This window comes from Tenrec ecaudatus, chromosome 8 (genome assembly GCF_050624435.1).
Source record: "Tenrec ecaudatus isolate mTenEca1 chromosome 8, mTenEca1.hap1, whole genome shotgun sequence".
In the NCBI taxonomy this organism is placed as follows: domain Eukaryota; kingdom Metazoa; phylum Chordata; class Mammalia; order Afrosoricida; family Tenrecidae; genus Tenrec; species Tenrec ecaudatus.
This window is the reverse complement of record NC_134537.1, coordinates 84,116,291-84,188,379: the sequence shown is the minus strand read 5'-3', so window position 1 is coordinate 84,188,379 and position 72,089 is coordinate 84,116,291. Positions and strand designations below refer to the sequence as shown.

The following is a 72,089-nucleotide window of genomic DNA, read 5'->3' as shown; positions in this document are numbered from 1 at the left end:
CTCAATTTGCAAGCTACACTACCTGTGGGACACCTAACCTGTGGACTGTGTCGCTGTAATTTGAGGTTCCTTCTAGACCTGCTTCGCCACACAATTGGAATTTACATCTCTTGAGCTGGGGACTGTCAGAATCTGTCATCTCACTGACTGTTGGTGACCTGCCTTGCTGTTTCCTGCCTGTTCCCAGATACCCTGAATTGTTCCACAGCTCTCAAGACTTTAAGTTCTGCCATTGTCTCACAACTGTCTCACGGGAGTGAGTTTCACTGAACCATTTGTACTGCCTTATAATTTAACTGTTTATTTCTTGTGTTACATATCTATCTATCTCTATAAATATATATATAATGATTAGCAATCTGGTTTTGTCTCTCTAGAGAACCCTGTTTAACACAAATGGAGACAAATCTGAGGAGAAAACACTGACCCCATGGGAGAGGGGAGGTGGGGGAAACAAAGAGGGGAGCCAAACACAAAAAAACAACAAGTAATCTAAAATTGATGGCAAGGAGGGTATAGGATGTTGATGACGCTGAGAGAAATTACTGGGAACCAAATGAAGGTCAAGCATAATAGTGGAATAGGAAGAAAGTAAAAGGAAATAGTGAAAAGAACTAGAAGCCAAAAGATATTTACAGAGGTATAAATACAGGCAGGTACATACATAAATGTATTTTTATATAATGATAGAGACATAGTTCAATGTGCATATATTAGCCATTGGGCCTCTACTCAAACACCCCCTCAATGCAAGAACGCTTTCTTCTAACAACTTATCATTCTGTGATGCTCATCTTCCCAACACGATCACTGAATAAAAAAATGGGTGCATAAGCAAATGTCGTGAAGAAAGCTGATGGTGCCCGGCTATCAAAACATACAGTATCTGGGGTCTTAAAGCTTGATGATAGCATGCAGCCATGTAGCTGAGAAGCAACAAAGCCCATATCAAAGAAGCACACCAGCCTGTGTGATCACGAGGTGTCAAAGGGATCAGTTATCAGGCATCATCAGAACAAAAAATCTTATAATAGTTAATTGGGGGGGAGAGTGCAGGTGGAGACCCAAAGCCCATTTTTAGGCCACTGGACATCCCCTTGCAGAAGGGTATTGGGGAGATGAGCCAGTCAGGGTGCAATGTAGCAATAATGAGAAATACAATTATCCTCTAGTTCCTAAATGCTTCTCCCCCCCCCACCCACACACACATATACACACTATCATGATCCCAATTCTACCTTGCAAGTCTGGCTAGACCAGAGGATGTACACTGATATAGAACAGGAACTGGAAACACAGGGAATACAGGGCGGATGATACCGTCAGGACCAGTGGTGTGAGTGGCAATACTGAGAGGACAGATGGAGGGTGGGTTGGAAAGGGGGAACCAATTACAAGGATCTACATGTGACCTCCTCCATGGGGGATGGACAACAGAAAAGTGGGTGAAGGGAGACGTCGGACAGGGCAAAATAATAATTTATAAATTATAAAGGATTCATGAGGGAGGCGGGAACAGGGAGGGAGGGGCAAAAATGAGGAGCTGATACCAGCAACTTAAGTGGAGAGCAAATGTTTTGAGAATGATGAGGGCAATGAATGGACAAACGTGCTTTACACAATTGATGTATGTATGGATTGTGATAAGAGTTGTATGAACCTCCAATAAAACAATTTTTAAAAAACATATCAATGTGAATGGTGGGGGGGTCAGAGTGGCGACCCAAAGCCCATCTGTAGACAAATGGACATCCCCTTACAGAAGGGTCACAGGAAGAGATAAGCCAGTCAGGGTATAGTATAGCATTGATAAAACATATAACTTTCCTCCAGTTCTTTAATGCTTCCTTCCCACCACCCCCAATATCATGACCTCAATTCTACCTTACAAATCTGATTAGACCAGAGGATATATACTGGTACAGATCCTAGCTGGAAACACAGGGAATCTAGGACAGATAAATTCCTCAGGACCAATAATGAGAGTAGCAATACGAGGAGGGTAAGGGGGAAGATCAGGGGAGAAAGGAGGAACCAATCACAAGGATCTACTTATAACCCTTCTCTGGGGGATGGCCAACAGAAAAGTAGGTGAATAGAGACATTGGTCCGTGTGTGACATGAAATAATAATAATAATTAAGAAATCATCAAGGGTTTGTGAGGGAGTGCAGGTGGGAGAGGGAGGGGCAAATGAGGAGCTGATACCAAGGGCTCAAGTAGAAAGCAAATGTTCTGAAAACGATGATGGCAACAAAAGTACAAATGTGCTTGATACAATGGATGGATGTATGCATTGTGATAAAAGCTGTATGAACCCCCAATAAAATGATTTTAAAAACACATTATATCCAGAAAGATATGAAAATAAAAATAATTTATAACTTTTTCAAGGGCTCATGAGGGAGGTGGGGTAAGGGAGGGAGGGAAAAAGTGAGGAGCTGATACCAAGAGCTCAAGTAGAATGAAAATGCTTTGAAAAGGATGATGGCAACATATGTAAAAATGTATTTGACACAATGGATGTATGGATCCTTATAAGAGTTGTAAGAGCCACAATAAAATGATTTCATAGAAGAAGAAGAGAAAGCAGAATACTAGAATGAAATGTGAAGAGACCTAGAGTTAGAAACCAAAAAGGTGGAACATTCTCAGCATATGCTAAACTGAAAGAATCAAGTAAAACTTCAAGCCTAGAGGTACAACATTGAACAATTCTGTGAGCAAAATATTAAATGATGCAGGAAGCATCCAGAGAAGGTGGCACGAAAACACAGAGTCACTGCACCAAAAAGAACTAGTCTATATTCCACCATTTCAGGAGGTAGCATATAAGCAGAAACCAATGGTGCTGCAGGAAGATGTTCAGGCTGCACTGAAAGCATTGGCCATGGACAGGAGTTGAGAGAACAGCAACTGAAATGTTTCAACAAGCTGATGAAGCACTGGAAGCACTCACTCATCTTATCAGGAAACTTGGAAGACAGCTACTTAACTGGAAGAGTTCCATATTTGTATGCATCCCGAAGAAAGGTGATCTATCAGAAGGCTCAAATTACAGAACAATATCACTGATATCACATGCAAGTACAATATTGCTGACGATCATCCAACAGTGGTTGCAGCTTAACATTGACAGAGAGCTGCCAGAGATACAGGGCAGATTCAAAAAAGGACATGAAACAAGGGTTATCATTGCTGATGTTAGATGGGTCTCGGTTCAAAGCAGAGACTATCAGAAAGATGTTTACTTGTGTTATATTGACTTAGGCATTCGATTTTGTGGGTCATAACAAACTATGGATAGCCTTAAGAAGAATGGAAATTCCGTGAAAGTTGATTGTGTTGATGCTGGACGTGTACATGGATTAAGAAGCAGTTGCATAAACAGAACAAGGTTATAGCGCATGGTTTAAAATAAGGAAAGGCTCGTGTCAGGGTTGTATCCTCTCACCATACTTATTCAATCTGTATTGTGAGCAAACCATCAGAGAATGTGGATTATATGAAGAACGTGGCATCAGGATTGGAGATTAGTTACTATTATTTGCCATATCTTATACTGTCCAGTGTATCCATTCCCCTACAATTAATTGTTACTCGTTCCCCTCTAGTGGGGTTATCAGTCATCTTTTCTATAAGTTCCCTTTTCTCCTCTTCTCTTCCCATACCTCCAGGGAATCATTGCTCCCATTATTATTTTTGAGGGGTTTACCTATCTGGGATGATCTAATTGAATTATAGATTGTTATAATATCTCTATGAGCTTCCAATAAAATTATTTTTTAAACCCTGCAATATACAGATGACATAAAACCTTGCTTTCCAAAAGTGAGGTTGACTTGAGGTATTTGCTGATGAAGATCAAGAATTGCAGCCTTCCACATGGATTTCAAGTCAATGTAAAGAATACTTTGAGGACTAAAGTGAGCCTGACCCAAGCTATGGTATTTTCATTTCCTTCACATGCATGTGACCCTTGGACATTGAATAAGGAAGACTGAAGAGGAATTGATGCCTTCAAATATTGGTGCTGGTGAAGAATATTGAGCATATCATGGACTTCCAAAAGTCTGTCTTGGAAGAAGTGTGGCCAGAACTCTTCTTAGGGGCAAAGATGGCAAGATGGAGTGGTACCTGCTTTGCACATAATGTCAGGAGAAGTTAGTCCCTGAAAAAAGACATCAGGCTGGTAACCTTGGGGGGCAGTTAAGGAAAGGAAAGCCCTCACCAAGATGGATTGACACCGCGGCTGCAATAATGGGCTCAAGCATGGGAACAGTTGTGAAGGTGGCGCGGGGCTGGACACTGTTGCAGTTTGTTGTACATGGTTGCTAAGGGTTGGAACCTACTCAGGGGCTGGACACTGTTGCAGTTTGTTGTACATGGTTGCTAAGGGTTGGAACCTACTCAGGGGCTGGACACTGTTGCAGTTTGTTGTACATGGTTGCTAAGGGTTGGAACCTACTCCATGGCACCTACAACAACAACAACGTTCTGTTTCTATGGGAAGAGTTTGTGCTGGGTTTGAAGTTCCCCATCTCAGTCACCATAGTAGCCCTTCCTCATCTTATGAAGTGCAACTACCCAGTTACTGCCACAACTTCAACATATTAAAGCTCCTACGATTTATTTTATCTATTTCCCACTAAATCCAATAATCAAGGATTTTATTAATCCCATATTTTTCTCTCTGTTATCAGTCTCAACACATAGTTACTATAAAAAAGATAATCACATTATCCTCTTAAACACCAACCTCTGATGTTCGTGCATCCTTACTTTTCCCATGAACTTTCCCATTGAACTTTTTAACATCTCTTTTTAAAATACTTCATATCAGTACTCTTAGTTATCCTATATGATATTTCTAATCTTTATGTTCTTTGCCTCTTCATTCATTTGTATATAACTTTCAGTTAGTTATATGAAGCTCTCTCCTCCCATAAAGATTTACAGCCATGGAAACCCTAAGAGGTCATTCCACTCTGTCCTATATGGTTCGTTATCTGTTGACAGTTGGGGTTTTTGTTTTTGTAATTATAGGTATTATTTATACTACCATCTCTGTTACCACGAAATAATTCCAGCATATGAACCAATTCCCAAGTTCCCTGACATCATCCCCATGACTAGCAATCACTTGAGTGGGAAGATGAAACATATCCTATTCCCACCAATCCTAGAAAGCAAGCCATGCTTATTCACTTGGGACTTTTTCGCACATGATTTATAGCTATTTTCAGTTACCTGTCAGTTTCCAAGATTAACGGTCTCAGAAACCCTAGCTGGGTCACTGGGAGTAGGAAAGAACTCAATTAGAGTAGGTGATAGTTACCCTCCATTACGAGGCCCCTGTCTTGATAGACACCTCATCTGCTAAACTTGTATCTCAAATAATAGTTCTTCCTAGATGGGGCAAAAGAGAGCCCCAAACCCAGCCCTAAACAACTGTATTCATTTCCTTAAGACATTGGAGGAAAAAGAACATGATAGTATGAACGGAGGGTCCCTGATGGTATGCTATGGGTTAGGTATTGGGTGCTTATTCTCGAAGCTAGTGGTTCAAACTCACCCGCTGCTCCTGCAGAGATGAATGTGGTTGTCTGCTTTTAAAGTGTGCAGCCTCGGAAACCCTGCTGTGAATTGGAATCCACTGGATGCTGGTGGTAGTGGGTTTAATCCAAGCTGGGTTTGGGCTAAGTCACTGTTTATATTTCTATACATTGATAAATTCATTTGGGCCACATTTAATTGGAAAGAACTTATTTTCACCTAACTCATGGACAAGAATTTTGAAAGAACTGTGGATTGCCAAGAGAGCAAACAAATCTGTCTCAGAAGAAATAAAACCAGATGCTCCATAGAAAAAAAGTGGCAAAAAATTGTAATGTATTTTGGACAAGTTATCAGGAGAGACTACTCTCCAAAAGAGGCCATCATGCTTGGTCAAGTTGAGGATCATTAATAAAGAAGAAGACTTTCAACGAAATGGAGCAGCAGTGGTGAGGATGGTGCAACTCCAGGCAGTGTTTCCTTCTGTTCTATCACTGTGAGTCAGAGCCATAGGGAGGGCACCTAACAAAAACTGCATACACAAGCTTCTTGTCTGCCTCAAGACTCCTTTCCTTTGAGCCCTACATTGAAAGTAATCACGGCTGCATTGCCATCTTGTAGGGGGGTGGGGGGAGTCGGGGAGGGGGCAGGATAGTGAGGCAGTAACAAGCCATGCTACATTTGCCAACGTAGAAACAAATGAACGTGGGCAACGAACTCATGAAAATCAACAGAGCAATTCCAAATGAGGCTTCCTGACTTTTCCTCTCTGAGAGCATCAGTTTATAATTCAAAGGCCCAACGATACTCCTTCCGGTGTCTCTACTGTAGGCACTGCAGACAGTTAGTTCCCAGGATGAGAGGGAGGGTGCACTGCAGGAGGAAACCTGCCCCCCCCCCAATGTTTCTTAGGGCCAAAGTTTTATTGGACATGTCTCTGATACTTCTTTTTTTCCTCCTTTCATTTCCTCTATTCCCCTCTCTCTACTGTCCTGAAAAATATAACAAGAGCCCAAAGCAGCATAGTCTTTAGGGATAGCCCAAAGGTTTGTTTTCAACAATAAAGCAGGTAGGAGCTAAAGAAAAAAAAGAGGAGGAAGAAGGTAAACAGAGAAAGAGCAAGAAAAGGAAAGAGAGACAAGGCATGAAGGAATGAAGGACAGAAGAAAGCCAGCATTCCTGGGAGACTAATGATTCCTAAAATGAACTGGGAGCTTTACATATATTATGTAATTCATGCTCAATGAACCCTGGTAGATCTGTTGGTTAGGTATTAGCCTTCTAACTGCGAGGCAGTCAGTTCAAACCCACCAGCTGTTCCATGGACGAAAGATGAGACTATCTAATACCATAAAGATCTAAAAAACCCTGTACAGAGTCACAATCAGTCAGAATCAACCAGATATCAGAGGGTTTGGCTTGGAGTATAACCCTATAAAATATTCTTTTTATTCCCATGCTATAGAGGAGGCAACTTTGACTCAAAACAAACAAACAAAAACTAATAATGATTTTGATGATACCAAGCAAATATTCATGCAAGGCCAAACAATGGCAGAAGGTGATATATAAATAAGTGATTCTTGATAAGGGAAATAGTAATATGGGAAAGGAAATGGGAGGGGAAATCTCAGAAATTTAAATCCTTGCAGCACTTTAAGAGATAAGAGCAGAGAAGCAACAATGTTAGTAACTCACAGGGCACACAGGTCCCTTGAGACTGGAGATGCGAGCTCAGAGTCAGTCAGTGGAATCCAAAGTAATCCTGTGGTAGATATACAATTTCATGTCAATTTGGTAAAAGAATGAAGGGGTAGCGTCTAGCCTGTCAATCAGGTCACAGCCTGAGGATCCCTCCCGGGGGGCGTGGTCTTCTCATGAGGATTCTAGGCATTTCCTCTCTTCCTCCCTGGAGGAGGGACACACTCTCAATCCTCTTCATTTTCCTGTTGACAAGCCACATGGAGCCACGCTGATGGCAGCCAGAGCCCTGGAGATGCTTCCACTGCCATCTGGTCCACAAGACTTCACCCACCAGCCTGTGATCTTCCTGCACTCGGTATCATTGCATGTTCTGTGTGAGTTTGAAAAGGAATGTATGGACTAGCATCAGACATATGGGCTAAGATCAGACTTATGGTCTTGGTCTGGACTGGGCTGGGATATTTCTCAATTTACAATTGCTCTTTTATATAAAGCTCTCTCTTATACCCATAAGAGTGTCTGGATTAGGGTGGATGATACCTTCAGGACTAAGGGTGTGAGGGGCGATGCTGGGAGAGTGGAGGGTGAGTGGGTTGGAAAGGGGGAACTGATTACAAGGATCCACATGTGACCTCCTCCCTGGGAGAGGGACGGCAGAGAAGGGGGGTAAGGGAGACTCCGGATAGGGCAAGATATGACAAAATAATTATGTATAAATTACCAAGGGCACATGAGGGAGGGGGGAGTGGGGAGGGAGGGGAAAAAAAGAGGACCTGATGCAAAGGGCTTAAGTGGAGAGCAAATGCTTTGAGAATGATTGGGGCGGGGAATGTATGGATGTGCTTTATACAATTGATGTATGTATATGTATGGATTGTGATAAGAGTTGTATGAGTCCCTAATAAAATGTAAAAAAAAGAAAAGAGGAGGAAAAAAAAGAAAATGATTAGGGCAAAAAATGTACAGATGTGCTTTATACAATTGATGTATGTATATGTATGGACTGTGATAAGAGTTGTATAAGCCCCTAATAAATTGTTTAAAAAAAAAAAAAAAGAGTGTCTAGATTTGTTTCTCTAGTCAACCCGGACGACTACAAATCCTGCGTCAGGAAATAGATGACTGGGACCAAAGTAAATGTAAAGGAAAATGGAAGAGTCACCAATGAAGGTTGAAAGAAAAATGTTTACTTTGCCAAAGACCAAATGAAAGAAGATACATATAGCCTTAGACTGAAGAGAGGGACTTACATTAAATGTAACAGATAGATGCAATGATTTAGTTAATCCATTAATATTTAGTGCTGATGTAACAATATGTTCTGGACAGCATGCATAATAAAGTGAGTGATATATGTAACCCATCTAATTAGAGAATGAAATAGTTAATGGTGTTAGGTGTCCTCTAGTTGGTTCCAACCCATAGCAACGCTATGCACAGAAGGAAACACTGCCCAGTCCGGCACCATCCCCACAATTGTTCCTCTGCTTGAGCCCATTCTTGCAGCCACTGTGTCCATCCACCTCATGGAGGGCCTTCTGCTCTTTCACTTCCTGTCTACTTTACCAACCGTGATGCCGTTCTCCACTGACCGCATGTCCAAAGTATATGAAATGAAGTCTCCCCATCCATGCCAGTCTAGTCTAAGGAGCGCTCTGGCTGTACTCTTTCCAAGACAGACTTGTTTATCCTTTTGGCAGTCCATGGCACTTTGAATATTCTTCAGCAACAACACAATTCAAAGGCATTGACATTCTTTGGTCTTCCTTATTCAACATCCAACTTTCACATGCATATGAGGGAATTGAAAATACCGTTGCTTGTATCCAGCACCCTTACTCCTGGCAGTAACATCCTTGCTTTTCAAAACTCTAAAACGGTCTTGTGCCGCAGATTTACCCAATGTAATGTGCCAGGATGAGGGGGTGAGGGGTCTAAAATGCAGAGAGAAGACCAGGAACACACGCCTGCCACATAACAAGCAAGAGAAGATCTCCTCAGAAACTACCAGAGAGGCTTTAGTTTGAGACAAGGCCTGGGCTCCCTGAACTCCAGAAAATAACTTAAAAGTGAAGTCTGCCAAAGTTTCTTAAAGTCAGAGATCAGCAAAGCCTGTGATTCTTATTGACTCCCCTGCACCACCTGCCAGCAGCAGAGCTGCTTCTGTGCCCTCGGCCTCCCTGGCGCAAGCACATCCTTCTCTGCCCGTTTCAGCTCCCCCAGCCCCTCTGAGGGACTGGTTGGATATTAGACCACATGGAAAGCTTGGAGCAGGCACAGTCACTACCAAAACAACACTTACCTCATTTTTTCTTATTTTCTCCTTCTCTGTTGCCCCTCCCCACACATCACCTTCCCTCTCACTGCAGACAGGTGCACAAAGGATTAGAAATCTCCATTCAAACTGAGACTTTATTTTATACTAGTTTTTAATTTAATTCCTTTTTGACTGTTACTTCCTCTTACCTTACCCCACCATCCTGCTGATATGTGTACCTCCCAAACAGATGTAGGCAAGCTACAGTCATTCAATCCAGGGGGGTTTGTTTGATTCTGCTTCTCAAGCTAGACGGTGTTTACCTTTTCCCTAAGGGCAGAGACCCACCCACTTTCACAGGGTCCTAGCAACAGAGCTCCACATCCACACCCAAGCCATAACCCTGTCCTTGGTTTTTTTTTTCCTCCCCTGTCTCTCTTTAATTTTTTTGGTTTGTTTATTTATTATCATACATAGTGATTCATTTTTGCTGTTGCTGGGGGTCACATGGGCTGTATTTCTTATGTTTGAGGTTGGGAGGGGATATGCAAGGGCGGGCAGATTGTCCACTCTGCTGCCATTGGCTGAGAATGGCCTTGGAAACTGACTGAGCTCTGTATCATCAGCCAAGGGAAGACAAGAGCTCTCTCTTCCGGATCTCCTGGATACTCCGGGTGGATCTCCAGCCCTGTCGTTTATTTTTCCCCTTCTGCTATTTGCTGCACATAAACATTTTTCTCTTGTCTTTCTTTCTTCCTTCCCCCTTCTTCCTCTTTCCTGCCTTCTCTCATTTATTTATTTTTCCCTAGTCTTTTTAATTCTACTTCTTCTAAATATATAGACACATAAATCCTCTTCTTCTGGTTTTATTATTTGTTTATTCTTTTCTCCTGCTCCACCCATTATCTCTTTCTGCTCTCCTTTTTCTAGTAAAATATACTTCCACAATACCTATTAAGTCATATTACCCTTTTAAAATACATTTTCTCATTATGTTTATAAATATTTTGATCTATCTACCTGGCCTCTTATTATTGCTACTATTACTTTTATTTTATTTTAACTCTCCGACCCCCACCACCATCTTCCTCACTTACCCACCTTGATCCCCTTTTCTCCACTTCCCAACTATTTGTTTTCTAACCCCTATTGAACTTCTCCCCATAACTCAAGAGTCAAATGTTCCCACATGGCCGAGCAGCCCACACACCACTAATCGCGGTACCATGATGCCATGGAAACAACAGCCAACTGCAGCACACACACACAATTGAGAAAAACAAACTCAAACAGCTGAAAATCGCCCAAACTCCATGGAGTGCCCTGAAAAAGACACCCTGAAACTATCAGAAATAGAATTCCAAAGAATGATTTATATGTTTTCAAGAGGTGAGAGGAGTGACTGTGTGAACAAGAAAAAGGCTTGAAAACTAGAAAGTCTATAAGAAAAGGAACACCAGGAGATAAACAATAAGATAACAGAATCTGATAACACCTTGGAAGATCTGAGAAACAGGATGGAAGAAAGGAAATCGAATCAGTAAGGTCAAAGACAATTACTCAGACTGCAACTGACAAGAGAGACAATCAATTAAAAAAGCTTAAAAAATTTCAAAAAATCCTGAGGATGGTGTGGGACACTATTAAGAAAAACAACCTATGTCTTATTGGGATCCAATAGAAAGAAGAAACTATCAAATCTAGAGAAATTAGTATGAGAAATCATGGATGAAAATTTCCCCAACATCACAAAGGTGGAGAAAATAATTGTTTAAGAAACTGAGAGAACCTGAAACAGGATAGACCTCAAAAGAATCTCTCCACATACCATTGTCAAACTCCAGTCTAAAGGAACAGCAGAGAATCCTGAGGGCAGCTAGGAAAATATTAGCAGTCACTTACAAAGGAAACAGTTAGGGATAAATCAGACTTCTCAGCAGAAACTATGCAGGTAAAAAACAATAGAGTAACATATAAAATCCTGAAAGAAAAAAACTGCCTACTAAGAGTCCTACACATAGAAAAGGATTCATCAAATACCAGGGAGAAATACAAGTATTTCTAGAGAAAGAAAAAAAGGAACTCTTAAAAACAAGAACGGTATTACAAAACCTATTAATGGGGTGACTATTGTTAGAGAATCAATAACAGCAGACAAATCTGAGAGCAACATATCGCATAACAATTCTCACAAAACAATTTAAATAAAATCACAATTAATGTGAATTTGTAAGGAGAGATGTTTCAGGTATCAGAAACTCTGCTAATGCTTTTTTGATATTTTATTTTCCAACAGTTTTGGGGGCATATGATTCACACACACAATTCAGTAGCTTCATCCCATCAGAAAGAGCTGCACAATTATCACTATACCAGCTTTATAACATCTTTTCATTTTTTAAAAATAGTTTTATTGTGATATAATGAACACACCATACAATTCAATAGTTCATTATTAAGAAGTATTGTGCAATCATGACTACAATCAACTTTGGAACATTTTCTTCCTTCTTGTACCCACTAGTGTTGACTTCCCATTTCCTACACCCTCCCCTTTTGTGCCCTCAGGTAATCATTTTTCTTCATTCTTATACTCTTCGTCATTAGTTCCCCATTTTCCCCAGCCTCCCCTGCTCTAAGAAATGATTAGTCAGTTACTGCCCCTACAGATTTACCTATCCTGGATTTCTTATACATAAAAACATTAAAAAAGCAAATCTTTTTGGATTATATATTATTTACAAACCTTTGATCACACAGGTTGATGTGCTTCTTCCATGTGGACTTAGTTGACACCTCACTTCGATGGCTGCTGGTTTGAAAACAAGCCTAGAAATATTTTTCAAATGATCCCAAAAAAACAAATACTTGAATTGACTGCCATTGAGTAGATTCCAACTCATACTGACCTTATACAACTCAAAGTAACGTTCTTGTTTTTCAATACTCTAAAGAGGTCTTTCTTGTGCAACAGATTTATCCAGTGCAACTCCTTTTTTGATCTCTTAACTGCTGCTTCCATGACCATGTGTGGGGGGAAAGCTGTTTACTCCTGAGGCGAGCAGGACAGGACCGCCACCACCCATGGTTCATGGTCTATGGGAGACAGCTGCTGGCTCAGCCATGGGAGTTGATGAAGCAATGGATGGCCTGTCTCTGCCTTAGATAAACAGACACTTGCCTCCTGTGCCCTCACTAAAGCTGCGCAAGGTAGCCATCTTCAAACTCATCAGTTACTTCATGTTCCCAGCCTCAACTTCCCTCCTGTCTGTGAATAGCTTGACGGATGTATTAATGCTTCTTCATAAACCTTACAATTTTGAATGGTCTCTTCGTGTATAATCCTGGCATGAGATGCAGGTTACATGGCAGGAAGAATATTTAAACCTGCCCCTAATAAAGTCCTGGATTCCGAAGCATCTATGCTTCAGGGACCCCACGCCTCAACTGCATCTTCCTTTCTGAATTCTTGACAATTTCAACCTTTTCTTCATTTATCATGATGTTACCATTAGCCCAGTTGTGAAGATTTGGGTCTTCTTTACATTGAGTCAGTACACATACTGAAGGCTGTAATCCTTGATCTTCATCAGCAAGTTTAATTTAGCTCTGAAAAATAGTCTGCTCTGAGTATTACACTCTTAAATATGAACTAGTTGGAATCAAATTGATCACAGTAACTTGAATGGTTAGTTAGGATATTTAAGCAATAATGAATTTATGTCAATGAGGGAGAAACTACTCAATGAGGTGAAAAGGTTTGTACAACTTGACAGGTGTAATGAATGCCACTTAATTGTACTTGCATAGACTGCTGAATTGGTGCATGTTTCAAGCTGTCTTTATTTTCAACAACAAAAATAAATAAAACTTATAAAGGAAGAGGAAAGAAACATTCCATTGTATGTGTCCATATTGTTCTTTGTTTGCTTATTTAGGGTATTTTGTTTTGATTTATTTTGCTTGTTTTATTTTGTGTTTTCTAGCCAGAGTAAGTTCAGACACATATAACACCACCCCCCAAAAATAAGCCAAAAGAGAAAAGGACATTCACACAATAAAATGTTAGTTAAGCTGACTCTCTAGGGAAGCAAAGCATATGTGAAAGTATGTGCTTGTTTGTTTTTTGCATTTTCCAGTTTTTTTTACCTGTCAATCACAAGTTGATTATTCACTAGGGAAGTGTCTTTCTAAAAGATCCTTGATCTTAAGACCCTGGAAAAATATGGATTAAATTCAAAACAAATGGCAAATAGAGGAAAGCATGTTTCCATTTCATGACTGTTGTAATCATCTGATACACACGTTTGATTGCTGATGCCTTTGGCTAGGTCTTGTATGTTGATTTCATTTTTCCACTAAGACTTATGGTTACAGATAAGGGATAATTGCGATCAATGTTATCCATGGACAGATGATTCAGTTGAAAATATTCTGGAGAAGCCTATAAGCAACATTGAGCATTTATGGGTTTCTCCCCTCCACCCCGTCCCCAAACACACACACACAAGCCCCTTTCCACTGCACCAGGACTTTGCTACAGAAAAGAACTCTTCACTTGGGGAGACGCGCACCAACATAGTAAATTGTCATTGAATTCATTTAAGAGTATCTTTAATAGCGTTCTAGGAACTAAAAGAGGGTAGGGTCTCTATCAATGAATATTAAAATGAGTTCAATTGGCACATGAATTTGTGAAACTGAGACGGGCTCCTTGTAGATCTCAGTAGGCTCCCGGCACTGTGAATTCCCGAGAGGACAAGGCCTGCTGTTTGGCCCAAACTAGTTAGACGAATGCACCTTCTTCACGAAGCAAATTTTTTTTTTTTTTTTGGAAAGCCACATGGAGAATTGCTGGTGAAAGATAAAATAAATACAGAAAAGGACGAAGAAAAAACATGTGGAATGACATACACAGGTTAAGAGACGTACATGCTACGGCTTTTCTCACCCCAGGTAGACCTCATACATCGCAGAGGACAGCCTCCGCTGAAGTTTGCACAATCTGATGGGATTTTTAGGGCCTTCCTATGCCAGTCAGTCATCAAAGGAAACAGTCTGATAGCTCACAGGCATTGGCTTTTGCAAACTCATACACATTCCAAGGTCCCATTATCGCATTACCATAGCAACCTTATCCCTAATTACCAATTGTTAATAGTGCTGGTTTAGCAGCTTCTTTTGTGCAAGCCCACACTGCAGCTCAGGCTCCCAAACGGAAGCAGCAATAGCGCCATCTGGTGGCTATGGCGTGCTCCTTTGCACACCCGAGTGGCTTTGAGCTACAGTGCTGAGTAATGTGGACGCCAAGCTCTCCTCACTACAAGTATCCCCCTCCTTTTCAGAAACAAAAATGAAATGACCACAGAGAATTTGTGCAGGGATAAACGTATATTTTTATCTCAATGGAGGAGGGGGAAGCCCCCAATCCAGTGGCAAATGCTCATAAACATAATGGAAAAGGCAAGATAGGACGGCAGGAATCAGAATCACATTTAGTTTGTAAGCTAAGTTCAAGAAAATACGTCTTCCTAGAAGACTCAAGTCTACAATCTACATTAGCTGGATTTGATATTATCGATGTTGCTGTTGTTGTTAGACTCTGACTCAACAGAACAAAGCACTGCCTGGTCCTACCCTATCCTCACAACTGTGTTGTTTGAGCCCGTTGTTGTGGCCACTGAGTGAATCCATCTCAATTTTCAGTGACCCTCTACTTTGCCTAGCATGATGCCCTGCTCCAGGGACTGGTCCCTCCAGACTACGTGTCCTAAGGAGGAGAGACAAGGCCTCACCACCCTCGAATACGATACATGCTTTGTTTTTCATCTTTCACATTTTCTGATCCTTGGGAGTTCTTGTTGTTTACACATTCTTGAACAAGGACTAGTCTACACCCTGAGTCCAGTGGCTTCTCCTTAGCTCCTTCAGTGTCTCTAGTCTTTGCAGCATGCTTATTCAATCAAAAGCTAGAAGAGCAGTTGATAATAATCTACCTGGCATTCAATGGGACAGCCACCAGAAGTGACAGAAAAGAAACTGCTTACTTGAGTGTTAAGGGAAATTGGCTTCCCAGTCTCTCCTATGGTTTTCTGATGATGTTGTCTTCACTGGAAAAGGGAATTGCAAGAAGCATGTGTTCTGTGGTGTTTCCCAGCCCTCCATCACCTACATTCCCTAGCACTCCAAATTAGGAAACCTCAGAGTCAAGTTCCTAGAGGTGACCTCTAACATTCACCATCACCAAGTTATTCACCAAACTCTAATCTAGGTGCTGTGGCAAAACTATTTTGCAGATGTAATCAATGTCCCTAATCAGTTGATCTGAAGTGCGAAAAGATTTTCCAGGTAGCCCTGATGTGGGAAACAGAAAGATTTCTCCCAAGTGGTCTCCCCCCAATATACCCAAATTTAACTGCTTACTATACGTGGGGAATGACGCTACACTTGGAGGTCAACGAAAAGTAGGTCAGGGGTTATTCTCGCTAAGGGTTATCAACCATCCAGAGGAAGCAGACACCATTGTTTATCCCACAATAAGTAGGGCCTCCTCCCTTCTTATAAGGAGTGTAGTAAATTGTTTCTCTGAAGAACACCTGGAGGTCAAGCCCACTCAAGGGTGGCCAAGGTTAGGCCACAATCATGAGTCTAGGGTCTGCCCATCTTGTCACATGTATGCCCTAGTCCCTCCCCTGCCTGTCATGTGTACACCCCTAGCTCATCCCCTTCCTGTTATGCCTATGCTCATTGTATATCCCCCTGCTATTGCTTGTATTGCCTATTGTATAGCCCCTTCTTGTGACATGTGTGGTTACCTGTAATCATGCCTCCTACGTAGATGTAAGTAGCAATGAGGCTCCTTCCTCCTGCTCATGCTCTCTCCGGCTCTCGCCAGCCCCGTACCACCAAGAGAAGCTGAGGTGAGCATGCTACCTTGAAATGTGTCTGACTCCATTATTTAAAAGTTCTCTTCTATCTTTCATGCTCTCTATAACTTTACTATGATCTTTCTATTTCTCAACCGTATAATTGCGCTTACTGAACGTGTGATTAGTTGTGGGGGTCTGGCCTTTGCCCACAGTCCAGATATAATTACAGGAGTCTTTTGAAAGCAGAAAGGAAAGTCACAGGTTTGAAGCACATGAATTTTTCGGGTTGCCTCATTGCTGGGATGAAGATGAAGGGGGGCCCCTGACCACATGAGAAGAACTGTGCAGAAGCAGAGTAGGGCCCAACCTCGGCAAGTGAGGAAACAGGAACCTCAGATTTACAACTGCTAGGAAGTAGAGTTTACCAACACCTGGAATGAGCTTGGAAGTAGAATCTTTCCTGGGACTTTGATTTTGGCATTGTGAGACTGAACAGACTCTATCAGAGCCTCTGTCAGGATTCTAACCTACAGAAATGTGAGCCAGTGAATGGGTATTGGTTAGCTCCTCTATGTATTACAGCAGCATGTTGCTTGTTTGTTTTGTTTTACTGTTTTGTTTTTGTGCTTATTATTGTTTTTGTATGTATAGCTGGATAAGATAGGTGGGATAAACAATCTGAAGGAGAAAGCAACAGGACCGAAGGCTCCGAGGAACATGGGAAAGGATGACGTGGAGGGGGAAAGAAAGGGGGAGCCAATAAACCCAGGGACAAGGGAACAAGTGATCTAAAATCGATGGTGAGGAGGGTGTAGGATGCCTGGTGGGGCTTGATCAAATGCAATGTAGCCAAGCGGGATTAATGAAAGCCAAGTGAAGGGTGAACATGATAGTGGGACAAAAAGGAAGTAAAAGGAAATAGAAGAAAGAACTAGGAGGCAAAGGACATTTATAGAGGTCTAAATACAGGCATGTACATATGTAAATGTATTTTTATATGAGGATGGGGAAATAGATCTATGTACATATATTTATTTGTTAAGTATTAAGGTAGCAGATGGACATTGGTCCCCTACTCAAGTACTTCCTCAGTACAAGAACACTTTGTTCTAGTAAGCCAGCATTCCGTGATGCTCACCTACCTAAAATGATTACTGAAGATAAAATGAGTGCATAAGCAAATGTGGTGAAGAAAACTTCATCGGTTAGATCAGAGCATGTACATTGGTACAGATAAGAGCTCACAACACAGGGAATCCAGGACAGATAAACTCCGCAGGACCAATAATGAGAATAGCGATACTATGAGGGTAGGGGGAAGGTGGAGGAAGAAAGGGGGAACCAATCATAATGACTGACATATTAACTACCACCACCACCCCAGGAGATGAAGGACAAAAAAGTAGGTGCAGGGAGACAACAATCTGTGTAAGACATGAAAAAATAATCAAGGGTTCATAAGGGAGGGGTGGGGGAAAGGAGGAGGTGATACCAAGAACCCTCAATAAAATGATCTTTTAATTAAAAAGAGAAGAAGAAGAAAACTAACATTGAGTGTTGTATTAGTCTGAGTAGACTAGAAAAACAAATTCAGGGAGACTCATAAGTATAAGAAAGAGCTGAATAACTAGGAGGCAGAGAGCATTTATAGAGGTCAAAATAAAGGCTTGTACATATGGAAATAGATATGGAAATAGATCTGTGTGCATTTATTTACAGGTTTAATATTAAGGTAGAAGATGGACATTGGGCCTCCACTCAAGTTCTCCTCAATGCAAAAACACTTTGTTCTGTTAAACTGGCATTCCATGATGCTCACCTTCCTGACACGATCACTGTAGAAAAAGCAGGTGCATAAGCAAATGTGGTGAAGAAAACTGATGGAGCCTGGCTATCAAAAGACATAGCGCCTATGGTCTTAACGACTTGAAGGTAAACCAGTGGCCATCGAACTCAGAAGCAACAAAGCCCACATGGAAGAAGCACACCAGCCCGTGTGATCAAGAGGTGTCGAAGGGATCAGGTATCAGGAAGCAAAGAACAAAAACTCATATCATTATGTACGCACCTTCTGGACACGGTTGCTGAAGACCAAGCAGGTGCATAAGCAAAAGTGGTGAAGAAAACTGATGGTGCCCATCTATCAAAAGATATAGCGTCTGGGGTCTTAAAGGCTTGAAGGTAAACAAGCAGCCATCTAGCTCAGAAGTAACAAATACCATATGGAAGAAGCACACCAACCTGTGTCATCAAGAGGTGTCGAGAAGTAACAAATACCATATGGAAGAAGCACACCAACCTGTGTCATCAAGAGGTGTCGAAGGGATCAGGTATCAGGCATCAAAGAACAAAAAAATCAAATCATTGTGAATGGGGGGGAGGTGCAGATTGGGGACCCAAGATCCATCTGTAGACAACTGGACATCCCCTTACCTTAGAGAAGGGTCTCAGGGAGCTGACGAGCCAGTCAGGGTGCAGTGTGTCAATGATGAAACATACAACTTTCCGCTAGTTCCTAAATGACCCCTCCTCGCCACTATCTTGATCCCAATTCTACCTTACAAATCCAGCTAGAACAGAGGATGTACACTGGTACAGATAGGAGGTGGAAACACAGGGAATTCACGACAGATGATCCCTTCATGACCAGTGCTGAGAGTGGCGATACCAGGAGAGTGGAGGGAAGGTAGGGTAGAAAGGGGGAACTGATTACAAGGATCTCTACATATAACCTCCTCCGTGGGGGATGGACAACAGAAAAGTGGGTGAAGGGAGACGTCAGACAGTGTAAGATATGACAAAATAATAATTTATAAATTATCAAGGGTTCATGAGGGAATGGAGAGGGAGAGGGAAAAATGAGGAGCTGATGCCAAGGGCTCAAGTAGAAAGCAAATGTTTTGACAATGATGATAGCAACAAATGTTCAAGTGTGCTTGACACAGTGGATATATGTATGGATAGTGATAAGAGTTGTATGAACCCCCAATAAAATGATTTTAAAAGATAAAAAGAAAAAGATTTATATACAAGATCAATTGAATATTGAGAAAACATCCCAGCCCAGTACAGATCAAGTCCATAAGTCCAATATTAGGCCATATATGCAGTACCAACCTATAAAGTCCTCTTCAGACTCAAAAAACGCATGCAATGATGCAGAATGCAGGACACTACCGACTAGTGGGTGGAAAGTCTTGTGGATCCAGTGGCTTTGTAAGCATCTCAGCACTGGCAGGGGTCTCCACGTGGCTTCTCCATCTCCAGAGGTCTGGCTTCATCATCTCTCTTCAAGTGTCTTCTCCACAGGGTTGTCTTGCAGGGAGTGATCAGAGAGAGAGAGTTTGTGCCTTCCGCCTCCAAAGAGGAAGCACAGGAGTTCCCAGAATCCTCAGGAGAAGGCCATGCCCACACAGAGGCCTCATTGGCTAAATCCCAATTGACAGACTAGACTCCAATCTTCTCAAATTGGCAAACGATTATATAACTACTACATGTGTGTTCATGGGGTTCTTCCACCATATCTTCTGATTTCTTCCTGAGTTTGTTCATCTTTCTAGGACGGGAGGTGTAAATTGATCCTTCACATTGGTCTTCAATTTGGTCTTATCAGAACAAAATAGAGCAACAACTCTTCAAGATGGTGTTTCCCTTTGGTGGTGGTGGTGTGTGTTGCTGAGCTGCTCATGCCTCACAGCAACCCTATAAGACAGAGTAGTTTCATGGCGTTCCCCAAAGCCCACAGGAGCAACCACTGTAGCTCGCCAGTCCTCCCTCTTGCATAGCCAAGGAATAGGAGAGCAGGTGAGTGTTTAACCAGTCAAGCTCAGAAATATTCATCTTAATTTGCAGTCTATCATATAACTGCATTTCCAGAGCTGAGATTTGGACATTAAGTCCAAAGCGAATCTAAGTTTCAGTAATAAGATTCAGCCTAAACTGAGAATGTAAAATACAGGGCAAGCAGTTCACCACTTCCCTCTCCTGTCCTGACGGCAGTTATCTCCAGTCACGGAACTCACTCACATTGAATCCAAATGAAGCCTTGGAATTAATCCTCAAAAAGTGCCAGGGAATATAAAAGAGGTTACCACCAGTCCTTGGAATTACTGTAAGAAACGAAGACAATTTGCTGTTCCAGGCCTGATCCATGTCAGGTCTCTACTACCCTTTTTAACAGACAAACAACCCTATATGGCTTCTCCTTCCCTTTCTTCCCCACTTCACAAAACATCTCTTTGACCTTTGGTTTTCAATCATTCACCCAGATCCTTAACCTGAAATATTGCAAATCCTGATTTCAGAGATTACAGCCTATAAGAAACTTTTCAAAACACTTGGTAAAACAAACAAACAAAGTTTTAAGGTCATCTGTTTTTGTAGGAGAGTGAATGCCACACAAAAGACAGATGTTGTCATGTGCTACAGTGGGAGAGTTACCTGTAGCCATAGTCTTGACTTGAAGTGAGTGGGATATCACTGAGGCAAGATTATGGTGGGATCTACCTAGAGTTCCCACCTTGATAAAGAACATGACTTGGGTTCTTTAGAGGTGTGGTCTGCATACTATATAAATGCTTTTGAGGCCAGTAAAACATGCACCATATATGATATCTGTGTTAAGAGAAGAACCCATTTATTTTTTATGCTGTTCCCTTATTAGGCAAACCATTCTCCTGCTGCTGAGTTAAGACAAACAAGACCCTGGGGACACAGAATTGGCAGAGACCATATCTAATCCACCTAATCATTAACATGGCCTCATCCTGACCTTTTGATGTCATGAGGTTGAAAGCACATGTCCATCAATGCCTACACATGGCAAAATGTGACTTCCATCCCTGGCTAAGGTTACACAGAAGACTTGTTCTTGTGCTGAATCATCCTAGCGGATGTCAGTCAGAAGCCTGTTAGCATTCTAGAGGAGCCTAATAAAGGACCCCTGGCCGAGGTCTTGGCAAGCCATCTCGACAGCATGAGTTCTAATACACTGCTTTGGTTGGCCAACCAAATAAGAACATGTTTTCATTCATCATTCCCTGCATGGTAAACCATATGAATTTCTGATTCAAAATAGCCAATACCAGTCCATATAATCTCATTAATGCATAGTGTGATCATGAGATTTTATTTCAACTTGAGTTTGTGTGAACATAAGGGAAGAACCCAAACTGCCAATTAGGAGGTAGCCTGATGACAGCTCCTTGAACGTGTGACCTTTTGCATAAATGTAAGGGACTCTAGGAGCTGCTCTCTCTTTACCCCGTTGCCTTCCTCGTTGCAGGACTCTGTGCCTGCCTCCAGGGGAGGCCCTATGTGGGCCATGAGACCCTGAGAAGTCTCGGTGCCCTGCCACATTTCCACCAACCATAGATGATGTGACAGGACTCTGTACCCACTGCTCTGTGATTTCCTGGCTTCCTGCTTCACCTTTTGGTATCATCAGTCTGAAGTTATGTTGAGGCTGAAGAGCACCCTGGCTAGCCTTGGACTTATGGACTTAAGTTAGACTGGGCTGAAGTACCTTCTTAATATAAAGTTGCTTCTTGACATAAAGTAGTTTCTTGTACATAGATGAGGGTCACTGGTTTGTTTCTCTAGAGAGCCCAACCTGACACACCCAAGTTATTGATATTCATGCATGCCATTTCATTTTTGATGGTTTCCAACTTTCCTAGATTCATCATTTGTATGTTCAAGGTGTTTGCAGCTGTCTGTTCTCAGTTTGAGCCATGCCCCATCAGCAAATGAAGGTCCCAAAGGCTTTACTCCACCCATGTCATTAGAGTCAACTATTTTAAGAAGGCAAGTCATTCTAAGTCATATTTTCAGTGCCTTCTAACCTGGGAGGTTCACCTTGGGCACATTCTCTGACAATGTTTAGTCTCCTATTCATGAGGTTTTCCGTATCTGGCCATGTTTCGATGATATCCATAAGGTTTCCAATGGGTGATTCCTCTGAAATGGACAGCTTATTTTTTCTTCGCAGTCATTCTAAGTCTGGACGCTCTACTGGAACCTATTGACTCTGGATGAGCCTGATGACATTTGAAAATAGCAGGGGTCTAGCTTCCAGCAGCACAGCAACACACAAACTACCAGAAAACACTCTGACAGGTGGTGGCTTCTCTGTCTGGTCACAATCTTGAAACAATTGAGGAAGGTTTCATTTGACCTTGCATATATCCCACTTCAACTCTGAGAACACCTCAAAACAGAATGACACATTGAACATTCATGACAAGACCTGACGAGCCAGGGATGACATCAAGAATATCATACATGGAGAAAGCAAAAGGTCATTATGAAGACAAGAAAGAAATGATCAGTGTGGATGTCAGAAGAGGCTCTGGAACTTGCTTTCATTGTAAAATCGTTTAAGGCAAATGGAAGAAATGAAGCACAAGAGGTGAGTGGAAAATTTCAAAGGGCAGCTTGAGAAGACAAAGTAATATATAATGAAATGTGAAAAGACTTAGAGTTAGAAAACCAAAAAGGAAGAACATATGCAGCACATCTTAAGCTAAAAGAACTAAAGGAAAAAATTCAAACATCGATTTGCTATATTGAAAGGTTCTACAGGCAAAATATGGAACGATGCAGGAAACAGCAAACAAAGACGGGAAGAATACACAGAGCCACTGTGTCAAGAAGAAGTAATCAATATTCAACCATTTCCAAATGGAACATATGATCATGAACCAATGGTACTGAGAGAGCAAGTCTAAGCTGCACTGAAGCTGTTAACTAAACCAAGGTTCCTGAAGCTGATAGAATTCAACTTAAAAGGTTTTCACTAGCTGCTGAAGCACTGGAACACTCACTGGTTGGTGCCAAGAAGGTTGGAACAGTTACTTGGCCAACTGACTGGAAAAGAGCCATATTTGTATCCACTCCAAAGAAAGGTGGCCCAACAGAAATTATAAATGTGAAATTATAAAACCCAATGTGAAAATGATAAAGCAATATTAGGATATCACACGCAATTAAAATTTTGTTGAAGATCATCCAACAACAGTTGCACCAGCATATTGACAGGGAGTTGCCAGAGGTTCGGCTCAGATTCAGAAAAGGATGTGAAATAAGGGCTATCATTGTTGATGTCGGATGGATCGTGGCTGAAAGGAGACAATACCAGAAAGATGTTTCCTTGTGTTTCATGGACCATGAGAAGGCTTTCATCTCTGTAGGCCATAATAATCTCTGAATGTCCTTGAAGAGAAGGGGGTCCCAGTACTCTTAACTGTATTCATATAGAAACTGTACATGGATCAGGAGGCGATTTGTTGTCCAAACAAAGAAGGAAATACAACAGGGTTTAAAGCCAGGAAAGGTGGGGAACTCAGAAAAAGGTGTTTATGAAGGAGAATGTGACATCAGAATTGGTAGAAGACCTATCAGCAACCAGAGATATGCAGATGACACACCCCTGATTGCTGAAAGTGAGGAGGACTTGAAGCACTTACTGATAATGAACAAGGATTGTAGCCTTCAGTATGGATTTATGACCCAATATAAAGAAAACAAAAATCCTCACAACTGGATCAATAGGCAAGATAAATGGAGGGGAAAAAATGAAGTTGCCAAGAATTTCATCCTTTTTGGATCCATAATCAATGTCCATGGAAGGAGCAGTCAATGAACCCAATGACACATTGCACTGGGTAAATCACTAAGAGAGTGAAAGGAGAATCCACAGGCTGGGGGGGGGGGGTGGAATAACATTTTGGCAATGACATATCAGACAAGAGGGGAATCTTTAAACTGAATACAAAATGTTAACGCCTCAACAAGAAAGAGACTCACTCACTGGCACAACAAGAAAGAGACTCACTCAATCTGACTCATGGTGACCCTATAGGACAGAGTAGAGCTGCCTCTGTGGGTTTCTGAAACTGCAACTCTTTCTTTTTTAAATCATTTTATTGGGGGCTCAAACAATTCTTATCAATTTCCATCCATCCATCCATTGTGTCAAGTGCATATGTACATTTGTCGCCATCATCATTCTGAAAATATTTGCCTTCCACTTGAGCCCTTAATATCAGCTGCTCATTTTCCCCCTCCCTCCCTACTCCCACCTACCTCATGAACCCTTCATCATTCATAAATTGTTATTATTTTGTCATATGTTACACTGTCCAACGTCTCCCCCTGTCCTCTTCTCTGCTGTCCATCCCCCAGGGAGGAAGCTATATGTAGATTCTTGTAATCAGTCCCCCCTTTCTATCCCATGTTCCCTCCACCCTCCAGGCATCGCTACTCTCACCACTGGTCGTGGAGGAGTCATCTGTCCTAGATTCCCTGTGTTTCCAGTTGCTATCTGTACCAATGTGCATCCTCTAGTCTAGCCAGATTTGTAAGGTAGAATTGGGATTATGATAGTGGGGGGTGGGGAAGAAGTATTTAAGGACTAGAGGAAAGTTATATGTTTCTTCATTGCTACCCTGCACCCTGACTGGCTCATCTCCTCCCCACAACCCTTCAAAATGACAACTCTTCCTGGGGCAAAAAGCCTCATCTTTATCCCAAGGATTAGCTGGTGGTTTCAAACTGCTGACCCTGTGGTTAACAGCCCTATGTGTAACTCACTATGCCACCCTGAATCCAATTTGAAAATAGGCAGTGGCCAATAAACATGAAGAAACACTGTGATCATTAGCTATTCAAGAGGTGTAGATAAAAGCAATTATAAGGTACCACCTGCCCCAGCATTAACAGAAAGTTGACGAAAAATGGGTCAGAAAGCAAGAAATGCTGGTTAATGAGGTGAGGAGACTGGAAGCCTCAGACACTGATAATGGGACTGTGAAATGGTGCAACCACGGTGGAAATTTGTATGACATTTCTGACAAAAGTTGGCAATAGAAATCTCATATGGTCCAGTAATCTCTCCACGTGGTGCGTGTTCTAAAGAACTAAGAGCTGCAGCACAAATAGGTAGGTACGCATCCAAAATAGCCAAAAGATGGAGACAATATACACGCCATCAGTGGAAGAAGGGACAAATACACTTTAGAACATACACACAAGACTACATCATGTTAAAGAATAAGTCAATTCTGCACAACACCCCATTCCACGGATAAACCTGGAGGTCATTCTGCTAATAGTCAATCACAAAAGGACAAATATGGTTGTTTCCACTATTATATAAAGTCATGCTAAAAGATGGTGACCAGGGATGAAAATCAACTAGTAGGTAGGTCCAGGGAACCATTTAGTGACCAAGAGGGGAAAAGCCGGGGGGTTAATGCCACCCGCAGTAACAAAGGGAGTAAACACTGTCATGAAGACTGAGTGAGACTAGGTGCTTTGGAAGAGGACTCCCTCAACCAAAGCAGTGGTATTATCACCACAATCAGAACCCCAGCAAAACAAGGAAGCAGCAGCACATTTGGGACCATGGTGTTAAGGACCTTCTCAGTGATTGGGCTAACCTTTAGTGTTTCTGGTATACCTCCTGGTTCATGGCAGAGTGGATGGAGTTTTAAAAGCTTGTAAGAGGTCATCCACGGGACAGCAGCTGGCCTCTGCTCACCTGGAAGCATAAAGGAAGAGAGAGCATCAGGGAGAGAAGCAAGACACAGGATATGTGGTTAATGACCTCCGTGAACCACCGTCTCCTTTGCCGTGAGACCAGAAGAACCGGATGTGCTTGTCTACCATGGCTGGACATTTTGATCAAAGATCCCATAGCAAAATCCTGATCAACAGTGAGGACATTTAGAACAGAATTTCACATTGTCGTGGACGTCAGGCTTTCCCTAGCAACGGAAGCTACATCATGAACCCCTGAACCTAAAGGCCTGAGGTTATCTTTAAACCTTACGCCAAAAGTACCTCTGAAGTTATCATAAAACCAAGCATTCATTTCATTTAACTAAGACTAAATGTCGGCCTTGAGCCCCGTACTCTTTTAAGATCTATGTATGTAGGATGCAATTGACAACCATAGCCCAAGGGATCAGATGGGAAACTGAGGGAGCCGTGAGTTTGTGTTACTAGGGTAAGAAAAACAACTCAGAAAAGGCAGGACAGGGGGTTGGTGGGAGTGGTTGCAGAGCTTGAAGAGAGCCCTCAATACAGTGGATTTGCGCACAGTGAGGAGCTGGTGTATCTTCTGCTGTGTGTACTTGTAACCACAAAAGCCAACATAAAACAGATTCTAGACAGATAATGAAAACACATCAATATTGATTAATTATGCAAAATAAATGCACCGTACTAATGTAAGATGTTGTTCATCAAAGAAACCAAGCGGGGGAAGAGGTATCTGGGAGCTCATTATTCTATCTGCTCAATTGCTCAGGACGTCCAGCACTGGTGTGACAAACAGAGTCTCTTTTAAAACAAAAGGGAAAGGTTTTGAAAACCCTGCCACATTTCCTTGGACCTGCCACGCAGCAGCAGAAAGGGCAGGCTTTGTCAGGAGCTGCCTCTGGAAAACAAAAAGATGTAAAATACGATTCTGGTTCGCAAATAACTTAGAGGCAAATAATTGAGCCAAGGGATTAAAGGCAACAGGAAAATGCAGCATCAGAATTCCAAGGGTGAAAGCCAAGCTTACTACCATCAAGTCCATTTTTCACTCAGAGAGACCCTACAGCACTGGCCCTATGGGTGTCTGTGATCGGAACTCGTCTGGGCACAGAAATCTCATTCGCCAGGACTGTTACTCTTTCAAACAAGACAAAACAAACTCACTGCCATCGGTCTCATGGCGGCCCTAGCGGAGATGCTAGAATTGTCCTTGTGGGTTTCTGAGACTCTAACTCTTGATGGCAGTAGAGCTCCTGGTCTTTCTCCCGGGGAGCGGCTGGTGGTTTCGAACTACTCACCTTGCAGTTCAACACATAACATTCCATGACCAGGGCTCCCAGAAAGAGGTCGATTTTAAGGAATTCAGAGATTCCATGGTAAAGATGATGGTTTATCTGTTCCCTGGAAAAGGACAGAACCCAGGCAAGGAGATGAAAGGAGACCACATCAAAACCACAAGGAAAGACACGGAGCTGGAAATGCATACTTAGTGAAGGATAAATTGTGAGCAGGATTATTGTGGTAGAGAAAAGACCTTCACGAAAGGAATATTAGAAGGTGGGATTGGTGCGATGCATGCTGCCATGTGTGGATGTTGGATTCTAGACTCTAGAGAAATGCAAAATGTCCTCCTTGTTCAGCCATTACTACTTATGCTCCAGGACCCTAACAACATGGCTTCTGCTCATATTTCCACCTCAGGAGACGTAATCATTCTCTTAGATGAGCATGGCAAAATGGCTGTAAGGAAACGAAATATATATTACCATGAGCGTTAAAATATTTCTCTTGAATTTCAGAAGAAAAAAATGAATATCTTGCTTGACTTGAAATATTCAGAGTTTCCGAAACAAATGGACTAAACTTAAAATAGCACATTAATGAGACATTCCCTTAGTGGGAAATCTTCCCTTGTGGATCAGGGCCCTTATCCTTCTGACCTTTCACCAAAACATATAGTTTATATGTGAAAAGTTTCAGTGATTGAGAGTGGTTTAAAATTGCTGAATTATTCTTCCTGTTTCCATGAGCCAGGGCATTTCAAGTGGCTTCAGAAGACTCTTGTCTGCAGATTCCAGGGATCCAAATAAATGCAGCAAAAAAAAAGTATGGTTGCTAAATTCCCTTCCCATGAGAAACTCAGCCTGCAGTGACCGGTGTGTCACATTTCAAGGTTTCCAGAAGCAGTAAGGATACACAACTGGCTCAAGCTCGCTCAGCCTGTGAAAGCTGAGCCAGAAAACTCTTGGTATTTTTGAAATAATATGGACAATGGAATCAAGCTGTTTATAATTCATAATCTTGGCCTGCCACTTAAAATCAATCATCATACTCAATCACTGTGACCCTCTGTTCCTTTGATAAAATACAGAGAAATGCCCAACTCATAGGGTTATTCGAGTTGCTGAGTGGGGCAAATAGCTTATGTTTCACACTCAGCTGCTAACAGAAATGTTGGCGATTTGAGCTCCCACAGAGGTGCCTTTGAAGAAAAACCTGGTGACTTACTTCTGGAAAAACTCCCCAAAACGCACTGCCTTCAAGTCGGTTCTGATTCTGAGTGACTCTTGGGACAGAGTAGAACGGTGGGTTTCTGAGACTGTAAATCCTTACCTACATAGAAAGCCTCATTTTCCCCCCACGGAGCAGCTGGTTGTTTCGAACTGCTTCCTGGTGGTAGGAGCCCAACCAGTAACCACGAGGCCACCAGGACTCCTTGAACCCCCAATGGAGCACAGTCCCACTCTGACAGTCATGGGGTAACCCTGTCAGAGGTAAAGCAATAGCAGCTGTTTCCAAGTCTTCCCTCCCTGCTCTTAGAGTGATTCTGATGATCAAATGAAATGAGTTTATATTGACTAAAGGGAGCGCTGGTGGCATTGCTGGGTAAATGGTGGATTGCTAACCTGAAGATCCTCAGTTCAAGCCACCTGGGTGCTCTGAGGGAGAAAGATGAGGGTGTCTGTGCCCACGAAGATATGCAAAGCCTCCAAAAGCCTCTAGAGGGTTGCTATGAGTTGGAATTGACTCAGTGGCTGTGGGTTTTAAATGGGCTAGAAGACAGTGGTGTGATAGACAACTTGCAGGTGCTTCATGTTGTTGTTGTTGCTTTCTTCTGGCTCCAGTATGAAATGTAATATTAACAATATGAATTCTTCCTTTCGTATTTATAAAGAATAAATTTGAAATTAAAGAAAGACCATATATAAAATTTGTAGAAACTCAGTCAGAAAGGCATTAACATCTATTACCATTAGCCTGAAGAGAAGTCACATAAAATAGAGCGAGGTTAAAAAGTGTGAAGATCTTATTATAAATATATTTAGATGCAGTTTTCTCCTTCCCTAAGGTGGAAATGTTCCAGTCTTAATTAAACTTTTCAAAATGCATCTTGATTTTTTCCTTCCGTTCCTTTGAAATCTTTTGAGATATACAGTCTTCGGGCTCTCTTCTCTGCATTATCAGCCATCTGGAGTGTCTATTAAATTGCACTCACACACACATCTCCCCTCTCGCTCTCTCTCCCTTGATTCTCCTTCCTCCATTGTTCTTCCTTTTCTTCCTTCGATTTCTTTCTCCCTCCCATTCCTCTTTTCTCTCCTCCAAAAATTCTTTGAGTGCCTTGGGAAATGCTTGCAATTATTTCCATAGGGAAGCCCTTTGCTATTTATCTGGCAATGCTGTGATACTCTGGCAATGCTGTGATACTCTGGCAATACTGAATATGGATGTGAGGTAGTCATCAAATAGAGACATGGAGGAGACTCCTTGCCTTCGCAAATTGTTTGATGGCTTTCAATTAGCTGTAGAATAAGTCTGTTAGTTCAATATCCAGGACCCTTACCAATAGCCTAATTATTCCAGAACTATCACATGGCAACTTCATTTTCCATCATGATGCTCCAATCATTCTGGGAAACACAACTGATTTTCTGAACATAACAGTCTTATGAAAAGACTCCCTAGAAGTTGTACATAGGATTGCTTTTGTCCAGAACATACCCTCCTTAAAATGCCCTCTCCAAATTCCTTACCTATGTGGTGATAGCCTGCTCACACTGAGTGTTCAGCTCAAATGTCACCCTCCTTTATGCTGGAAAAATGACTCCTCTCTGCCACTATAAACAGTAAGAGGCAATCGCTTGTCTTGGTGCTAGGAATCAGGCATCTTCAAGTCAGGTATGACTCATAAAGATGCTATGTACATCAGAACAAAATGCTGCCCACTCCTGCATCATATGCACAATTGTGCTCTTTGAGCACAATGCTGCAGTCACTCTGTCAATCCACCTCATCCAGCGTCTTCCTCTTTTTTGCTGCCCCTTCACTTTAGCATGATGTCCTTTTCTGGGGACTGGTTTCTCCTGATGACATATCCAAAGAATGTGGGATAAAGTCTCACCAGTCTCCCTTCTAAGTAGTATTCTAGCTGGACTTCTCCCATGACAGATGTATCTTTTGGCAATCACAATAATATTGTCAATCTTCTTCAACAGCACGATAATCCAAATGCATCTATTCTTTGGACTACCTTATTCAATATCCAACTTTCACATGCAATTGAAGATATCATGGCTTGAATAAGGTGCAATATAGTCCTTAAAGTAACAACCTTACTCTTTGACACTTTAAAGAGGCATTCTGCAGAAGATTCAGCCAATGAAACCCATCATTTGATGTCTTGGCTGTTGCTTTGAGGAGCATTAATTGGAGATCCAAGCAAGCAAGGTAAAATCCTTGAAAATGTCCATCTTTTCTTCATTTGTCATTCCAGTTGTGAGGCTCTTGATTTTCTTTACATTGAATTGTAATCCATATTGAAGGCTATAATCCTTGATTTTTATGTTGTCTCACTCAGTGATCTAGGAGTCCTTCCCAGCAGAACACAAACTATATAATGGTGTCAGTGTTGCTGTTGAGCATCATTGAGTCAGATCCAACCTACATCGACCCTCTGCACAATGGATGCCCTGCGCCATCCTCACAATTGTTCCTGTGCTTACGCCCGTTGTTGTAGCCGCTGTGTCCACCCATCTCTTTAAGGACCTTCCTCCCCACCACTGCCCCTCTGCTTTACCAAGCATGCTGTCCTTCTCCAGGGACTGCTCTCTCGACAACATGTCCAAAGTATGTGAGACAAAGTCTCCTTATCCTTGCCTCTAAAGGGCACTCTGGCCAGCTTCTTCCAAGACAGTGATGTTTGTCCCTTCAGCAGTCCATGTACTTTCAGCACTCTTCTTCAGCACCACCATTCAAACGCGTTGAGTTTTCTTCTGTCTTCCTTAGTCGATGCCCAACTTTCACATGCAGATGCGGCTATTGAAAATGCCATAGCTTGGATCAGGCACCCCTTAGTCCTCAAAGTAACATCCTGGCTTTTCATTGTTTTAATGAGGTCTTGTGCAGTGATTTTTACCCAATGCAATGAGTCCTTTGATGTTTTGACTGCTGCTTGCATGGGCACTGGCTGTGGATCCGAGCAACATGAAAGCCTTGACAACTCAAAAACTTCTCCATTTATCCTGATGATAGCGATGGGTCCATTTAGTGAGGATTTTGATCTTCTTGCCATTGAGTTGTAATCTCTACCGAAGGCTGAAATCCTTGATCTTCATCAGCAAGTACTACAAACCCTCCTCACTTTCAGCAAGCAAGGTTGCATCATCTGCACATCTCAGGTTGTTGATTAGCATTACTCAATCCTGATGCAACGTTCTTCATATTATTCAGCTGCTCTGATGACTTGCTCAGCACACAGATTAAATAAGTATGGGGACAGGATACAGCCCATGGTGGGCTCAAAAAATTTGGCAACTAGTTGATAATGACCAATGCTATAATGACCATTTCAAGTTTTAAAATATATATACTTGAAAATAGTTTATTATTTTATACAGTTAATATTTAACTAAGAGAAAATAAAAGTACATAAAACTGCATTGTTATAAGAAAGTGTTTTAAAATATTAATGAAAATGTTAAATAATACTTGATACAAGACAGTAAAATTGTTATTTAAAGTAGTTCCACATTCTTCCTGATTGATGCCCTCACTTGCAATAGTCATTAATTTTATCCAAGCATCATCGGCTGTGTGATTTCTCCTGAACAATATTTTCACCGTAGGAATATCCACCCTGGACAACAACATACCTATTTCTTTTCTCATCTCCACCTCAGGTCCAAGATGGCTGCTCCATCTACAACCATCGCATCTACAGCCAATCTAGCTGTGATAGGTAGGTTTGTTGTGCCAACATGGCCAATGAACACATGTGAGATTAGTCGAAGGGCGGAGAAATAAATGACTAGGCGAGCCTCACATCTTTCTCTCTTGCTCTTTGATCATCAGACCAGTGTGTGGCTGCCTTGCTTGTTCTGTGCCTCCATTTGCAAGCTACACTACCTGTGGGACACCTAACCCATGGACTGTGTCGCTGAACCTTGAGGTTCCTTCAAGACCTGCTTCACAATGCTACTGGAAGGTACATCTCTTGAGCTGGGGACTCTCGGATCCTGTCATCTGGCTGACTGTTGGTGACCTGCCTTGCTGTTTGCTGCCTGTGCCTGGATAGCCTGAATTGCTCCACAGAGGACTACCCCATGGCCCTCAAGACTGTTTCATGGACGTGAATTGCACTGAGCCATTTGTACTGCTTTATAGATGAATTAACTGTTTATTTCTTGTTATCTATCTATAGGAATATATATAAAATTATTAGTGTCCTGGTTTTGTTTCTCTAGAGAACCCTGTCTAACACACTAGCAGAAGACAGAATTAGTGGGGGGCAGGGGCTGGGAGTGAGGGAGGATAAGGCCATTCTTCCAATTAAGAACTCTTCCGGGGGTTCTGAATGCATGGCTTTTCCATGTGCATCCAGTATATCAGTCAAACAACAAAGCCTTGGAATAAAGGAGGCTGCGAAATGGAGAGTCTTTATTAAAAGTTTCATTAAGCAAATTGAGCACATACTCATAAAAAGCAATTCCCTGCAGCCACCATGATTTGTGATAATGTAGTTTTACTCAAGGCAAATTAATGTGGCACACATTTAGCATTCATGTAAGCATATATTTTCACATGTATTTTTAGCTAGGACTTAAATTTCACTCAATCATCTTTTAGACTATCATTGCATCCATTGCTTCGGAGATTGCACACGCCTGCTTGTAGCAGGATTGTTCTCTGAAGCTAGGAACGTGGAAAATAGAGACCCCATTACCTCCTGATGGTGTTAATGAAAAACAGCTCATGAAACAAATTAATTATGTAGCTTAATGACAAAAGCAGCTTACTTAACATTACTTAAAGAAATAGCCTCTTAAAGTCACCATGCCTCAAACTAAATACTTCTCTACTGAACCTTCCATCAGCCCATTTAATCTATACCACCGTCTGCCCAGAAACCGGGAGATCGCTATTCAGTCACTAACTTATGTCTATTTCTTCTGCTCCACTCTTCCACTTCACTACATCACTATCACAGCGCTCGCTCATCCAGGCCCCCACCCTGCGGTCTCCTAGTCTACCTTTCCTCCAGGAAGTTCTGCTGCTCGTCATAGGCCCTCTCTCGATCCACGGCTTGAATGCTCCCTAACAGTCACTCACTGAATCAAGGCCAATCTCCTGGGCTCTGGATCCTACCTAGCATTCCGACTCTAAGAACTTTCCTTATTGCCCGAAATGCTGGCCTTAGGGAGCCAGTAGTCACTCTGAAGATGCCAGATGTTCTGTTTGGCAGGCTCTCCTGTCTCTTCCTTATCCTACTTCCTTCCAATATTTTGCCTAACTGGTCATTCCTGTGGAACCTTCTCTACCCGCACCCCCACCCTCCTCCCACTCCCCTGAAGAACAAGGCCCTCCTGAAGGCCTGTCCAGGGAAGACAGTCCCACGGCAAGTGCTCTCGGCACCGGCGTCGCCCCACTGCCCAAACATCTGACACCGTCTTCTAGCTAACTTGAACATAACGTCAGCTCAAAAAATACAAGTCAAATTCATTGCTCTTTGGCTTCATGCATTATGATAAACCAAAACCAAACTCACGGGCATTGAGTCATAGTGAACCCGCTGGGTTGCTAAATCTTTAGGGCAGCAGAAAGCCTCCTCTTTCTCCTCCCTCGTTCTCTCTCCTCTCAACCGGTGGTCTTAAAAGACTGACCTTGTAGTTATCAGCCCAACACGTAACCCACCGCACCACCTGGGCACCTGACACATATGGGATTCTCTGAAAATTACAACAGCAGCCTTCCGTGCTTTCACTGATGAAAATTGGTCTATGCTGCGCTCAAAGTGGTTTTGTCGCTCCAGTTTCTTCTCTTCTACACTCAGAAAAGCAAGATCACACAATCTACCTTGACCTGTGGAGGTCCTGGTTTATAGAAGCAGCAGTTTTAGCTTGCTGAATGATCACTCGTAACTGGGGACAGACCCTGGTGATTCAGAGATGCTGCTCAGTGGTGCCTAGTGCACGTGACATTCCCACCTTAGTGTAGGCTCACCTCTGGGCCTCTGATCCACTCCCCTCAAAGATTTGTTTTCATTATAAGACTTATCACAATATTTGATCTATCTTATCTAGATTGCAAAACAGTAAAAAGGTTTATGCTTATAATCTCATTATCTTTCGCAATAAGTAACACATAATAGTATCTCAACAGAATGGCACAGTCGATTAATTAGCATTCTGGTCTGTTTATGCTCATCTAATTATGTCAATAATTAGCAAACCATTTGAGTAGCAATAGTTACCAAACCCCATTTACAATGGGGTTTCAAAAAGTTCATGGAAAAATGGAGTTAAAAGATAGTGGAAAATTCTCAAAACTTTTGAAGTCCTCTTGAATATAGCTAAGATTTAATGAATATATAAGTTATACCTTTTTAATTTATAAGTATATAGTGGAATTATATAATTTCATATGAACAGCTGAGTTAAATGTCCTATAGCAATGAAAATTTTTTATAAAATCCATTGAATGATTGTCCCAGACTTTTACAATTATTTCCCTACTTTGGGACATTTTCCTTAGCTCCATTTTTAATATTATACCTTTTTACTGCTGTTAGCTTAACTTTTATTGACATAACTTTTACATATAATGCTATTGTTGACAAATAATTCATTTATCATACAACACAATGGTTTAAATACATTAGAGAGAGCTTTGCATTCAATGTCAAAGTTTTAAACATTTTCTTCATTTTTGGATCCATTATTATTAGCTCCACATTTCCCTCCAAACTCCCCTGTTACAACACTAAGAAATTATTAGTCTAGTTGTTGTCTATATGTATTTAGTACTTCAATGAATACTATTGGCATAAGTCTTTATATGTCATAATATTCATTTAGGATACAGAATTCCCTGGAGGCAGAATTCCTAGGGAAATAAGTAACCAGATCCACAGCTATGAATACTTTTAAGAATCATGTGATCTAAAATCAAATGGGTTTCTATAGTGGCTCAAACCATTTGAATTCACACGAGCAGTGTGTTAAAGTGAGCATAAGTGTTAAATGAAGAGATAGGCAAACTACAAACCACCCACAGAAGAAATGGCAAGAAACTGAAGATTTCGCAAGGCATCCCGTGCAAACAATTACTGTAGACACAATCACTGTCTTCAGTAAAGCATCACATGCAAACAATTACTGACGACACAAAGAACTTTTACCTGGCGAGAAGTAAGGGAAACACGAAAGGTATTTGCAGCTGTCTGAAGTGTCACGAGAAAGAGGAAGTGGATTTCTGCGTCACTCTGGAGAACACTGGAGCATATGGCACTAAAAACAGTTGCCACAGGGTCACCTCTGACTCCTAGTGACTGCATGCGCATCAGAGTAGAAATGTGCTCCATAGGATTTTCTATGTCAAATGTTTAGCTTTTCATTGCCCGGCTATCTTTTCTCTCAAAGGCACCTTCAGGTGGGCACAGACCTCCAACGTTTCAGTGAGCAGCCAGGCACAGAATTCACTGGCATCACCCAGGGACTCCAGAGAAACCGAACAAAAGCAAACAGAACCCCACGGCCATCAAGTCCATCCCAACTCGCTGGACCCCTACAGAAAACAGAGCTTGGGGTTCCCAAGACTAGTGCTGCTGCGTGTGAACCTCTGATCTTGTGGCCAGTGGCCCAATGCTTAGCACACAGCACCATTAGGCCTCCTTCAGAATAGCACTAGCTACTGTATAGTGAACATTTGTTGTGTGCCAGGCACTGTGCTGGGTATTGAATCATCTTTTAAAAGACAAATAAGGGAGATGCCAGGAACTCAGGTTGAATCAGAATCACAAAGGTAAATTGCAGATACTTTGACCAGATGACTTCCCTAAAGACCCCACTTGAGTTGGTTCTGGGTGTAAGTATCTTTTGTGTTCTATGACAGAAATTTCTTCCCCTGCTTTTGGAATGTTGGTGAGGGTCTTTTCTTTTACTCATTATCAGTATTTTTGTTTTAATACTATTACCCTTTATCCTTACCAACTTATTTCAATTTTGGTTTTTATTGTTTCTGTTGGGTTTCCCAGTTTGTGACCCACAGGAGGAGTGGATGCATAGTGATGATGATGACTACAGGAGGTGTTAGGGGGTGCAGGGGTGGGGAGTGGGGGATAGGGAGGGAAGGGGGATTTTAGGAGTGGGAAATGAAGGCAGAAGCGGGGAGGGAGCACTAGAATGACTGTGATTGCCCAACTTATTTTAAAGGAGATTTAACCATGTGGGCCGGGAGTGTTCTGAACTTGATATGCTAATGATTGGGCAATTCTCCTTGATGTGATCGAACAATTGAACTTCAATTTTAACTCTTGGATTATCAAAGAGCTCCGTTGAATTGTATGCTATGTAAATTATGTGCCGATAAAACGATTTTTAAAGGTAAATTGCATAAATATAGGTTGCACCAATCCGAGAGTTCGTAGTTTCAATCACTACACCAAGACTTCAGAAGCAGTGACTCAGAACCACCCAATCGCAGAGAAGAGGAGAAGCAGACCCTCACGGACTGCAGGGTATTCCCGGAGCAAGTCCTTCGCTTGCCCTCCGAAAGTCAATGTACATTTTATACCACAGTGTCTTTCTAACAATGTTTTCCCCAAAACTTTTGGTGGTCGTTACATAATCTGTTGTCAATTTGAGTACTCAGAGTGAATGGGGTGGAGTTTAGCCTGTCAATCAGGTCGCAACTTGATGACCTCATTTGGAGGTGCGAAGGAGACGCGTAGCTGCTGGAGGCAGGAGACAAGCTCACTCCCTGAGGGACATTTCATGCTGACCAGACACACGGAACTATGCGAGTGCCCAAAGACACATTCCTACCCTTTCCTATAAGGTCGCTGTGAGCCAGAATGGACTCAATAGCAATGAGCTCAGCTCTAGGCTTAGATAATAAAAACAAACAGACTTGCTGGCTAGATTAGAAAATGAAGCATGGCCTGAGACATGGTTGTCATGTACATCTAGCATCCTTGTCCTCTGTTTACACTGTGCCTTTTCTTCTTGTATTAAACGCATTGCTGCCACACTTTTCCAAAATGTTCTCTCAGGAGAACTACTGCACCCATCGAAAACCACTGGCTTAAGGTCTCAGAATCTAAAATATGCTTTTCTTCTGCCGATTCCTTACAGGAATTCCAAGGGTCCATTTCTTGCATTCTCTCTCTCTCTCTCTCTCTCTCTCTCTCTCTCAACTGTTTAGGGTGAACTGGGTGAAGGTTGACTGAGCAGATCAATTTTCTCTTCAAGCTTACATCCTTATTTTGTTTCCTTGTGCTCATTGACATTCCCACAATGCAACCTCACTTGTCCCACGATGAGTTGGAACTGCCTGGATGGTACCTAACATCAGCCATGAATTATGCTTGGTGACTTTTTCCTGTCAGAGTTTTATATGTGCCATCCCCTGGCTTTCTTGAGTGCATGCTTTCTGCTGAAGAAGAGTAGAGCTTAATCATTTGGTTCTCCGTTGGAAGTAGCTTTTTGTTTTGTTTTTCCTGACCTGCTTTCAGGATGCTTTGTTTTTTGGTTTTGGAGGGTTTGATTGTGCCATGCCTTGGAGATTTTCCTTTGATTTCTATCTAGTTTGGGGGTTCTTTCAGCTTCTCAAATGTGTGTCTTCCTCATGAGTATAGGGAAATTTTCTTCTAACAAGTCTTTGATGATTTTCTCTGTGCTTTTTGCTCTCTATTCCTATTCTGGAATTTTGATCACACATAAGTTATTCCTTTCCATATTGTTACATAATTTTAGGCTTTCTTCTTTCTGTTGTTGCTGTTCTCCTTTTGTCGATGTTCCTCTGGGATATTAGTATTGAGAGCCTTATCCTCGCGTTCACTAATCTAGCTTTCCATTGATTCAATTCTATTCCCTTGCCCTTTCGATGAATTATCTATTTCTGAAATCTTAGTATTAATCTTCCAAGTTTTTGTTTAGTGTTTTTATATGGTTTCTAATTTATCATTTATTTCATCAGTTCTTGTTGTAATTTCCTCAGTTCTTCTAAAGCTCTTTCTGTGTTTTCTTTTATTTTGTCTGCAGCTTAATTGGCCTGTATCTCAATCCATTGAAGGTACCTAAATACCATTCTTTTGAATTCCTTTTCAGGGATCTCCAGTGGCCTGTATTTTTCAAAAGTGGTTTCTGGCTCTGTATTTCGGGCACTTGTTTGAACCACTATATTATGCTTCTTTTCATGAACTGAAAGTGCTTGGTGTCTCTGAAGCATTGTGCTGTTGAATTTGTATTTCATTGGTGATTGTATATTGCTGTCATCTTAGGGACTCACCACCTGTCCGCTGGTGGGTGTGCTAGAGAAGGTGACTATATGCATAGTTCTCTATTTGCTATTCATGGAGCAATGTTGAGGGCAAGTTTGGCTGATATTGGCCACTCTCTGTCAAGGATCAGGTGGTACAGGAGCAGGTAGTGTCCCTTTCCCAGTGATTGAGGCTGTAGAAACTACAGCTGTGACTGGGCCATGTGAGCACAGTTTCTGTTACCTTATTAGGCAGGACAGTAAAAAGAAGAACAACAGCAAAAAAAAATAAAATATAAAGGAGAAAAAAGCAAGCGAAGGAAAGCAAGCATACAATAACAAAGGAATTAATCACTGTAAAGGGAGGAAAATAATAACAAAGGAAGAGAACTAAAGAAAAAACAAAACTAGAGGCAGGGCACAGAAAAGAAAAAAATGCCAAAAAAAAAAAGGATAAGGGGGGAAATGAGAAACCAATGAAAGCAGAAACACGATGAGCAACAAGGCAAAGAGATGAAAGAAAACAAGGAAACAGAAAACTAGAGCAGGGACGGGACCCAGAAAGGATATTTACCGTGGAGGCAGCCTCTCAGTATGAGCCAGCACCCTGTCAGCCCAGGAGCTCACAGGGCAGGGGTGGCAGTCGTGAGGATGTCTATCCTAGTCAAAGTTCCTGCTAGCCTAGATGGTTCCTGGGGTCAGAGCATCTGAACCGGAAGTACTTTGTGCTGTGTGATAGGGTGGGTAACTTCTAGGTTCTTGATCCCTGAAGGAAGTCAGTCACTCAGGAAACAAGGGCAGTTGGGAACAGGTAAGCTGGCTATGAAAGGAGTTCTTGCCTGCCCAGGGGTGGCCAGGGACCTGGCACTGTGTGTTTTTCTGGTCTGATGATGATGATGTGGGGCTGGTATACCAGGACCCTGCCCACAAGAGTTAGGCTCTAACTACAGACAGAGCAAGGGCTGTGCTTGGGAAAGGCAGTTCCCAGGCACTGGGTGGGTGAAGGTGAGGTAGCCAATCTTCTAGTTACCAGGAAGGTGTAAGGAATAAGTGAGGAGGACACCTGTCTCCACACCAGCCACCACTGTGCCCCTATATTTCCAAGGTGCTTGCTCCATTGAAACCCACTTTCCAGTTAAGACACCTATACTGTCGGGTCAACCGACAATTTACCTGCAGCCACTGTCTCCTTTTCATTGTTTTTGTGGGACTTCCTCTCCTCCTTGGAATTAAATCCACTTCTCTATCCTTTTTCTCTGAGGTTCAGGGTTCCAGGATTATCATTCAGATCGGTTTTGTTTGGCCCCTCAGGTCTTTGTCGTAGAATGTATGGATAGTGTCTCTGTCTAGGCCATCCTTTTGCAGGAAATCCCCAAGGGGCTCTATCTTCATACACTGACCCTGCCTCTTCCTCTGTGTCTGCCTGCTCCTCCTTAGAGGCTCGGCTCAAATGCCGTCTGCCCCATTAGGGCTTCTCCAAGAAGCCCAGCTGGCAACACCTAGCCCTTCTCTGAGCAAGTGTTGCATTGGGAGGCACTGTTGGGTAGTTCCGTTCTTAATTATACAGAATTTCTCGAACTGTGGTTTGATTGACTCCTAACACCTTCTTAAAATGTAGGTTCTAATGCAACCCACTCAAGAGATATTCCCATAATCTCCTGGCCAATAATCTCCATGTAGAAGCATCAAAAGCAAAGTCAATCTAGATTTTAACAAGCTCCCAGCAGGATTTTGATGTAAATTGAAGTTTTAAGAATCACAGCTTTCCGAGTTTTATCGTCTCCATTGGTTTGGAACCCCTTTTGATGCAGGGATTTGGGGTGGGGAGCAGGAGTTTGAAAGCTAGTCCCGTGACGAGCATCTAATTGGAGACTTCAGTTTTCAATGTCCAACTCTGGGAATTAACGGGACCCAGGAATGGAGAGGTCTTAGAGGGAGATTTTAGAATCCTGCATAATACTGATCACAAGCCTCCACCTTTTGATCTACACAGTTAACAAAGTCCTCTCAGTCTTACGTATAGTGCGTATATCAGGTGCTGCACAAATGACGCTTTGAGACAACCCCCCCCTCCAAATAAGATGGCTGCTCTTAATTCCATTCTATGCCAAAATTCTAGAACAAAGACTGTCAGGGACACAGAGATTAATAAAATGGATTCTTGTTTCCAAGGAATTTCAAGTCTAGTGGAGAGAAACATTGGACAAGTAACTAGTACCCAGTAATCAAAGCATGTAAGCAGTCAGAGGTACTGATGGTATCCAGGAACTTGATACTGGAATTGGGTTTAAAGAATGTAAAGGGATCAATCCGTCCAGGCAGAGAAGAGCAAACCAAGCCATGGGACTTGCTTGGAGGTGTCAGACAATACCTCGGGACTCACTGCAGAAGGAATGTAAGTATAGTGTTTGGGTAAGAGAGGGCTGGGAGCAGCACTTCCTTCCTGGCCATCAGTAGAGGAGGGCTGAAAGATGAGGTAAACTTATGCACCTCTCTCACTTTTGCTCAGAAGATAGTTCATGATCCCATGGCTCTAGTCTCTTGCCTTTTCAAGCAAAGCAGCTTCTTGAAGTGCCCAGTGCTGCAACCTGGAGTTCTGGCTCACTTCTCCAGCCTTGTCCTGGGGCAGCACTTTTCAAAGGGTTTTGGCTGCAACCACCAGTCAGAAATAAATTTTATATAGTGACCTTGTACAGATATACCCAAATATAAACAACACCTTCACTACCACCTGCACTGAACTTTAATATTTTTGTTTTCTGTTTTATTCAAAAAAGCAACAAAAATAAAGCACCACCAATGGGCGAAACCCACTAAGTTGGATCACACACTCTAGTGTATCACCACTATTCGTTTGAGGATTCCCATGCTGTGACTGATTCCAAGCCAAGAAGCAGTGCTGTGCAGGGTCTCCGAGGAGCAACTGGAAGCAGACCACGGGAATTCAACTCTTTGTTATCCTACCTGTTGTCTGTGGGACTTTGGGAAAGTCACCGCTTCTATCCCCACCATCCCTCATCTGCAATACACAATCATGAGTACCTCCTTCATAGGGTCACTGTGAGAATTGGATGGTGAGTTAGTTTATTGTGCCAACCTGGCCAATAAACACATGTGGGGTTAATTGAAGGGCAGAGGGATAAATGGCTCCATGAGCCTCGCCTTTCTAGTTCTCGGGTCTCTTGCTTTGTGATGGTTGCACCAGGGTGCAGCTGCTTTAGCCAGTTCCCTCCTTCAGCTGGCAAGGCTCACTTCCTGCAAGACATCCCTGAGAAGCCACATGGACCTACCCCGATGCAGCCCTGGGTGTTGGAACACCCATGTGGAGACCCCTGCCAGCGCTGAGATGTTTACACGTTCACTGACTCGGCTTTCCTCCTGCAGACAGCATCATTGCGTGTGTTTTGTGAGATGGAGGAGGACTTTGTGGATTGGTGTCGGACATATCGGTTCATGTTGGACTTGTGGGCTTGGGCAGCACTGGGTTGGGATGTTTTCTTGATGTGCACTTACCCTTTATATAAGACTCTCTTATACATGAGTTTCTGTGGATTTGTTTCTCTAATGTGCCAGACATACACAGATGGGATAACACACACGTCCATAGACCTAGACATTTTCCAGAGAGCTCGTAAGTGCGACCTAAGCCAGTGCTGTTAGGTGGGGCACGTTAGACAGTTTCATGGCAAAACTAAAGGCACAAAAAATAGTGTCTGCAACGTGTGAGGTGCAAACCAAATGCCAAGACCTTGCCATCCCTCACTCAGGAGACGCACTCGGGAAATAAAGAACTAGAGACGGGGAGTGAATGTTCATTTGTCATGATGATCAGAAATGGATGGATAAAACACATACACTCAGACCCTGGCCCCACAACGTCTCATCCCACCTGTTCCAGGGGGCCCATGCCTCCGGGCCCCACCCAACACTTTCCTGCGGGGTGTGTGCGTCCACTGTGGCACCCAGGACTGTGCACTGCACCCCAGCCTCGCACTGCCTCCGTTTTCACCTTCCCTCCACATGGTGCCTGGATGGTCAACGTCCAGGCTGAGATGTGAAGAAAAGCGCCCTGAGGCCCCATGGGCAGTATTGAAATGTCCGAGTTCTCCATCTGTTTCCCAACCTCGCTCACCTCTCCCCTCTCCCACCCCATTGCTGTTGCCCCGAAACACACAGGATGGCTTCACTGGTCAATTCTTCACATTCACAAACACCAAAAGCAGAGGAAACGACCCTGGGCCACCCTCCCCCTCCCCCCAAACCCCAGTGCTGGGAGAGCAGCCGGCGGCGCAGGGCTGCCTCGGGGACTGCGGAGCTGCTGCAGCTGTCCGTCTGTCCTGGAAACTTCTTTGGCCTCTCAGCTTTACCTGGAGGCCTCTTCTTTCAGCTCCTTGTTTTTCCGCACCTCCTCTGCGTGCTTGTCCTGAGAAGAGACACAGGGAGGTGGTTGGGTCACATAAGCCTGCCTCAGGATAGACAGCAGGAGAAGCAGAAATAAAGGATGGCCTGCACCGTTGGCGGGCCCTGTCTGCAAGGCCACCTGAGAGCAGGGAGAGAGTGTTGGCCAGACTCCCCGGGGGCTGATGCGATAGGCTGGCTGGAGCAGCTCCAGATCTCCATGGGTTGACTTGTGTCCAACCTCCCCTTAGGGGACCCTCTCCCAGTCACCTCGTGCCCATCAGCCTTTCCTTCCTTTTGGGGTTGGGGAGGCTGGTTGCTACTAAGGGTCTCTAAGAGGAGCAGGTGGAGCGAGCAGGCTTCATTGCGAGCTCCCCCGGCAGCTTCACTGGTTTGTTGCCCATCACCTAGGGAGAGCCCTTGAAACCTCCTTGGCGGAAGATGAAGGGTCTTCCATATGAATCACCAGAAGAACTTTTGAAAGCGTCCAGCTCCCGGGAAAGTAGGCTTTGTGACAAGTAGGGTCGGTTAGCCCCCTTTGTGGCCCTGCATAAGAAAGCCTCGAGAACTGGGATCTGGCTCCAAGGGCCACCAGCTGTGTGACCTTGAGTGGCTCTCCTCACCAAGCAGACCTCCCTGCTCTGCTCTTTAAAGGAGGGGGGTCAGGGGAAGCTCTTTCCCCTCTGTGACTTCCGTGTTTCCTTCAGGGGCTTAGCATGTCTGCCTTACATTACTGCTCATTGTGTACGTAGCTCTAGCTTCTGTTAGGAAAAGCATTCCTTGGGGACAGGACCCCTGACTCCTCATTTCTGTACCTCCTTTTCTCTAGCATGGCTTCTTGTACGGGGACATGCTAAGTATGTTATCCCCCCGGGGGCTGGCATCATCACATGTAAATATCAAGAATTAGCTTGTAGTGGATGCACAGGGACAATGCAGATTGCCAGGAAATATTTAAGCTACAAATTTGTCCCCGACGAAGCCCTGGAAGTTTCCATGCCCTTGGAAGTCGGAAAGTGATACGTGTCTAAGGTGGGTCTCAAACGTTGCTGTGTCTCAGCATGACCTCAGAAGCTAGTTAATAAAGTGCAGCTTCTCGGACTTCTTTTCCAGAGACCCCCGAGTTGTAGACCAGGAGCAGTATCTGTACTTTTAAACTTTATACCAGGTGAGCCTGGTACAGACAGCCAGTAACCCACACACAGATATTTGCTCAGAAGGCTCTGTGGAGGGTTTCTCTGGTCTGGTATGTAGCTAAAAAAACAAAACCCCACACACCTCCTGCCTTCACTAGGCTGCGTGGGGATCAGTAATCCAGAGAAGTGATGCCCACTGAAATGTCTACTGCCGGCACCTTGCATCTTTGAGCTTGAACTCGCCTCGAACCCAGTTGTTTCAGGAGCTGGGCTTTCTCAGGTGTGCTAACTCGATATCTACCCCTACCTCCACCTCCGGGGAGCTCTAATTGAACATCCTGAAAGGTTTGTAGACTTCCTTCCCTTGGCATCCACTGCCACCCCCTCGCTGACAAAAGGCTGTCCTAGGCTGTTTCCCTAAGCCAGGTCTTAGGAGAGCCACCTAGAGGTGGAGCCAAGAAATCTAGACTCTAGCACCAGGACCACTGCATAGTAACAGTGGGACCCCTGGGCAAACCATTCTGCCTTCTCTGACATGGTTTCTTCATCTGTCCAAGAAGGTGCAGCCTCCATCCTTTATCTTTTGAATTTTTTCTGAGAGTTCAGGCCCCATCCTACTGCAAGTGTAGATGGGTTTTGTTTGTTTGTTTTTAATGGAAAGATTTGTGGCAAACCATCCTTGCTTCAAATACTTGAGGAAGCCTGGACCCATGCCTGGATGACTTCCCTCTCGTATGATTCTTGGTGGAGTCTTGGCTGTCCCTTGGCAGGCACACATCAGAGGAGAGAGCCTGCCACATGTTGGCCTGCTCCAAGACCATCAGAGTATTCAGACTCCTTGTGAAGCAAGCCAGATCTTTCTAGAAGCTGTTGTCAAAGGTCTGAGACTATAGGTGGATGGCAGGAAGGAGTCGGGACCATGCTGCTCACCATGGGACGAGGCCACCGATCAGGTCCCGGGAGTCACCGCGCAGCAGGCGGCTCCTGGAAATAAAACACAGAGCGGGAGCTCTCCCAGGAGCTGCAGGAGAAACGGGGGCAGCCTGGAAACTGCGGAAAGGAGGCCAACGTGTTCTCAACAGAATGGGACGTGATTCTGCTGACACGTGGGACCAACCCCAGCCTCTCACGTTTCTCATCTTTAGGTGACACCGTTTGGTTTATTGACAAAAGGCAGGATGTTGGAGAGACCTGTGACTCGTTCAGTCCATGTCAAGATAATGGGAAGGAATCATGTTTCCTGCTCAATGGGCAGCTCAGCGCGTCATCCCCTTGGCATGGATCCAGGAGCTCGTGTCAGCATCTTGCCTTAAAACAAATTCGTCCATCCGAGGATGAAGCTAGGAATGTACCCTGCAAGTCGACCCCTACTTACTTTCCTCTGGCAGGGTTTTTCTAGAAAACTAAGTGGTATCACATCCCTAAGCCAATGAGATGTTTCAGTTGTATAACTGTGTAGAATGTCCCCCAAGAACTTCTAATATTAGGCACACTTTCTGTGGCCTTTGATCTCCCAAATCACTTTCTGAAACTCTCTAAAGATCAAACCTTATGCAACTAACCCCATGCTGGCTGAGGCTGCTTCCTCCCAGAAATGCCAGGTAGACTTGTCACGGAGGAAAGAGAGTTCCAGGAGCCTCCTGTGTGCTCTGGGAGCACTCACCTTCTCTTGCAGGCGCTCCAGCATGGCAGCTAGGTGGGCCTCCCGGTTCTCCTTATTGGATTCCATCTTCTGGGCCAGTTTCTCCTTCGCCATCTTAATGAAGTTGTTGTTTTCCTCAATGGCCTTTTGGATCACTTCCCGCTCGTGTTCTCGCTTTTCGGCCAGGTGTTTCAAGAGTTCAGCTTCCTGGTACTGGAAAAGCCCAAAGACAGAGAGAGGCCCTTGGGAGTGAGCATGCGGGGGCGCCTTTGGATCACCTGGTTTGAGGGTGCCAAGCCCACAGCACACCCCTCCTGAAGCCTGGTCTCTGGCCCGTTATCAGAAAGGAAGGACGCTTCCTGGATGCTCCCCCACCCCTTCTGCAACCTTCCCACTCCTAGATTTTTCTCCATCGTCTACTTTTAAATGCCCAAGGATTGTTTTTCCCCCTCATTGCCTCATGTGTTTGTATATTTAAAATTACTAAATATTTAGGGTCAAGCCCTAGTCTAGTAGCTTGGAAAAGACAATAGGGACAAGACACACACAAAGGACCATAAGCCAGCATGGCAGCTGACACGGGCCTCAAGAGACAGAGAGAGAGCGCTGTAGCAATTCGCAGGTGGAAGAGACTCGTTTAGGCTGGAGGGAAAGCTGACACAAAAATGGCACCTGAGTTGTGGCGTGTGGTGTCAGTCAATAAGAAAGCTCAGCAGCTCTGCTAAAAACCAAAACAACAAAACAAGAATTCACTGCCATCGAGTTGATTCTGACTCATGACATCCATGTATTACAGAAGGAAGTTGCAACCGCAGAGCTGTCTTGGTGCTGACAGGTGAGTTCAGAGAGCCTACCTGTGGGTTAGTACTCTAGCACAAACCTTTGGGACACCCAGAGGCCTAGAAAGTGTGTGCTGTTCAAACACACTCCCTGCCATCAAGTTGATTCTGACTCACAGAGGCGCTACCGGACGGAGGAGAACGGGCCCGTTGGGACTCCAGGCCGTTCAGTCTTTAGGCGCACCCACAGCCTCATCTCTCTCCCATGGAGTAGCTGCTAGGCTTGCACTGCTGTGTGATCCCAGTCCCACACTTCACCCATGACCTCAGCAGGGCTCCTCCAGAAGGTATGCCCTCCCCCTCACCCGCTTCAAAAAAAAGCAACAACAAAAACAACAAACCTCCCTTCCCTGAAGTCGATTCCGACCTACAATAGAACCCATGGGTCTGAGTAGAGCTGCCTCTGTGGGTTTCTGTGACTGTCACCCTTTATGGGAAAAGAAAGTGAAGAGACACCAAACCATGTCTTTCTCTCTGCCTGCTCCAATTAAGGACCCCTGAGCCCATTTCTTCATTGGGTCACCTTTCCCTAAATCCTTCATGCTTCTCAATGTCTTATTCTCCTTACCGTGCATACAAAGCCCCCTCTTAGAGGTGACATGGTACTGTATCTTACTCACTAACTGAACTGTAAGCTCTCTCCTACACAAGGTCAGGACCTTGACTCCTTCGTTGTCTAAGGGATGCCCAACGCGGGGGAGGTGCGGCCTATAGATCGGTTGGTGGTGACTGAAGCCTAGCTGAGGGTCACTGCCTCTTTCCAGCTCCCTCCTGCTGGGATGGAGGAAGGAAGGGACCGCTCTTACCTTCCTGCGCTCCTCAGCTGCCTCCAGCTTCTTCTGGATCTCCTCCAGGGATGGGTCTCGCCGCCGAGGCAGGGAGGCATTGAACTCAGGCACCCCGTCAAAGGAAGGAGGCTTCAGGATGACTTCGAAGGACTGGCCCGACGTGCATTTGTTCAGCTCAATGACCTCCATGTCAGAGATGACGCACCAGTTCAGGTCCACGGTGTCTGCTGCAGCGGTAGGAATGGAGGTGCTCAGCCCCAGAACGACAAAGGGGTACCCATAAAGCATGCACCTCTTCCACAGGGGAAAGCGGGAAGCCCCAAGGAAAGTTTAACAACAAGGGCCCTGGGTCCACCCTGAGCACTGGTACCCCAAGTGTATGGGCTGATGACCTGCCGGTTGTGAGTCGGGGACCCCAGGGAGTTTGTCGCCACGCAAGGTTTCAGGCTGCACTTGGAGGGGGTCCCAGGATGTGTCATGTCTGACGACCCCCGCAGCCACACTGGCTGCCTTTACAGAGCTGAGCTCCCCGCTCAACATTGTGATCTATTGGGATCCACCGGGGTGGCCTTCATCCACCGCCCACCGCCCATCCTCCGGGCGTGCAGTTTCCAGTCTGACGGCTTGGCCTGTTGCCCTGGCTCCCGACGCCTCCTACCCCGCTCTCTTCTTGCTCTCCAGTCAGCACTGGCTTCCCGCTGGCTTGCGCCTTTCCTCCTACACTGTCTCCCACACCAGCCTAAAGGGAAAGAACCATCTCAGGTAATCAGGGCACTCCCGTCTCTCACTGACGCGGCAAACCCGTCCCGGTTAGGGACCCCCACCCCACCCCCAATGCAGAAGGGGCCTCTTCCCTCCTCGGCGTTACAAGAGGGTGCAAATGACTAATATGCTCAGGGACTAACAGAGGTTGGAGGTAGAAGGCCACCCCGAGGTACCTGCGAAGAGAGACCTAGAAACCTACTTCCAGACTATCAGCCCTTGAACACTGTGGAGCGCAGTCCCACACAGACCCAGTCAGGGTCATTGCTCCACCTGTTTTCTTACTATTACCTGCTCATCACGGAGGCGGAGGGCCTGGCTGTTTTGTCGTGGGAGTCTGTCTCCCTATCAACGGGGGCCCCAGGATGCCTGAGCCTCCATGAGGGGACCGAAGGTCTCTCCCCACCTCTGAGCGCTCCTCCAGCTGTATCCTGTCTCACTGAGGGATACTGTTTTCCTTGGAAACTATCTGTCACCACACCCTTCTCTCCTCTCCCAAGGGTTCCCTGAGGGCGGACTTTCTGGTTCATCTTTGCATTCTCCAGGGTGTCAATTTGTTCCACGAATTAACAGAAATCAAGATCAAAACTACTCTGTGGAGGGTCTGACTCGGAGCTGGAACCTGGCTGTCCCCTCCCCCTGGCCGTCCCCCACCCCAAACCCCCTCCAGTCACACACTCTGCGCCCCTTCATCATGGTGCTTAGACCCTCAGAAGCATCTTTTAGTGGGTCTGAGAAAGGAAATGTGACGCGAGGATCTTTGGGGAATTGGGGGTGGAGGATATTGTCTGTACTCCAACACACAGGAGATCTTAGCTTCCTGTCTTCCTGACTGGTCTCTACTTACCTTCATATTTATAGGATGATTTATTCAGGGGGTCCGCCAAGAAGCAGGAGCAGAATAAGGACACCAGGGGGAGCTCTTTCATCTTCTCCTTGTAGGCTGCAGAAACATTCCAGACAGATGGAGACGGAGAACCCCACCTAACCTAAGAAGCTGGCAGCTGTGCAGGCCTGGCCAAAGGGGCTCCTGGGTATTACGTAGGTTTCCAAGCTACCCAGAACCTGACCTGGGCTAGGGAGCCAGCTACCCTCTTTGCCCAATGCTGCCCTGCTTCATTTTCTGTTGTGATTCCAACCTACTCTGTCCACCTGTTACAACGGGAGTTTTCTAGGACTCCCACATGGCTTTATCATTCCTCCCAGTTCATCTTCTCCTCCCTTAGGACCACGTGCAAAATGCTTTCAGGGGAAAAACCCCAAGCACCGACTCTGGCAGCCTGGATTGAGGTCTCTAGCTCCCCACACTGGCCCCAAGGAATTCCAGATTGCTGGAGATCCACAAACCTTCTGCTGACGGGAGTTACCAGTCCTGCCCCAAGGGTGAAGAAGTCTTAGGAAGATGGGGCATTGTTACCGAAGTGCGCTCTGTGTCTTTCGCCCTCCCTGGTTCCAAAGTCAAGCTGTGTGCCCTCCCTGACTTTTTCAGAGCAGCGGTCAAAGGCAGAGGGACCAGTGTCCTGCCACCACCCCCAACCCACCCACCCATCTATTGTGCCTGTGCTTGGGAGTTTCTTGAAAACTAGGAGGCTGCAGTGCGAGCTGATGGTTTGGTGCTCCACACACTCCTGTCCTGCCCCGGAAGTTCCCCAGCCCGTTTGTGCGTGCCCATGAGCTCTCTCCCCACTGAGTCAGTCTCGGCACTCCGCTTACCCCCAGCACAGTGCCCATGCCAGCCTCCCCCTTCCCTTTGACACACTCAAAAATAGAGCGAACTGTAAAAACAGTACATGCTTGTCTTAGCTCTTTTTTTTTTTTTTACTGCAGATGAGCCAAAGAAAGGAAAACTCGACTGATTCCCCCACCATCTAGACCAGTGGTTCTCAACCGGTGGGTCAAGACCCCTTTGGGGGTCAAACGACCCTTATCACAGGGGTCGTCTGATTTACAACAGTAACAAAATGACAGTTATGAAGTTACAATAAAAATAATTTTATGGTTGGAGGGGTCACCACAACATGAGGAACTGTATTAAAGGGTCACGGCATTAGGAGGGCTGAGAACCACTGATCTAGAGATAACCAGTTCTAACTCCTTGGTGTATTGCCTTGTCATAGATCTGTAATCAGTCTGTGTCCTTATTAGTATACATGCACAGAGGCGTATACAGAAGTTGCCCATGCTGCTGCGTCTCTATCACCGAAACACATGTGGTACCTACCTGCTAGGGTCATGTTCTCTGGGGTCTGGTGGCTGAATCGGGCCAAAAGTCACAGAGCAGGTCTGTCAGCACCTCAAGAAGTTGTACGCTCCTGAAAAGGTGGGGTGGGGGGGGGAAGCGGAGACAGAGTCTTTTATAGCTGACAGGTGATTCTCATCAAGGTGGTCTTGAAGCAACAGAGAGAGACTCTCCCACCTGGAGGCCCTCTCCAGCCTGTCTTCCCTTTCCTAAACACTGATCCCAGCAGGAGAGCTGCCACCCGCTTCCCATGGTACCTCAATTAAGCTCTGCTGGCGTATACTCCTCAGAGCTTACTCATTGGCCCCCAGTCTTAAGTTCCCCCCAAACCAAACACCAAGCCTGCTGCCATGGAGTCAGTGTCCGCTCACGGGAGGCTCATGTGGTACAGAGTGGGATCATGCCACAGTGTTCTTGTTGTTGTGGTTTTTAAGAGAGCTGATTGCCAGGCCTGTCTTCTGTGGTATTACTGAGTGAATTCAAACTGCCAGCCATTAGGTTAGTAGTCCAGTGAAAAATATTGAGGTCACTCAGGTGTCTTTATGCCACCCAGACTATGCAATCACATTTTTAAAAAAAAACACCTCACTGCCATAGAGTTGATGCTGTCTCATAGCAACCCTTCAGGTCAGGGTAAGTCTGCCCCTGTGAGTTTCCAAAATGATAACTCCTCATGGGAGTAGAAAGCCCCATCTTTCTCCCTCAGCGAAGCTAGTAGTTTTAACTGCTGAACTTTCAGATTGCGGCCAAATACATAACCACTACCCAGCAGGACTCCTCTTGCAAACATAGAGTTCCCCCAAATGATCAAGGGCTGTTCTACCTGTTCTACCTGGCTCCCAGTGCCCTTATCCACAGGGGGAGACTGGTGTGAGCGACCAAAATCCTAAATCTGACTTGGGGGGGCAGTTTTTCTCAAAATAACAATATATGTCCTCAATTTCGTCCTATATGCACCCTATGCCTTTCCCTAGCCAATCCAGATAGGTTTGCAAAACATGTGACCTTCTGGAAGCCAACGGCCAGCTCTTTCTGCCAAGTCACTATGCCCCATTCACACCATTTCAGGTACAGAGGATGCTGTGCCACCGTCCTCCAAGAGGGAACTAGAGAAGATGGTGCCATACTTCTTCGGTGTTTTTTTCCCCTTATCCCCTGTGCTAGCTGCCCTGCCACAAACTGCTGGCCTAGGCGCTCCATGAAACCAGTCAGGATAGCCTTGGACCAGGAGAAGAAATGCACATTCAGGAATAATACCATTACAATGTGCTTGTGAGCTGGCAGAGATCAGCGGGTACCGGTTATCGTGAGCACACGGATGGGCAAGGGCCTCCTGGTGTCAGTGGCACCTGGAAGGAATCTCCAAGGCTGAGTCAGAATGAGGCTGCAGGGAAGGCAATCTGCCAGGGAACAGCACCTGCGAGGGAGCGCATGGAGGTGAGAAAGCATGGTGCTTGTGGGGATCTCAAGACGTGAACCCTGAAGAGTCGAGAGAGGAGGCGGGTGAGAAATGGAGGGAGTAGACCTGGGAGGGCGCAGACGAGGGTCGGTGACAAGGCTTTCCTGAAGGCTACCACCCAGAGAGTGAGGAATGGCCATTGGTGAGTGGCTGTCATGAGAACATTTGACCTTAGTGGCCACTGTCTCTGCAGTGGGTAGCGTGACACACTGTCCTCACTGCCGACACCCTCTGAAGCCGATTCGGAGTCCCTTTCCTCGGCCCAGTGCGAGCAGTGAGTGTGTTTGCCGTCTGAGCACCAGGGTCCATATGGGCTGTGGACTGAGGGAGGGGGGGTTGCCTGCATGTCTTTTAGCAGCTATTACTAGTCACATCACACTTCTAAACCCCTCTCCCCATAGGAATTCTTCAGAGTTGCTCCCCTGCATCTGACACAAAGGAGGAGGCACATCATAAAATGTGAGTTCAAGTTTCTCTTCCTTCCACGCCAGTGTAGCTGAAAAGAATGGAAGGGGATGGGGAGCCAAACAAAGTCCATTGCCATCGGGCTGATTCTGGCTGATAGGAGCCCTCCAGGGCAGAGCCGGGCTGCCTCCGTGGGGTTCCCTAGGCTGTCTCTCTTACCACATCTCTCCCTGGCAGAATGTCTGGTGAGCTCACCCCTTCCCCCTCCACACCCTGCCCCACTCCATAGTCCTTGCCTCCAAAGGGTTATATTGCCCCGAGATGACACACAGGTGGGTGGGAGAGCTCAGCTTCATCCCAGGTCTACCCTGCAGTCTCTCATTGTTCATCTCTGGTTTTGCGTTTCCAGAACAGGGGGCTTGGCCACATCCCCATCCCCTCCTGGTACAATGAACCTTCTCTCCCTGGGAGTCAAGCTGGTCCTAACCCTGCTGCTGGGAAGCCTGGTGACTAGCCTGTCCCTGGAGGGGGAGGGGTGGTCAGGGTGCCTGGATGAGACAGCCCTAAGCCCTGGTCATGAGACTCCGTGCTGCACAGTCCAGGCTCATGAGCAGACTGAGCAAACCCTTGTCCGGAAGGCAGCTGGCTTCAGGCTGTAATCTGGGCATGGATCAGAAGTGGGGACTAAATGGAGGGACACCGAACAGGATATCCTAAGAAAGAAGGGGACCTGAGCTGATTTTGTTCTGTAGATGCCACTGCTTGGAGTCACGGAACATGCTCCTCATCCGAAACTAAGAATCATAGAACCTTGTGCAGGTTAAAGCCCCTTTCATCCGCATTACCCGGCTGGTCTTTACATGGGTCTGGGCCAGGCGAACAAGATGGGTGTTACTAGCTTTCCTTTCAGATGAAGAACTTGGGGCTCCTAGACAGCATGACACTTGGCTACACTGATGGTAGCTATAAGCCCAGGCCCCAGGGCTTCTCATTGTGAACCAAGGGATCCCCTCTGACCAATGGAGGGATTAGATGCTAACTGGGATTCCTCCACCATCCTTGGAACTCTGGGAAAGCAATCAGGCTTGTGAAGATGACTCAATTTTAAAACTGGATAAACTCTCACTCACTGCCTAGTCAATACTGAACCATAGAGACCCTATAAGACAGGGTAGAACTTTCCCGGTTAGTTTCCAAGACTGGAACTGTTGGTGGAAGTCGAAGGCCTCAGCTTTCTCTTGAGGAGAGGCTGTGGTTTGAAAATGCAGCCCAACAAGTCACCACCCCGCCACCAGTGTTCTTAAAATTAGATCAAGTGCTCTCTAAGTGGAAGAAGGGAATTCCTGGGTGCTCCAACAGCTGACATCCTCAGCAGCTAACTGAAAGGTGGGAGGCTCAAATCCCACAGAAAACCCTCAGAAGCAAGGCCTGGCCATCCACATGGAGTGGATTTGATAGCAATTGAAACTGGTTGAAAGGAAGATAACCTGCTAGGACTTTTAGGAGCAGAAGGAGTTAAGCAGTAATTTAGACGTCTCCACTTCACAGGCTGGATTATGTATAGTTATATATAGAGAGAGACATACAATTATGTATAGATGTAATCTTCTCTGTGTGTAACAAGCTCATTTCCATTTTCATGATAATCTTGTGAGGTAGGAATTATTATCTTCATTATATATATATGAGGAAATTGAGGTTCAGACATTGTGTGTGATATTTTCACTTAACGAATGACTGTGCAGGGTCCAAATCCAGGACCTTTCACCAGATCTCAATGACTGATGCTGACACGAGGTCTGGTTTTCTCCTCAGGATAATCTGGGCACCTGCGGGTATACATGTCCGCACCCACAGTCAAGGTATTTCAATTGCATGTAAGACCCCAAAGATATTGCCCCGAGGTGATATTCAAGAAAGGACACCGAATGTAAAGGAGGGAAGGAAAGGCAGTCTCTTGTGGAGCATTATCACTGCAAATGGGTCCAATGTCATGGAGTGGAGGCAACAATGTCAGGGAGCTTAGCTTTGTCCCTAATTAACCTGTGGCATGGGCATTAGTGAGAAGGCTTACAGACTGCTGTAGATGCAGTTAGGTGACAATGTAGCACCTGATCACTTGATCTCCCTTATGCTGCACTTAAATTTGTTCTACTTCTTAATAATGTCAGTGTTCTTTTCCGTTGAGATTTTTATGTTTTACGTTGCTATTCCTATTAGTTGCTTTCTTTTGAATGTTTTTCTGAACATGAAATCCAGGATAGGTAAATCTATAGATACAATAACTGGATTAACAGTTTCTTGAGAGTACAGGGGATTGTGGGGAGCGATGGGGAGCTAGTAAGGATGAGTGCAAGAATGAAGAAAACATTCTAAAACCAATTGTACAAATCTTTTTGATGTGACTGATCTATTGAACTGTATGATATGTGAGTGATATGCCAGTGAAATGGTTTTAAAAAGGGAAGAAAAACCCCTATGGAATCAAAGTTTCTGATTATACATGTCAGAGTTGCTCCACTGGTGTCTGCTCTGATAGTGTGTGTATGTATATATATATATTTTTTTTTTTTCTCTCAACAACAACTGCAAGAATACGTTAGAAAACCTTACGGAACACAATGCTCCTTGGACACACACATGGGGTCATGATGAGTCAGAATCAACTGAATGACGATGTTTTTATGTTTGTCTTCCCCTTTACACAAGTTAATAGATGTCGACATGCTAGTTAAATCAAACTCAATGCCATTACTTCGATTCTGACTCATAAGGACTGTGTGGGATAGGGCAAAACTGCCTTGGTGGGAGACTGGAACCCCATGAGGAAGTAGAAAGCAGAGGAGTTAGTGATAAACTCACAAAGTAGAGATCTAGGACATATGGAGATGAAGAGCGAGTATATTTTGAGTGGACACAGAAATGGCTGATCATGAAGGTCTAGAACCAGAGCTATTGCTTGAAGAGAGATTTCATGGGATGGCGGGTGAGGAATGGACAGCTGACAAATGGCGGTGTGGTCCCAGGGCACATGTGAGCAAAGGGTTCTAAAGGAAGAGCTCCAAAGCCCATATCCATCAAGCCAAGATGACTCGGAGCTACACTGTGAGACAGAGTGGTATGTTTAAATGGCTAACTTTGAAGTTAGCCGCTCAATACTTAACCCACTGAGCCACCAGGACTCCTTAATCACAAGGTCTGAGTTCCCAATTTCCCCCAGAACATAAGCGATGGTGAGACCTGGTGATCACTAGCCAGTGGTCTGAAATTAGAGGCATTCTCACTGCCAGGAAACACGTGGGATGTTTTGATTCTCACGGCACTGAAGATGAAGACTTTTGGATGGTGCACGCCATTAGCGCAGTAGGCTGCTAATGGAAAAGTCAGAGGTTCAAATCCACACACAGGCACCTAGGAAGAAAAAACCTGGTGATCTACTTCTAAAAACCCAGCCACTGAAACCCCGATGGAACACAGTTCTCTGACACACATGTTGTCAATTGGACAACAACTAGTTAGACTGAGGAAGCTACAAGCCACTGTTTTGAGGTCAGGGACCAGGTATGCAAAATGTCCAGCAAGGCATACAAGAATTCCACACAATGGATAGTGGATCATCCCTGCTTCCCTGGGGATTAGAGTTCCTGGAGGTCACACAGTGAGTTGGAGGCAGAGACATGCACTAACCTGGATAAGAGAGAATAACCCACCGGAGCAGCTTCCCGTGAAAATTAGGTATGCAGAAGGGATTCTCAAATAGAAGAACTTTATGTGGTCAAAATGGGGATCCCCCCACATCCAAGTTTTCTTGGCGTCGTTTATGACCAGGAAACAGACAGAGAAGACTGTCGTACTCTTCATCGACATAAAGCCATTCACTGGGGCACTGCTGACCTCCTAAAGCACTGTGACTGCCCACGTAGCCAGTGTGAGCAAGCATGCTGTCTATAAACTTATGCCACGTGCCCACATAATGCCATCAAAAACCAAACTCACTGACATCTCATTGATTCCAACTCATAGCGACCCTACAGAACAGGGTAGAACTGCCCCTGTGGGTTTCTGGGACTTGTGGTTAGCAGCTAAACTCATAACCACAACCCCTCCAGGACTCCTGCATAATAAAAGCAGGATGTGTCAAATCCCATGCGAACCATTTTTGAGGGATACGAAGTTAATGTACTTCCAATTGGTTTGAATAGAATGGTCCCTGGCAAGGGTTTTACACAAGATATATTAAGACCTTGGCAGAGAATCACAAGAAGTATTTATGGGTCCAGAAGCAATGAATTCTGGCCCAGGGTCCACTGATCACAGTCCAAGAAGTTGGCACTTTAAGTCTGTACAATCTTATCAGTCTCTTATGAAGTCCAATTGAAGGTATATATTCACCCAAAATAAGCCGCATGAACCACCTGAATGTCACGTCTCTTTGCTTTGGGCTGCAATAATATCATCTCAGAACAGTAACCCTGCTTATTCCATGTCAACCAAGGGGTTCTGATTGGCAGCCAAGTGACTTATTTTGGCTAAAAATAAGAAGGCAAATGAGTTCTTAAAAATGTGGTCTTAATCCTTGTCTCCGTGTTTATTAATTCCATGTCAGGCCCTCTACTAAGTCCTAGGAGAAATATAGGGGTTTGATGATGGAGAAGCGAACCAGATATGGAGGGTGGACATTTGAAGGCACATAGGCTTATGGAAGCTCTACAGGCACCGAGAGAAGGAAAGGGCATTGGAGTGAAGAGTAGTGACGAGTGGGCAGTGCCAGTGGGACATATTGACAGGAAGGGGCCAACGCAGGATATTTCTTTATCCGCAGACTCTGGAACACCAGCCCTGCCAAACCATTCCCTCTTGATTTGCTTCCAGAGACATCATGAGGAAGAAAGGATTGAGATAGTGTTGAAAAGCAACCTCTACAGGGTACCTAACAGGCTTCAGTTGTGCTTCCAGGAAATGAGGAGGTGTCACCTATTGGCCAAGGCTGATTGCTAGAGGTCAGGGTCCCAACATCATAGTTTTCTCTGTTCATTTGCAACAGTGATGTGGGGGGAGGAGTGTTTGGACGGGGTGGGGGGGGGGGAGTTGGGGGGGGAGGGGCACACTAGCCAGAGAAGTAGAATTAAGGCTGGATTATAAAGCCAAAGTCAAACTCACTCCCATGGAGCCAATGATGACTCATAGCAATCCCCTGGGGGGTTCCCAGACTGTAACAGTTTTACAGGAGTAGAAAGCTCAGTCTTTCTTCTGTGGAGCTGCTGGTGGTTTTGAAATGCCAACCACGTGGATAGCAGCCCAATGCATAACCACTACACCACCAGGCCTCCCAAGTCTGGAATACAAACTACCTAAAATATCCCACGGTGCTGGGAATTCTTGGCCCATTTTCATTTTTGATTTATTACATACAAAAGAATCACCATTGGAGATTATGGCCCACGGTACCCAGTGCTTGTGAGAGGTACAGGTATTAGATTTAAAGGCTCATAAATGCATCGGAAATCAAAGGAATCCTTGTCATCGTATTCCTGGTCGCCACAATAAAGAGTGTATTAGGAGTCCCTGGGAGCCCAGGTGGCACTGTCAGGTAAATGTTGTGCTGCTAACCACAGGGTTCGTAGTTCAAACCCAACAGTAGCTCCTCAAGAGAAAGCTGAGACTATCTGCTCCTGTAAAGATTTACACCCTTGGGAATCAGAATTGACTGAATGATAATGAGTCAGGAGGTAGCACAAAGATAAAGCATTCCTCTACTAGCTGGAAGGCTGATGGTTCAAATCTATCCAGAGGCATCTCAGAAGACAGGTCTGATAATCACCCTTTGGACACTTTATAGAACATGGCTAGTCTGATACCCACGGGATCGCCATGAGTTGGACCTCAAGTCTAGATCAACTCAAGGGCAACTAATAACGACAACAATGAACATCTTATATAGTCCTTGACTGCTCACCCAGCATTTTCAAGTGAATTTTTTTCTTTTATAGACACTATTTAATTACAAACGTTACTATGATATTTCGTGAAAAGAAAATAAATCCCTGTCGTCTTGTTACTTTACTCCTATTGGCATGTTCTTCTGGTCTTTGCTTCCCTAGCCTGTTAGCTTTGTGTAGTTGTACTCAGAGCATCAGGGCCCTGGCTGCTATAGTAGTGATGCATTGCGCTGCTAACACAGGTCAGCATTGTGAAACCACCTCCTCAGGAGAAAGACAGGGCTTTCTACTTGTGTCAAAAGTGAGTCTTGAAAATGCAGAGTCAGTTTTACCCAGTTCTGCAGGGTTGCGATGAGTCAGAATCAACTCAGTAAGTTTGGTTTGGTTTGGAATCAGAACATACACATTTTATAATTTAATTTTACCAAGTCCTAAAACACAGACATTATTATACCCATTTTACAGATGATCATCTAAGATAAGGGACATGATTTGTCCATGGTATTACAAGTAGAAAATGACATTTGAATCAGGGTCTTCTATACCAAGCTCCTGCTTATGTCCAAATATTTTTTGTGTTCCTCAGAACCAAGATCATCCTTATATGTAAATAAGGTAGATAATTACCCATATCATGTATTAAAATGTACACACATAATTTATCAGGAGTAACCAATAAATCACTTTCCTATCACCAGAGAACAGTAATGCAGTATGTAGACATTCCCAGAGGGTCATGCTCTGCTCACCGTGTAGCCCCACGGGTGGAAGGAGACACAAAGATCTCTGGTGTTTCCACCGCCGTTCCCTTCTCAGATGAGAGGATCAAGACCCAAAGGGTCTGGTGCCTTCCCAAGTTCAGAAAGTCACAGCAACGCCAGGCGTTCAGTTGATATTTAGTTTCACTAAGAGCGGCCTCTTGTTTCCGCTGATGTTGTTCCTACTTTCTTTGCTCTTTCATTTCTGTCAATGTTCTCGAAGTCTTGCAGCTTTTAAAAATGTTTACATTAAAACCATTTATTTATAGCTATATTTCACTATATGAAGAATAAAACTACCCCTCATCCCTTACTGGTAGGCATGCCGAATGATCTCACCACTGTGGAAAACCGTTTGGCAGGTCATCAAATATTAGAACATAGAACTCCCACATCACCCAGCAACCCCAATCACAGGCCTATACCCCAAAGAAGGAAAAGCGGGAACACAGGAAGAACTGAGCAAGCGATGTTCGCTGCAGCACTTTCCACAGTAGCCAAAAGGTAGAAGCAATCTAAAGGTCAGTCGCAGATGAACGGATAAGCAAAAGGTGGCGTGTGCATCCAATGGAGTATGGATCAGCCACAAAGAGAAAGGACGTCCTAACAAACGCTTTGGCAGGGCTGATCCTGGAGAACGAACTGTCAACTAAGTCAGTCAGAAATAGAAAAAGGGTTATGATCCCACTTATGTAAAATAGCAAATATATAGAGACCAAAGCTTATTAGTGGTTATCGCTGGTGGGAGACAGGAGGTAGGGCGGAGTCATAGTTGAGTTTCTGTTGATGGTGATGGAATAATTTGGGCACTAAGACAGTGGCACTAGTACGACATGATGAGCATAATCATAAATATATATGTATATATATGTATTCAAACTGGCTAGCGTTTTGTTTTTTATATATGCACCTGTATATATATGTGTAACTTTAGCCCTAGTCCATGGGAGCAAGATGAAGCTTTTTACCCCCATAAAGAGTTAGAGTCTTGAAAACCCACGTGGTTGCTATGAGTCAGAATGAATTTGATGGCAGTGAGGTTATTTTTTAAATGTGTCTGTGCATATGTACTATGCACGTGTGTTTATATATGACGGAGCTTCAAACATTCCTGGAAAATTGAGAGAGAGTGGAATTTTTCCATGAACTTTTTAGTGTGTGTGTGTGTGTGTGTGTGTGTGTGTGTGTGATCACTCTGGTGGTGCAATGGGTAAGCACTCCTTTGTTAAATGTGAAGCTGGTGGTTCAAACACACCGGCCACTTCAAGGAAGAATAATCCTGCTGCCCTGCTCCTGTAAAGGGCACCCAAGGACCCGAACTGACTGCAACAGGTCGATTCTGACTCACAATGACCCTGTGAAGCAAAATGGAACTGCCCACAGGGTTTCCACAGCTGTAATCTTTACAGAATAAAGAGCCTTGGTGGTGCAGCAGGCCGAGCATGAGGCTTGTAACTCAACTAGGGCAGTTGAAGTCCACCACTTGCTCTGCTGGCTGCCTTAAAACCGTGCGGTCTCAGAAACCCTGGGCAGCAGTTCTAGCCTATCGTGTAGGGTCATTATGAATTGGAGTCAACTCGATGGCAGTGGACTCATCTTAATGGAGGGGTGACTAGTGGGTTCGCATCCCTGAGCTTTCAGTTAGCCCTGGAGTATTGAGCCACCTTGCTGCCAGGACACCTTCCGTAAAGAATGCACCCTTGGAAACCAGAGAGGGTAATTCTCCTCTGTCCTACAGAATCACTCTTAGGTGCCCTTGACTCCGGAGCACCCAACAACCTACACTTACCCCAGTAAACAAAAATAAACACAGAAAACCATGTCTGCTGAACATATGTGATAGGGAAGATCTTCTTTCCTCACTACCAGTAGACCATGATTTCTATCAGGTCTCTTTTGCGTGTTTTAAAATGATTGTTCCTTTAGTTAACTGGAGTATTTCTTCTTGTGTTTTGTTTGTTTTTTTAAAGGAAAGGGTCACGGTCTGTCTGCTGAGTCCTGATAAAAGTGGGTTTTCCCAAGCAGGGTTGATGACAGCCACATCTGTCCCAGCACCAATAGGCCCGCTGTGCTCATGCTGGAGGTGGCTGACGCTGTTTCTTCCATGGTCCAGATTTCTGGGCACAGACACCCACATTGTCTGCTATAAGGGCCCTCTGCCCACTCCCCATCACCACTGTCTTCCATCCTGTAGCCTGAACTTCACTCTGTTCTCTGAATTCACGTTTCCCAATCTGTCCTCTGCGCTGGTGGGTTACCTGTGCTTTATCTTAAATCAGGTCAGTCCACCCCAGGCCCTTTCTGACCTGCCACGTTCTCCTGCCTCCCACAGCCCACGTCAGACAGCAGGACCCCAAGGGAATGACACACAACTACAGTTTAAATTCCTGTTGACAGGGAACTTTAGCAAGGTCATGAGTAAATGAGGGAGTACATACGTGTGTGTGTGTGTGTGTTTCTTTCTGTTTTCCTGGTGGGACTAGAAATGTCAAAACCTGGGGTTGGGGGAGGATGTTGTTTTTAAAATGTCGGGAGATTTTTCCCCATGCCCCTCAAAGTAAAACAGAAACAGTAGAAGTTTCTCAGCCTGTCCCATCTCTAAATATAGTCAATGAGAATTAAACAAGCAAATCCAGTTATAAAAAAGATGCACATTTATTTGCCAAGATTTTCTAAATGGGGGTGGTGCCTTTTCTAAATGGCATTATAATAATTAAATCTCACATATTGTATGCTTTTCACAGAATTTCTATCACTCCGAAAAATATCCCCTTTCTCCCCACAAAGGACGTCAAAACCCCTGGGATTCTATGTCTCTAAATGAGGCTCTCCAGGTAAATGGCAAAACCATATAAATATTTCAGGGGCAGGGGGCATCTTTGGGCAGAGAAGCTTAGGGGATTTGGAAAAGGTAAGCCATTCTTTAATTGTGGCCTTTGTTCTTACCCATCCTATTATTTAGAATCAAGAACACCCAAGATTTAAATTTTTAGTGTTTTTATACATGGTTGGATTAATGTAGACATTGTTGCTCTCTCTCTCTCTCTCTCTCTCTCTCTCACACACACACACACACACACACACACACACACTTTCTCTTATCCCCTTGGGCCTGTGTCCTCTCTCCTGCTCCCTCTGACTTACTATCTTGATCCATTGCTCTCAGTCTTTGTTGCTCTATTTTGAGGTTCATCAATCAGCACACTTCCCTTCTATAGGCCAGTGTGGTTAAAATGGCCTCGTCAGCATCTCTTGGTCCTTGGGGTTCTTAGACTGAGCCAAAATGAGCTCCAGATCTCAAGCACACCTCCCATTCAGTTGTATGAAACATTCCCACGACTCACCGTCACCACCACAACCGCCCATAGCAGGGTTAGACAATCTTCCACTCAGGATGCAATGGATCAGGCCAACTGGCTGTGCTTTTAATGAGTCCTTTAGAACAAAATGTGTCCCCAAAGAACCATGCCTTTCTCTTAAAAGAATGTTGTTGTTGCTTTAAGTGTTGTTGAGTTTATTTCAACCCATAGTGACTCCATGTGGTTGAGTAGAAAAGCCCTTTGGGTTTTCTAGACCAAAATCTTTCAGAGAACAGCTCACTAGAGTTCTCTCTTGAAGCCTCTGGGTGGGTTTGAACTGCTAACGTTTCTGTTAACAGATGAATGCTTAACTATGGTGTCACTGAGGCTCCTTTTTAGATCAGATCAAACACATTCAGGGGAGAGTGGCCATAGATGGAGATCCTTTTATTAAAAGAATACCAAAACCAAACCAAACCCATTGTCAACTCTAACTCAATAACCTGTAGGAGAGAGTAGAAACAACCCATAGGCTTTCCAAGGTTATAAATATTTCCAAGGTTATAAATCTTTATGAGAGCAGACCAACAGCAGACCTCTTTTTCCCAAAGAGCAACTGGTGGGCTCAAGGTGCCAAACCTTCAGCTTCACCACTGTGCCACCAGGGCTCCTTGGTTAAAGAATACTTGGATTAAATTGTGCCTTTGGGGCAGCAATTTTGTGCCCCAATTTTGTGTCCCCAGTGTGATATATATGAAGGAGACGACCCTTCTAGTTCAGTCTAGGAAGAGTTTTCCATAAGCAGATAGTCTGGGAGTTGGAAGAGAGAGCAGTCACTTAGCCCAATATGTCTCCACCTCTTTTGACTGAGCCCTACAACAAGGAATGTATTTAAATCATGATCCAGTATGTCGGTGCCATGTTACTACTACACAGGCACGTGTACTCAGATATGGATACTGATTCATTTATATAGGAAGGGGCTTCCAAAAGGTTGTGAGAAAATTTCTTTTAATTCCGTGAACTTTCTGAAGCCCCGTGTCTCTGTCTCTCTTTCTCTCTGTCTCTCTTACACACACAGACATAATTGAAAATATATCAATGAAAATATCTATACAGGAAACATGTTTGACCCTAACATGTGGGCTGTAAGGAAGCCTGGTGGCACAGCCTTAAGCACTCACCTGCTAACTATAAAAGGTCAGCATTTCAAGTCCATCAGCCTGCACAGGAGGAAGATGTGGTAGTCTGCTGCCATAGAGATCAACAGCCTGACAATCCTCCAGGGCAATTCTATTATGTCCAATAGAATCTTTATGAGGCAGAATTCAACTCGAAGGCTATGAGGTTGGTTTCGTTTCTATGGGATGTGCTCTTGGTTTTGACTATTCCATTTTATCCCATTCTGCTTCTCACATGGTCAGCGACAACCCACAAAATGGATTCACACTCCAGCAATGGGTCCCAAATCAGTAGTTAAAAAGACACTAATCTAGACCAATCTCCAAACACAGTACACAAGTCCCCTGCACAGCCTTGCTCTCTAGTGGTTGTCCAGCATCTCCTTGAATGCCTTTGGTGATGGGGAGCTCCCTGCCCACCAGGCGCATGCTCCCTGCCCACCAGTGGTGGACTGTTCAACCAGTTGAAGCGCCTCGTGGACGCCAAATGTGTCCAGGGAGTGGCCTGGGTGAATCTGAGGACCCCACGGTGCCTGGGACCAGCTGATAGGTGCTCAGCAGTTCAGAAAGGCAAACACCGTTTCTAGCAGAAAGGCTGTGGAGGCTTGGGTAGTTGGCCCACCCTAGAGGGTAGGGTAGGGTGGCCAGGAGACTCCAGCTCGGGAGCGCGGCATCTGCTGCTGAGCCGGTCACCTCTGCCTCTTCAGCGCTTCAGCCTCTGCCTGTTTCCTCATCTGGCGGATGATCTCATTCCCTCTGGCACCCTGGCTCCCAGCCTGTGGGAGAGGTTGCCTCCCTCTAGAGAGGGACTCAGCCTCCCTCCCGTTGAGTCAGGTTCCCTCTCCAGCAGCCCCCACCACCCCCCAACCCCGCCCCTCAGCACTCCAGCAGACCACCTCTGGCCATTCCCACCTAGCCTTCTTCTGGGAGTGTCCCTTGAGACTTGGAAGTCTGTCTCCCAGCCTGCACTACTATGAAGAGCCGCCAGCACATCTCTGCACCCCTGGGGTCCGGGAGACCCACCCTTTTTTCAGGACAATGAGACTTCTCCACATCTGATTTTATCTTCCTGGAGAAATCAGACAAAGGCAGCAGCACCGCGTGGGGAAAGAGCTGGCCCCTGGACATCAAATCTCGGGGGCCGCCCCCCCCCCAAGTTTTCAACACCCCCTGCCCTGGCGGGGGCTGGGGGTGTGTATGTGTGCTCAAGAAAATGACACCACCTGAACGCTGGTGAGGGCAGACGGTGGGTGGGCTGAGCCCAGTCGGGCAGGGGCAGGGCGTGGCAGTTCCGCGCCCATCCGCTCTGCTCCAGGTGGGATCCCCTGGACCTCGGAGTGAGGCGGGGCCAGGAAGAGGCGGTGATCTCATTGTATCCTCAGCACCACGAGCAGGGAATAGTCATCCCGTGCAGAGATAAAGGAGAAAGAAAAGACGGATGACCAAAATGGGGAGGGAGGCGAGGGAAGCCAAGAATGAGGGTGAAGATGTAAAGCCCAGCGTAGCTTCTAGCCTGGAAGGGGCTTCTGGGTCAGAATCAGCTCCGGAGGCAGCCAGACTCGCAACAAAACCTTTCCCCTTCCGCCACAAACCGTTTCAGTGCAGGAGTAACTCACCAGGGGCATTTGATCCAAAAGCGACCCTAGCAATTCCCCACCCATCCTCTGGGTACTCAACTCTAGAATCCAGTCACATCTGCAGGTCACCCATGCCCCTTCGCCTAGTGCCATTCTTTCTGCTTCATCCTATTTCCCCCTAAGACCTGACAAAGTTTAACTGATTGAGTGAAACCAACAGCCGGATAATAGGTACTCTCCGTTTCTTCGATCCCAAGTGCCAGCTCTGCTCCTGCCTTTTTGTTTCCCTTGCTTTCTGCGTTTGAAAAGCCTCCTCTCATTTGCATCGCAATCCTGCTTACCTGCAGTCCAGTTAGAAGCGAGCTGTTCTCTTCCTCACTCTCTCAATTAGTGGTACCCAGGGCTCCTCTCAACATCAGCACCGCTGCTGGGCTCTCGCCATGACATCATCTCCGAGCTCTGTGATTGGCCAGCAGTGGGTTGCTTGGCAATTGGCCGGTCTCCTCTGGTGGAGCAGGGATTGCCTGAGTGAGTAACTCTTCGCAGGCCAGAGAGTGGAAGGATGATGTCAGACAAAGAGCCTGCTTTCTGGGTCGCCTGTGGAGCTGAGGAGCCAGAGGGTGATGGTGGGGATGACCAAGGAAAGGGGGAGTGGTGTGGAGCAGGTAGGGAGGTAGGGTTGGGGGCACAACTTGCAAGCTGAGCTGGCCAGAAAGAGCACTGGGGAGGGGTGGGGGAGCTGATAAATGATTTTGGGAATATTTAGCTTTTTGAAATCTGGGGGTGAGAGAATCTAGAATCTAGAGGAGAACTAAGAAAGAACAGATGAACCCTAAAAATAGCTTCCGGGAGGGCATGGTGCCTGGTTTGCAGCTGTCAGAAGGGCTGGTGGGCTTATCACTGAGTCAGAAGGCAAGGAGGGGGCTGCAGAAATCCTGGAGCCACTTAGGGCTCCACACAACGGTCTGCAGAGAGCCGGGCTTCCCTCTTGGCACCCTTTTACTGTGTGGTTGGCCTGAGAAGAAGGGGATTTGGGGAGCACGGGTGGATCCTCACTGTCCGCCCAGCCCACCTGGCCTTTCAAAGCAAACCACAGGTGGGAAGACCACGACTGAGCTGGACTCAGGTGACCCCAGTCCTGGAGTCCTGGTGCAATACTGAGAAGAGGGAGCTGTTTCAGTTCCGGGCGGGGGGTGGGGGGGGTTGGGGGGGGTTGGGCGTAATGCTGAGTGAGGGTAGCTGGAAGCCACAGAGAGCATCTTCTCAGCCAGGCCAGCCTGAGAGAGGCCTGAGGAGACAGGTGTGGCGCCTGACCCCTCCCCCAGAACCCACCTCTCCCAGGTAAAGCCATCTTCCCTGTCTTCGCCCGCCTCTCACTCCCGTGGCACGTACACCCCACCTCATACAGCCTCACCTCCACCTCTTTCAGGAAGCTTCTTCCAACAACAATACCTGCCAGGGACCTGCCCCTCGACCACCACCACCTTGTAGACTGAGAACATGCATGGCAAAAAAGTCATTTCAAATTCAGCGCACACTTTTAAATCATTAAGCCACAATAGCACCAGTGAGAATCTGAGCATAGTTCTGCTATATCTAAGGTCTTACTTCTGCAGCTGTCGAGTGGCTTCAGGCAATTCTCAGACCCTGGCATTGACTCCCAGGCCTGCACCTGGGTGGTGGCACCTTCCGGTCTGGTAGGCCATTGCCCTGTGTTACTCTCATATGCACATATGTCTTCCAAATGCTTACTACTTGTCTGGCGGGGCATGCATCCACAAGGGAGGCCGCACCCTCTGGCTAAGCTGTCCTGCAGGAAGAAGACATCCTGGGAATTCATGAAGCACAGCCACAATGGCTCTCCCTGTCCTCCTGCCAGCAGCACTGCCAGGACAGCAGGAAAAGGACCATGTTTCCTGGTTGACACGCAGCAGGGGGCTTTCAACAACATGTTCATCGTGCCTGCCCCCTGCCTCTAACCCAGGACCCCTGGATCCTAAGCCAGCCTCTGTCAATGGGAGTGAAGGTGTTCCTGGAGTGCCACTACAGGTCCCCTTCCAAGGATAAATATGAGAGGTGGCACTACCTACCAGACCAATCCCAACAAACCCCTAAGGGTGGAAGGTCTTGCGGTCCAGGCAGCCTTTCTCCCCTCCCCCAGCCTCTCGCTTCTTCCAGGAGACAACTAAGTCTGCAACTCCACAAATCCTCTGGCCCTGGGAAGGGGGGAGGGGGGAGTTAGGGGTGGAGACAGTGAGTTACCATGGTGATGGCAACCAATCAGAATTCTTCTGCCCCAAGGACTGGGGAGCTGGTCTGTCTGAATCTCCTGAACTGTGAGAGCTGGGGCCAGGGGTGGGGGAACAGGGCAGCATGCACCTGAGGGCTGAAGCCAAGCTGAGGGAGAAGAGGAGGGGCAGGTGGCCCTGATTTCCTGCAGTTTTTTTAGGTAATAGCTTCCACTTACGTCCTGCGCTCTAGTGGGCATCACACACATACATAATCACTAACTCTCACTAGCGTGCTGGCAGAGAGGGATTGCCCAATCTATAGTATTAAAAAAAAACAGACGCTGAAGAGAAAGCAATTTCAAAGATTGCCTACCTGTTAAGAGATAACGAATTTGAACTTTGGTGGGGGGGGATTTACATATATGAGGGAGGAAAGGAAAACATCCATCGTGAAGGTGGAGAGTGAGGGTAGCCATTGGACCACTTCCTCCACCCTCCCAGCCTTCCTGGGTGGGAGAATCTGAAGGGCTTCCCTGACTAGGTATAAGCAGCATTGTGGAAGGTGATTAAAGGAACACAGCGATTGTAAAAAAAATGCCGCAAGCATCAAGTCCAAAGGACAAAGGGTGAGGAGAGACCCCAAACAGCAGATACATCAGTAAGGCCAAAGCTAGCAGGTTCCAAACCCAACGCCAAACTCACTGCACTGAGTCAATGCTGACATTTAGTGACCCCTGTGGGATTCTGAGACTAACTATTCACAGGAGTAAAAAGCCCCACTGGTAGCTCTGAACACAGAACTATACAGATCACAGCCCAGTGGGTATCCACGACGCCAGAGGGGAGGAATTACAATCTGGGAGCAGATAGAGGAGAAGTCTGGGTGAGAACTGGGTTCCTTAGATCTCAATATTCAAAGCTCCAGTGAGTTTCCCTTGGAAGGGTGGGTGAGGTGAGGCCTTCCCTGCTCCTGATGCATCAGCTTTCCATTGGGCCTATTTGATTGTGATCAATCTATGTAAATGGAGTAGCCAGGTATTAGTCAAAGAGGCATGGGGCCCACGGTGTGCAGATCTTGCGAGTCACCTCTCCTGATGCCACCTTTCATAGCTCAGGTTACATGGTGGCCATGACACTTAGACCAGGCTTGTGGTGGCCATCCCCTGAGTCTTTATGTGTGGGACCTCATTCATTTATTTTTTCCCCAAAGTGGAGATGTACCTGTCTAATGATGGTGCACATGGTGGATGCCTACATGGGCTTACTTGAAGGCTGTGGGTTAAGTCCATCCTTGGGGATGAGTTCACACCTCAGAACAAGGCCTGGCCATCTACTTCTCGACAACCATCCATTGCACTGAAAACCTTATGAAGCACATTTCTACTCGGAGACATATATGGATGGGGCCATCATGAATCTGGTTCAACAGCAACTGGTCGTCTGGGTTTGTGTTTGTTTGTTTGTTTGTTTGTTTGTTTGTTTTTAATGTGTGACAGCAAATATTTGGCATTTTGTCCTTGATTTGAGTGTGGGGAAAAGGGAAACATAAATGACTCTTTCTCCAGACACCAGGAATCCTGCTTGACTCACTTGAAACTCCCACATATAGTCCCTGGAACACAAAGGAGGGAGCCCAGTCCCCATATGGTCACTACCTTTCAAAGAGGTATCCTAGGGAGGGCCAGCCAGTCAACTTGGGGGCTCGTTGAGTCCATGGCCAGTCCCTACTCTTCAAAAAATATGGCCCTCACCTCTGAAGTTGATCAAACATGCAACCAAGGTGCATTGATAATTATTGTCGATTAGAATGCAAACGTTGGAAACAAAGAAGAAGTAAAAATGGTTGGAAAATATGGACTTGGTGATAGAAATGAAGCTGGAGACCTCAGGATAGAATTCTGAAAGACCAACAACTTCTTTGTTGCAAACACCTTTCTTCGACAACACAAAACTTTCTTAGTCATAGAGTAGCAAAGGCAAATGGAAGAAACGACAAAGTCAAAGACTTGAACAAAATATTTCAAAGGGTAGCTCTAGAAGATAACGTACGGTATTATAATGAAATGTTCAAAGACCGAGAGTTAGATCATCAAAAAGGAAGAATATGCTCAGCATAACTGACATTGAAAGAATGAAATAAATAAATAAAACCTCTAGTTGCAATTTTGAGAGTTTCTAGGAGCAAAACCCTGAATGATGCAGGAAGCCTCAAAGGAAGATGGAAAGAACAGAGTCACTGGACCAGAAAGAACTAGTAGATAAGCCACTTGAAGAGATGTGGGCAAGAACCAATGGTAGTGAAGGCAGAAGTGGGCGCTGCACTCGAAGCATAAGCCAAAACAAGGCTCCAGGTGTTGACATTGTCCAACAAGCTGATGAAGCACTGGAACACACCCTTGTCTCTGCCAGGAAATTTGGAAGATAGCAACTTGGCCAACTGAGTGGAAAAGGCCTATAGTTGTACTCATTCTAAAGAAAGGTGACCCATTAGAATGCTCAAACTATAGAACAATGTCAATATAACACCCAATAATTTACTGAAGATCATCTAACAATGGTTGAAGCAGTACATTGACAGGGAACTGCCAGAGGTTCAGGCTGCACTCAGAAGAGGACGTGGAACAAGGGATATCACTGCTGACGTCAGACGGATCTTGGCTGAAAGCAGAGAATACCAGAGAGGTGGTTACTTGTCTTTTATTGACTATACAAAAGGATTTGGCTGTGTGGATCATAAACTATGGAGAGCCTTGAGAAGAATGGGAATTCCAGAACACTTCATTGTGCTCCTGTTGAACCTGTACATGGATCAAGAAGCAGTTGTGAAAGCAAACAGCACAAAGGAATATTGCATAGTTCAAGATCAGGAAAGTTGTGTGTGTGTGTGTGTGTGTGTGTGTGTGTGTGTGTGTGTGTTGGGGTTTTATCCTCTCGCCATACTTAATTCAATCTGTATGCTAAGCAAATAATGAGAGAAGCTGATTTATATGAAGAATACAGTATCAGTATTCAAGGAAGCCTGATTAACAACTTGCAATATGCAGATGACACACCCTTGCTTGCTGACAGTGAGGACAACTTGAGGCACTGGTTGATGAACATCAAGGAAGGCAGCCTTAGGTATGGATTGCAAGTCAATGGAAAGAACACAAAAATCTTCACAACTGGACCAATAGGTAATATTATGATAAATGGAGAAAAGGTTCAAGTAGTTAAGCATTTCATCTTGCTTAGTTCCACAGTGTTCCTGGAAACAGCAGTCAAGAAATCAAAGGATACATTGTATTGGATAAATCCATTGTGCAAGAACTCTTCAAAGTGTTGGAAAGCAAGGGTGTTACTTTGAGGACTAAGGTGTGCCTGACTCAGGCCAAAGTATTTCTAATTGCCTTATTTTCTTGGAAAATTTGGACGTTGAATAAGAAATGCCAAAGAAAAATGGATGCATTTGAACTATGGTGTTGGGGAAGAATATTGAAAGTATCATCGACTTCTGAAAGAACAACCAGAAGTACAACCAGAGTGCTCCTTAGAGTCGAGGATGGAGAGACTTCATCTCGTGTACTTTGGGCATGCTATCAGGAGAGACCAGTCCCTGGAGAAGGACACCATGCTTGGTAAAGTAGAAAGGCAGCAAAGAAGAAGGAGCCCCCTTGACAAGATGGATCGACACAGTGGGCTCACTTTCATAAGAACAATTAATGGTGACCAAGCAGTTGTTATGGGTCAGAACCAACTCCATGGCACCTAACAACCACAAGAAACTCACATAGAAATTAAAATATCTTCTCCCTGCCTTGCATCTGCTCCCTTCACACCAATACCATTCTTTAAAGCTAGATACTATCAATGGACACTGATTCTCGCTCTTGATTTTCAAGGGGAAGAAGCCCGGTGGCTCCGTGGCTAAGCATTTAGCTGCTAGCCTGAAGGTACAAGGAGCAAACCCACCAGCTGACCCACAGGAGGAAGAAGTGGCAGTCAGCCCCCGCAAAGATTGAGCCCCACCGCGGTCAAGATGATTCAACTCATCATGACCTGTAGGCCTTGAAAAAACCCCGTGGGGTAATTCTACTCTGTCCTATAGGGTTCCTCTGAGTAGAAAGCAACTTGGTGACAACATGTTTGGTGTTTGGTTTTGTTTCTCATTTTAAGAGAAGATTTAAGTTGGGGGGTGGCAGAATTTTGTTCTGTAGAGTTTGTTGAATTATCAGATATTGACTTAAGACATGTATGTGCTATGTGCATTTTAAAGTTTTTAATATTGTCACATTTGTTTCACTTTGAGAGCAGCCATGGTGAGTCACACAAGCCTGAGGAATGAGATCAGTTGCTTCAGTTCTCTTTCCACCAACAGAAACACAGGCGAACTCAACCAACGCGAATTTAGCAGTGCCTGGTAGTTTGGCTATGCCAACAATGAGATTTGATAAGGAAACTATAATGGGGACTCGTGTTTTCAAAATAAAAATATGTGATGACTATAAAAACAACATAAGAAGTGAGTTTTTAAGAATCTGTACATCACTCAGTGCAGTGTTCAATTAATGGAAGCTAATATTACAATGATCACTTTTTAAAAGTAAATTGCCCATGATCTTAGGTTTGCAAGAGATACAAACTGAATTAGAACTTCTTTACCAAAAGAGGACATTTGTAACAAAACATAACAGCTTTAAAATCTAAATAAAGCAACCCGATTAGAAAATGGGCAAAAGATATGAAAAACTTTTTCATCAACAAGGCTATATT

General features: G+C 44.8%; 1 protein-coding gene across 4 annotated transcripts; it reads right to left on the bottom strand.

Annotated features, from left to right (window-relative positions):
- Positions 1-42,488: 42,488 nt before the first annotated feature.
- Positions 42,489-65,536, bottom strand: STMN4 (stathmin 4). Of its 4 annotated transcripts, none has more exons than XM_075555707.1 (7): positions 65,448-65,536; positions 50,471-50,561; positions 49,097-49,192; positions 48,146-48,226; positions 47,506-47,714; positions 45,882-46,073; positions 42,489-43,107 (listed from the first exon to the last, which is right to left on the bottom strand). In XM_075555707.1, the coding sequence occupies exons 2-7, from the start codon at positions 50,481-50,483 to the stop codon at positions 43,048-43,050; spliced, it is 651 nt and encodes a 216-aa protein (XP_075411822.1). In that variant the 5' UTR covers positions 50,484-50,561; positions 65,448-65,536; the 3' UTR covers positions 42,489-43,047. The 4 variants fall into 4 exon arrangements, with proteins under 4 accessions (XP_075411822.1, XP_075411824.1, XP_075411823.1 ...); XM_075555708.1 differs by lacking the exon at positions 42,489-43,107 and adding an exon at positions 45,148-45,202; XM_075555709.1 differs by lacking the exon at positions 48,146-48,226.
- Between the last annotated feature and the right edge of the window lie 6,553 nt (positions 65,537-72,089).

Coding starts and splice junctions, on each gene's coding strand:
- STMN4 (XM_075555707.1), bottom strand. Junction 47,715..48,145: donor GAGAGCAAGAAGAGAGCGGG/GTAGGAGGCGTC, acceptor CTACCGCTGCAG/CAGACACCGTGGACCTGAAC. Junction 43,108..45,881: donor TGGAGCGCCTGCAAGAGAAG/GTGAGTGCTCCC, acceptor GTCTCTTCTCAG/GACAAGCACGCAGAGGAGGT.